The 68,818-nt window shown below is 46.2% G+C and overlaps 7 protein-coding genes across 10 annotated transcripts; 4 read left to right on the top strand and 3 right to left on the bottom strand.

Moving 5' to 3' along the window:
• Nucleotides 1-10,698: 10,698 nt before the first annotated feature.
• Nucleotides 10,699-12,524, top strand: hsd17b1 (hydroxysteroid (17-beta) dehydrogenase 1). Its single transcript, XM_076144346.1, has 6 exons — nt 10,699-10,826; nt 10,906-11,067; nt 11,145-11,324; nt 11,410-11,503; nt 11,608-11,791; nt 12,360-12,524. Exons 1-6 carry the CDS (start codon nt 10,730-10,732, stop codon nt 12,522-12,524), a joined length of 882 nt encoding a protein of 293 aa, XP_076000461.1. The 5' UTR covers nt 10,699-10,729.
• Nucleotides 12,525-14,517: 1,993 nt separating this feature from the next.
• Nucleotides 14,518-16,982, top strand: LOC142993452 (coenzyme Q-binding protein COQ10 homolog, mitochondrial). Its single transcript, XM_076144192.1, has 5 exons — nt 14,518-14,714; nt 15,641-15,802; nt 15,900-16,092; nt 16,234-16,335; nt 16,434-16,982. Exons 1-5 carry the CDS (start codon nt 14,605-14,607, stop codon nt 16,584-16,586), a joined length of 720 nt encoding a protein of 239 aa, XP_076000307.1. The 5' UTR covers nt 14,518-14,604; the 3' UTR covers nt 16,587-16,982.
• A 1,143-nt stretch (nt 16,983-18,125) lies between these two features.
• LOC142993368 (complement C1q-like protein 2) lies at nt 18,126-19,423 on the top strand. The gene is made up of 4 exons (XM_076144035.1): nt 18,126-18,399; nt 18,478-18,612; nt 18,699-18,998; nt 19,192-19,423. Exons 1-3 carry the CDS (start codon nt 18,156-18,158, stop codon nt 18,983-18,985), a joined length of 666 nt encoding a protein of 221 aa, XP_076000150.1. The 5' UTR covers nt 18,126-18,155; the 3' UTR covers nt 18,986-18,998; nt 19,192-19,423.
• A 208-nt stretch (nt 19,424-19,631) lies between these two features.
• Nucleotides 19,632-28,926, bottom strand: mylk5 (myosin, light chain kinase 5). Of its 4 annotated transcripts, none has more exons than XM_076144033.1 (18): nt 28,825-28,926; nt 27,808-27,967; nt 25,856-26,005; nt 25,550-25,702; nt 25,083-25,298; nt 24,625-24,660; nt 23,467-23,594; nt 23,222-23,375; nt 22,806-23,117; nt 22,603-22,714; nt 21,728-21,931; nt 21,431-21,648; nt 21,222-21,345; nt 20,958-21,110; nt 20,742-20,871; nt 20,560-20,647; nt 20,318-20,458; nt 19,632-20,220 (listed from the first exon to the last, which is right to left on the bottom strand). In XM_076144033.1, the coding sequence occupies exons 2-18, from the start codon at nt 27,938-27,940 to the stop codon at nt 20,015-20,017; spliced, it is 2,658 nt and encodes an 885-aa protein (XP_076000148.1). In that variant the 5' UTR covers nt 27,941-27,967; nt 28,825-28,926; the 3' UTR covers nt 19,632-20,014. The 4 variants fall into 4 exon arrangements, with proteins under 4 accessions (XP_076000148.1, XP_076000147.1, XP_076000146.1 ...); XM_076144032.1 differs by lacking the exon at nt 28,825-28,926 and having other exon boundaries at nt 25,083-25,146; nt 25,177-25,298; nt 27,808-28,300; XM_076144031.1 differs by lacking the exon at nt 28,825-28,926 and having other exon boundaries at nt 27,808-28,300.
• Nucleotides 28,927-37,019: 8,093 nt separating this feature from the next.
• On the bottom strand, nt 37,020-39,060 carry fzd2 (frizzled class receptor 2). The gene has a single exon (XM_076144387.1). The coding sequence runs from the start codon at nt 38,892-38,894 to the stop codon at nt 37,197-37,199; it is 1,698 nt and encodes a 565-aa protein (XP_076000502.1). The 5' UTR covers nt 38,895-39,060; the 3' UTR covers nt 37,020-37,196.
• Nucleotides 39,061-40,692: 1,632 nt separating this feature from the next.
• moto (minamoto) lies at nt 40,693-45,314 on the top strand. The gene is made up of 7 exons (XM_076144345.1): nt 40,693-40,755; nt 41,193-41,284; nt 41,623-41,724; nt 42,238-43,846; nt 43,936-44,070; nt 44,308-44,458; nt 44,543-45,314. The coding sequence occupies exons 1-7, from the start codon at nt 40,693-40,695 to the stop codon at nt 44,746-44,748; spliced, it is 2,358 nt and encodes a 785-aa protein (XP_076000460.1). The 3' UTR covers nt 44,749-45,314.
• Nucleotides 45,315-45,528: 214 nt separating this feature from the next.
• ccdc43 (coiled-coil domain containing 43) lies at nt 45,529-47,738 on the bottom strand. Its single transcript, XM_076143928.1, has 5 exons — nt 47,546-47,738; nt 46,693-46,786; nt 46,460-46,595; nt 46,245-46,300; nt 45,529-46,118 (listed from the first exon to the last, which is right to left on the bottom strand). The coding sequence occupies exons 1-5, from the start codon at nt 47,717-47,719 to the stop codon at nt 45,931-45,933; spliced, it is 648 nt and encodes a 215-aa protein (XP_076000043.1). The 5' UTR covers nt 47,720-47,738; the 3' UTR covers nt 45,529-45,930.
• Nucleotides 47,739-68,818: the final 21,080 nt, after the last annotated feature.

Raw genomic sequence — 68,818 nt, 5'->3', positions numbered from 1 at the left:
GACCTCCTCCAACCTTAATGAGAATCTGGCTTCTCAATCGCTCCCATAATTTTATATTCTGCTACCCGCTTTCATTGGTACTTCAACCCGACTAGACCTCCCAGGGAGACCCCTAGACTGGAGTGTGTGTTTATGTGTGTGCATGCATGTTTCCACCAGTTGAACACTCAAAGACCCCACAGCGATGACTTATAGCGCTTGTCGTCAGCCAGTAACTCAGGCGTCCCTACAGATCCCTGTGATAAACGTGGCTTCTTTATGACCCGCTTAAGCTTTTCAGCTGGTCGCATCACAAATCAAACCACTGACTCGCGGCCGCTGATGAATCAAAAATATCTCAACGTACTTTGATGACTTCATGAACCTGCTTTGGCTTCCATTCGACATGGATATGAGCTGAGAATCCTACTACTTGTGGATGAATTGATGACAAACGTGGACGTGGAGCTAACTGGCAAATGCAACAGTGGGTGAAATAATGTGTCTGCGGTTTTGGAGATGATCCAGGTTTTAATGGCCTGCATCCTTCCTCGGCTGAATGGCACCATTAAACACTCTGGCAGGGATTCAGACTGAGCTCGCTACCCTCCAGCCTGTGGCCACACTGGGGGGGGGGGAGTGGCCCCTCTTTTCGGGACCTGCCCCTGATGGGCTCTCCTCTAATTTGGGACCCTGACCCCACCGCCTACATACATGCTAAATTAAACCCACTACACCATCTGTTAGGTTAAAATCTTCCCAATCAATACCAGTGATTAGTCAGTGACACATCTGAGGGTCTACATACAAGCCCATGTAATTTCTTCCACATGTTTGTCTCCCCTTGTTTGGACCAAAGTTGGACCATAAAGCCCCCTCACGTGTCTCTATCTCCATTCATAGCCTTTTATTTATTATAGACAGGGCCTCTTGTGTTAACAGATACTGAATTGCGCCTTTGTGCGTCTATTGAGTGGAGTGTCTGTTGGAGAGGGGGGTGGTCGTCTCTGTGGGACGGGGATGTTTGGTCCTATGCTACTGTTCGCCTCTCAGACCATAACTCTGACCTCTGGGAGCATGTTTCTCACACCCCTCTGTCCAGCTGAGGGACAGGAAGCATCTCTGTCTGTGTCAGCAGCTGTCGGCCGTTGTGTCTCGTGAGTGTGGCGGCGGCAGTTTCTTGGGTACGGCAAGAATGCAGCACCCAGATGATGGATTTTGAGGAATCCCCCCGTGCTGACGCAAAGCCAGGCCCCAGGAATCTGCTGCCACTGCCCTGTGAAACCAGAAGACTGAGATCAGGACTCAGAGCTGGAAACTAACTGAGGTGTAAGCAGATGGGCTTATGTGGTAGCATGGCAAAAACCGACGCAATGGACCAAAGGCTCATACTCAGTTCCCCATCAAATTGAATGTTACGTTTTTGGACCCAAAGTCTTTTCTTTTCTTTTCTTTTTCTTCAAGCCTGTGACCAAAGGGTGAGACAATTAACAGAGACAAGGACAAGACAAGAAATGATGAGCCCCACACACGCTCACACCTCCACTCACCTGAGCTTTTCTCTTCTTTCTCAAATCTCAGTATCTTCTCACTATCCTGAATTAAGATTACGTTTCTATTTTGATCTGATGTACAGTTTTGCAGGGATTCGTGAAGATGATAAAAGATCACTGAAAATTAAACCCATGCACATGAAACCAAACATCCTGCTTTAGAAACAAAATAAAAAGTGGGAGGCATTGAAAATTGAACTTTCCCAGCAGCTTTGATGTCCCGTTACCACTGTGTATAATATGATGAGGAGGACGGCACATGTCTGCTGCAATGTTTGAGTCACAGCATTGATCAAAGACCTCCAGAGACAGAGCAGTCATATGATCTGGATCAGCCAGCTGTAAGAAGCAGACAGCCAAGACAGCAGTACATTCAGAGCTTCACAGTGAGGAAGAGTGTCTCACCAAGGCTTTAATCCCTCTCAGCATAATCTTCAGAAAGTTTGCCACGTTCTCAATTGAAACTGTTTTTTCTGCTGATATGGAATACGATCTGGTAAAAACAAATCAGCAAATCATGTGATCACATATAGGAAAATATAAGGGGAACATATTACCATAGAAGACCACATTCTTATTATTATTACTATTATTATTATTATTGTCATTATTAGGAACTCAGCTTGAGAACCGGAGGCTCACAGGTTCGAGTCCTGTATGGACAAGTGGACTAACAACTGGAGAATTGCCAGTTTGCGTCCAGGGCACTGCCGAGGTGCCCTTGAGCAAGGCACCGAACCCCCCCAAAACTGCTCTAGGGGCGCTGTATCATGGCTGCCCTGCGCTGACCGCTCTGTAAAGCATGTGTGTGTGTGTAAGAGGGGTACACAAGACAAATTTCAGATTGATGTGTTTGCATGTGATTTGACAAAATAAAGCTTCTATTATTATTATTATTATTATTATTATTATTATTATTATTATTGTTATTGTTATTGTTATTGTTATTGTCGTTATTTACTTTTCTAAAGGCCCAAACCTGACATGAAATATGTGTTACTATATTTGGGCTACAGCTGGACTATACTGTATGTCCTGTATATGAACATATATGCACCAACCCCAGTATGTTTATATCTTTGTGGTGTAAGATTATACAATGTGTTTATATGTCAGATTGTTGTATGGTAGGTAGTCATAGGGTGCAGGATGTGAGCACCACCCATGATTTCAGACTGACTAATCCCATCAGCATCCTGAAGTGAGCGGTAAACAACTAAGAATGTGAGAGTAAGTTCCTCACACGTGATTAGCAGAAACTCATCAGGGCTGGAATGTCATAAGAGTCGAACTGACCCATCAGTTCAGGGTAATGCCTGTATTAGGGAGTGACGGTGGCATTCCTGACATGACTATCATTTGGAATATCCAAACGTATCACTCAAAGGCCATAAATTGATTTGCAAGTTTTGTTAAGTCACAGAATTATCCTCACCGATGTGGCGTTGCCTTTACCGCCTTATATAATCGCGAGTTAATAATTATGCAGTTAGCAGAATCATTTGGCAGCCTTCTCTTCTTTTCCTACTGAATTATCTGCTACCTCCACAGAAAACTCAAATTATAGGCCTAAGATTTCTTATGTAATAATTGCTAAGTATGATAAATTGTCAGTAAAAATGTTTATCGGAGATACGCAGATACAGCTGAGTATCTGTTAGTGCTGGAGGAGTTTCAGGGCTCTCAGAGGAACGTGCAGCACAGTACGTTTCCCAGAGTCGCTGACTGACCTTTGTTCTTTCTCCTCATAACTACAAAGATAGATTTAATTGCCCGGGATCACAGAGGGCGATGACAAGGATGCGAGAGAAATTTCTCAACACATGTCACTGTGACCTCTTCTATCTCAGCCCCATCTCAACCCATCTGCCTCTTAATGATCGAAAGCCGCGGAAATACCATTACAAGAGGAGGAAGACAGGAGAAATCCAAAACATCGAGCCACTGATGTGACAAAACAGGGAGTGATGACACATACACACGTAGCACCGTTTACAATAAACACAATTACACTTATGGGACTTGGCTGAAGTGTTTAAGTATGAAGGAAGTGATGTTGAGAGGAGATAACACCCAGCTGGTCCTCCAATTGTCCCAAAGGGTGATAAAGTGCCTGCTGAAGTGTCATTGAGCAAGACACTGAACCCACGGCTGCTGTACTTACAGTGTTTACATATTAACCTGTGCCGCAATTAAGGGCGAAGACATGGAGTTTGTCATAAACATAGATGGAATCAATGTGTTTATCTTATCTTATCATCGTGTATGTGTATATATCGGATCAAAAGGTTTAATCTGCATGTAAGCACGCTACATGTTGCTGCTCAGCAGGTGAGTCTGACCTCTGACCTTGCTTTGTCCTTTGGTGTTTATATCTTTCATATTCACTTCAATGATGTAGCAAAAACCAAAACTGGAAAAGGAACAAAACAATAAACAACTCAAGTATCAAAAATGTCCTCTAGTCAGTTTTCTCACAGAGATTTCCTGCCACTCAACCTGATGGGAGCGCCCTATTTTTGCAGGAAACGGTGACTGACTCGAGCAGGTATGTTGGAAATGAAGACCTTCTGCATGTCGTTCTATTTTGGTGCGTGACTAATTAGCTGTGTAAGTTGTTACAAAGATTAACTCTCAACGGTAGCGGGTGTGGGAGTCACGGGGACCTTTGTAGAATGCCGACAACAAAGTGCTTTATTGGAAATGTGATCACATGTCACGCTAGACGGGCAGGAAGAAATAACAGGTACATAGACATTAGGCAGGTTTGCATACCTCAGGTGTGAAGCTGTGTGGCATTGTGTTGCTGGCTGCTGGGAACTCAGAGTCCAGGGAATGATTACACAACTGTGGAATGAGCTGACAGTCTTTGTTTGTGTACTACGGTAACAGTCATGGCACACTGTCTGCTTGGGTTTCACTGTAAGATTCCTTCAACAGCAAAAGCTTACACAACTTAATAAAACAGGCGGGGTATCCTCCACCAGCAGACGACAAAGGAAAACGCCAACAATGAGGCCGTATCAAGACGAGGTGTCATTATTCAAGCCGAGCATTGCATATCTGGCTGCACAGCACGCAGATCTCCTTTTGTGTTTGCTGTATTGTGTGTATTTGAGAGCCAGAGGAAGTGGGTTTGGCGAACACTTGCGCATAAGAACACAGGAAAGAGCTTAAGAAAAAGGCGAGACGAGGCCACGTGTGACTGCAAAACGTGCCAATGTAAAGTTTCTCATTGAGTGTACTGTCTGTGTGTGTGTGTGTGTCTGTGAATGTGTGGTGTTCAGGGGTGTTTAGATACATTCTGAGCTCCTGTTTGTTCTGCTGTCTGTTGCTCCTCTGCTCCATTTCAGACACAAACATCCTTCTACATGATCTGACGTCTGTATCTGATGAGATGTTGATGTTGTGAAATCCCATATCTCAGTTTCGTTTCATATCTCAAGATTTGCTCAGCCTAGAGGAGAAAACAATCTTTCAACTCATCTTACACCGTGAAATTCCCCCAAATTTGAGATCAGAAGTTTTATGATCACGGGTGTTTGTCTCAAAATGTTTTTTTTATCGGATAAGGACCAAACTTAAATGTTTGGTGGGGATTTGAGCCAGGACCTGCTTTTGATCTGCTCACGGGGCATGGCCACGGTGTCAGCATGTTGCACGTGGAGTGAAGCTTAAGAGGCAGTGGCTCAGTGGGTAGTGCTTCCGCTTGGGAACCGGAAGGTCGCCGGTTCGAGTCCCTGCCGAGGTGCCCCTGAGCAAGGCACCAAACCCTCAATTGCTCCCCCCTCTGCGAAGGGTGGTAATGTCATGTAAGTCGCTTCGGATAAAAGCGTCTGCCAAATGATCGTAATGTATGTAATGCTTAATGTTGTTTTAATTTTCATTATAGTAAACATTTATGCTTGAATTTATGATTTGAGGATTTATGATTGAATTTAAGAAGCTCCAAATTTGTCTTTCTTGTAAAATGAATTGAATTTTGCAAGAGAGAATTATTATTGTTGTTCTTGTTCTCATTGTTCACCATCTCAAAAAGAAAGATGTCATATTCATAAGGTTGTTGTAATTTCTTGTGGTTTTCTTTCTTTCTTCCATTTTCTTTGGTCTTGTTTGCATTTTAGTTACTGCCTGTTTAGTTCCCTTTTGGTAATGACACTCAAATGCAGTAAGAGTGAGTGACTGTCTGCTGAGTCTCGCCCACTAACAACATGCTTTGTCTCCACATGCACATAGTAACAACAGTAAACAGATGGTATCCAGGCAACCAGATGGTCTGTGGCGAGTGTTAATGAAACATGTGGAAAATCACACATTTAAAAGGAGAGGCATTGTTCATGAAATAATCAGATGGAGAGAGAGAGAGAGAGAGAGAGAGAGAGAGAGAGAGAGAGAGAGCCCTGAGGTGCTTTGAGAGATAGGAGAAGGGAGAGGAAGAGGAGTGATCGGTGAGTGAAATTGTTTAGAGTGAAAGGTCTGAGGTATGTCTGCTTTTACTGCCCAGAAGTGGCGGAGTAAATACCAGCATGGCTGAGTCACTGGCTGAGCCGCGACACACCACCATCACTTCACCACATCACAGGTGAGCTAGTGAGGCATTAAGCACCTGGCCTGCTCCTCCTGCTGCACCTGGAGCCAGGACAGACACGATAAGACACTGGAATCTGTCCTGCTCTACACTACTCTACTCTACTTTACACTACACTAGTCTACTCTGCTCTGCTCTACTCTACACCACTTTTTAGTCATTAAAAGTGACAAAACTACTTCATAACACAGGATTCCTACAGTTCCTGCTGCTCTAACACCATTTCCAGATCTGCTCATGTATTTTCCACTGCTGATGAAATCTACGCTCGGCTGACTTATCTAACGATATGGATCTTGCAATGGAACAACCCCGCGATACATATTTCAGATAAGTTTGAGCCTGTCAACCCTACAGTCCCCACAATCGTGCAGCTGCAGGAGGTATGCACACACACACACACACACACACACCAAAACGTCTGCCTAAACCATGACTGAGACACAGTACCAGCACTCTCAGAGCTGAATGCAGGTCAGGTCTAGTCCCAGGGCAGAGTTAAGTGCCTCAAGGCCTCCCGAAAAGAGCAGGAACAGGAAGTCCCCGATATAACGGAGAGAGAAAGAATGCCTGGAGCGCCGGACTTGAGATGGAGGGGACATTTCCCATGACACGTTGCAGGCTGTTTCCTGGAGCTCTAAGGCTGTGTGCACATACTGCCCCTCTCACCCCCCCCCACAGGGTCACAGCTGACGTAAAGCCTCGTGGTCCAGCAGGCGTCTGCATCATCCCATAGTTCAGCTTGTACCCAAGTGTAAAATACGAGGCCCTGATCCGACTGGGTGACCTTTGACCTCACCCTGCCATGAATGTTTGGCTGAAAACCTCCCATCGGTCCAGAGCAAAGACTGTTGTGTTTTCACGCTGGGAATATTCAGTTTCCACGTTCATAGACTTGCATGTATGTTGATCAGATGGAAGTATCGTATAAAATAGTTTCAACCACTTAAAATGGCAAATTTGTAATTCAAAATGTGCTGATTCTGCCCTTATGTGTGTATGTGTGTGTGTGTGTGTGTGTGTGTGTGTGTGTGTGTGTATGTGTGTGTGTGTGTTTGTGTTCATGCGTTCACGCCTGTGCACAGATTCGGAAATCATTCATACTTTCCACACGTCCTCTCCTGTTTCAACCATGATGATTTTACCAGAGAGGAGCAAACCCTGCTGCCTCTATATTACCTCGTGAAGAATGCACGCTGCATTTCTCAGCCTCTCTCTTTACCCTTTTATTGCTCTGAAATGGCCGTGCCCGTCATAGCAGTCGGCATCGGATGATTTCTCCGTGCCGCATCTTTCACCAGGCAGTGGTTTATACGAAAGCAGGCGCAGAAAGTTATAGCTCCTTGGATTAAACTCTCAGAGGAGGGAATTCTTTCACATTCTCACTGAGGTCCAATTCATCCTGCAGGCTGGATGGGTTTTGCAGTATATTTTCTACTCACCAGCAAAATAAGTCTGCACTGTAACACATTAGCATAAAAACTCTGCCTTACGTTGAGGGGTTTACTGTAGAAATCTATCATATCTGTGTCAGACTTGTCACAGAGCTACAATACATGCACACATGCAGCAGTGAAATTTTAGAAGCTGTACGAAATGCGAAGAGTCATCTGATGTAACCAGAATGTGTCTCCAGGCGAGGGACTTTGTAAGTAGCAGATTCAAGACGATGAACTGTAATGGATTGTTCCAGTCATAGGATTCATTTTAAGTAAGGAGAGATCACAGACACGGAGTAACTTTATCCCAACACATGAACATCGGGACTTACGCTCATAAACTCCATTAAATCTTCACTGAGGCAGCAGACAAGCAGAGAATCTGGAATTCATTTGATATCTGATGGGAGCGTTGCAGGGACATGAACTTACTGGCACAGCATCAACAGAAAAACAATAGCCAATACCCAATTACATGCCAGCGACAAGTCACGTTCCTGTCTGCTCTTATTATGATCCCACATGTTTACCGCTTCCATGTAGAGTCATTATTGACATCTGAATAAGAGCATAGAAGGTCAAACTGCACGTGAGGCCCGCCGACACAATGAAGTAGGATCACGTCCAACCTACATAACACACAAAGTCAGATGACCTAGATCCCAATGTAGACTTATACCACTTTCTAACTTGTACACAAAGCTAAAGCTGCTGTATTCTACTACCTCATGAGAGATTAGATGAAGTATTGTGACACATATCTGCATTGTCTCTTGAAATAGAAGACACAAAGGCACGCTGCGGCACTTCCACCACACAGCTAAATGGCTGTTGTTGTGCTGGAGCTGCGCGTCAAGTGATGTTGTGCGTCTACTTTTGCTTCAGTTCTGATCTGCCTATTGTATATCTTTGTGGTTGAATAACAAAGATAAAAGGAAACTCCTCGATCAAATGAAGAAAACAACCCTCTTGATCCCGTCAGCTGATGGCGAAAGAGTGACCCACATCTCTTCCTCTGCTCTACTCTTATTGTTGCAGGGCGAGTGTGTGTGTGTGATCCTTGCAGCTTGGTTTTCAGTGAGGTGTGTGTGTAGCTTTGGTGGTTGGTTTGCATCGTTCAAACGGACCCTTTTATGAGCGCTGCGTGAGATGTAAAACCTGCATATTTCAGTTCCAGTAATGCATTTGGTGAGCAAAAGAACATTTGACTTCATCTTCAGGTGAATCGCGTGCCATTTCAGTTGCACCACAGTCACCACAACCCGACTTCGGCTTTCTCACTTCTGCTCATCGCTCTCACACGGGACATCCTGCTGAGCTCATCCTGCAGCCATTCTGATCATGCAAACTCTGTATTATCTCCCAATAACACGCATTTCATACATATGTTTGCCCTGGAGTAGCGCGGCTCATCGTGACTCACTCTGGACTGACACGAGGTACGCTCACTGGTCACAGTCTACCATCCGTGACATCTCCATCTCCTGTGTCTCCCAGAGCAGGAGGCCGGCCTGCTGCCACAACAGCGTCCAACAACTACTACTGCCACAAAAACACACGGCCATACATGTGGATACACACTCGTTCTCTCTCTTTCTCTCTCCCTTCTCTCAACGGTCTGTTTGCTCCAGCCAGTTGTGTACAGGAGGTGTTTTAAATCTTTTCTCCAGGCCACCGTGCGCTTCCACTTGAGCATCTCTTTGGTAATTGCTGCACCACAGATACTGTAGGCCACGTGCAGGAGGAGCAGTGATGCTGTCCAACTGCCTCAGAAACGTGGAGCAAATGGACCGGATGCACAGATGGATGGATGAACTAAATGTAACAAATTCAAATCAATACAGTCTGAGGTCATTTCAAGTTATGTGGGTTCAACATTTTAATGATCCTTGGCCGCTGTAGGTTTGGAAGAGGTTCAAGTCTGCTGTTATCTGTGCCGCCCGACTCTGGGACAGCAGCCAAACTGATGCCATCTCCAGGGCAGGAACACAACAAAAATGGCAGGAAATTCCTACTTAGTTTGCTACATTTCTGCAGGAGAGAATGGCTTTTAAATCAAACATCGAACAAGGATGCAAGGTCACACGCTCAGCTGCTGGAGAACACACACGGGCGATGACAGAGAAACTGGCCGACATGCCGAAACGAGGCGAGAGCAGGAAGTAAACACAACATTTACAGGAAGTAAACACAAATTTACAGGAAGTAAACACAAATTTACAGGAAGTAAACAAAACATAACTTCCATTGCAGGAAGGATCTGAACTTAAAAAGCTAAATATGAAATGTACAGAGCATCTAATTATATAAAACAGCACAGTATCATTCAGTTATTGCTATAATATATAACTAATAATAGCAAAAGCTGTGCACAAAACAACATCTACGAGTGAGAGATCTATAACACAAAGAACCAAGCTTTTGTTAGAGCAGCGCAACCAAGCCCTGACACAGGAAGGGGTTACTATGTGAGGTTTCATCGCCACCTACTGAAAACTAACTGATACTGAAATTTTAAATGTCCACTGCATTCCATTTATGATGGATTATAAACAGAGGCATTATAACAGGCTCGCGCGGGGCTGCGAGTCGGAATCTCATACTTACAAAATGAATCCAGTTTCTCTTTTAATTGTATCGATTTCATACTTGGAGCCAAAATTCTTGCACTGGCAGATGGTCAGGCTAAATCATGTGGAGAAGTCAGTGTTGCAGCTTTATTCCGAGGTCTGATGAGGTGATCGTTGCTGCCACCTGCTGGTCATATCAGTGCAAATGGACAAACACAAGTGCTCATTATGTTTGTTATCAAAAGCTGAGTTTAATTGCAGTAAATAAGATGTTACCAACTCACAACAACAAGTCCAAGCATGTCATATCTACCCCACAGGACAAAAACAACACTGGCTGCCATGGATATCCCAAGGATGGGAACTCTGGAAGGTTCAAGGCAGTGCCATGGCTATGATATTTGTTATAGCACAGGAGGACGGAGCAGTGTCTGGGAACAGTGGCGTGTTTAGATTCCGGTGGCCTTGTGATAGTGAAAAAGGTAAAAAACACAAGACAGGGAAGAGGCGGGATGGTTTGGCCCGTCTATCGCCTATCGGTGGACTCACTGTGCTGCAGCTTTTCTCTGTGCAGAGCGGTAGAGGAAACCTGAAGGCTCCATGGATCAGAAGGTGGTGCTGATCACGGGCTGCTCCTCTGGGATTGGCCTCAGCCTGGCCGTCCGCCTGGCCTCCGACCCCAACAAGGCATACAAAGGTAAGGTGAGGTGGTGCTTCTCCGTCAGAGCAACTGGTCTGACCTCCTTCCCTGACACGTTCATCCATGTGCCGTTTAGTCTACGCCTCCATGAGGAACCTGGCTAAGAAGGAGCGTCTTCTGGAGTGTGTGAAAGGCCTGCACAGGGACACTTTGGACATCCTCCAAATGGACGTGACTGACCGGCAGTCCATCTTTGAGGCTCGAGGCAGGATCGTGGAGGAACGGGTGGACATCCTGGGTATGTTCTTCATCACATGTTGAGGTCTGTGTTGTTACGTTCTGGTTAGGATTGAGAATTGGACGTTTGTGACTCAGTGTGTAACGCTGGCGTGGGGTTGATGGGACCTCTGGAGGTGCAGGCTTTGGACACCATGAGGCAGATTCTGGACGTCAACCTCCTGGGCACCATCCAGACCATCCAGGCCTTCCTGCCAGAGATGAAGGCTCGGGGCCAGGGACACATCCTGGTCACTGGCAGCAACGGAGGACTTCATGGTGGGAAAGAAAAGAAGGAGTAGTGTTTGTATTCTATTAATGTTCTAGGAGTCGAACTAACCCAAGAACCTGTGTTGGTCTGCAGGTTTGCCTTTCAATGAGGTTTACTGCGGCAGTAAGTTTGCAATCGAGGGCGTGTGTGAGAGTTTGGCCATTCTGCTGCACCACTTCAACATCCAGTGAGTTTTCAGTGTCCTGCTCCCTGATCTATTCCATATTCCAAGTCTTTCAATAAGATCTCAGAAAAAAAGAAACGCCATTGATTGCATGTTGCTTGGCACAGCGTGAGTCTCATCGAGTGCGGCCCCGTCAACACCGACTTCCTGGCCAACATCCAGAAAGTGGAGGTCGGGGACGCTTCTCTGGATCAGGTGGACGCCCGCACGCTCCGCCTATATGACAAATACCTGCAGCACTGCGATGCAGTGTTCCAGAATGCAGCACAGGACACGGAGGACATAGTGAAGGTGAGTTACACACATTGTTAATGTTACTCAGATGCCAGATAGCGTTTCATGTACTTGATATTGTAGTTTTCCCTGTAGCTTTATTTACTATATTGGACTCCCTTGGTTTCAAGTTACTTTAGAGGTTCAGATTTCGCAGTGGCTCAGTCCATAGGGGACTCGCTTGGGAACCAGAGGGAAGCCGGTTTGAGTCCCCTGTCGACGAAAAAGCGTGGGTGCCCAGATGCAGAGTTGACAATTTGCCTCCAGGGCACGGCTGAGGTGCCCTTGAGCAAGGCACCGAACCCCAACCTGCCCCACACCCCTGCCCCTTCTTCTTCTTCTCTTTTGTCTTGTCCCTTCTTTGCTTTTGCCTTCCTTCATTGCTTCCTTTCTTGCTTCCCCCATCCCTCCTCTTTCCTCTCCTTCAGCATGCGGGGTCAGTTTTCCTTCAACTCTATACTTTGCTTACTCCACCTCCTCCTCCTCCTCTTCCTTTGATCCGTAAGTAGCGTTTACTGACCAAAGTAATATTTGTGTGTGTGGGTGTGTGTGTGTGTGTGTGTGTGTGTGTGTGTGTGTCTTCTAGGTGTTTCTAGAGGCCATTGAGTCCTCCCGGCCTGCGTTCAGATATTTCACCAGGGGCGCTGTGCCTCCTCTCACAGCGCTGAAGACCGCGGCACCAGACGGCTTGCAGTACATCAGCGCCATGAGCAAACACATCTTCTCAGCTGACACAGGCGCTGACGATTAAAACCGTTAACTTTAAATCAAAAACCGTGACTCGCCCTCCATATCTCTCCCTGCTAGGTCGATTCATGCTTTTCCCTTTCATTTTAAATGCTGTGGTAGATATTTTTCTTTTTTAGTTTAAGTTCCTTGGAATGAAGGTGACGTGCTGTGACTTCCTATTTTTGCTTAGCTGGGGTCAGTGCTTGGTTACTGTGACAAAGATCACGGGAAGGAGTATCTGCTTCTATTCTGGGCTGTTCAATGATCACAAGGTAAAGTCCTTATCTCAGATTGAACTATTTTGGTTCAGTGGAGTGATACTTGCAGCAGGATAGATGTTGAATGACGCAATGGCCTCTGCACTCCAAATGTGTGATTGTGTTCTTTCTACAATGGTTGTCATGGTTTCACTGGAAGACTCTCTTTGCTATGTAAATTGTCAGTAAACAAGGAGGTCTTCCTCTCTCAGCATGCCACTCTGGAATCTAAGAGAGGGAAACCAGCTTCTGTCTCTCATGTCAGGCAGCCTGCAAGTCGAATGTTCAAAGTACTTCAGGTTTTTCGTGTGTTTAAAGTATTTCAGGGTGTCTCCTGAGATTGGATCATGTGACTTTGAGCTTATGTTTGTGTATGTGTTTGTGTCCACCCACGCTACAGTACAATGCTCTCTGTTTGTAACTATGGGTAACAATGCTTAATATACAGTTAAATTGTCACCAGAATATCTACATTTTACGATATATATATATATGAATCTATGTTACATTTGACACACACACACTGTGCTGCAGTGTACTGTGATGGTCTTTAACGGTGTCATTTGATTATTTCGTCTGTTGTGAAATGTATCTGACTGTTTTTGGATAATTCGTAAATGATTCATAGAAGCCAGTGAACCAGCAACCTACCCTCAGTGACGTCATTACAAACCAGCGTCTTGGTGTCGGTGCAGAGGTGAGATATGTCCCGGGACAGTAAATAAGAGTGAAATGAGTGATTTACCTAAATAAGCACATTTAGTGTGCTGCATATGCATTTAACCTCGTGAAATCTGTTCATGTTAAATAAATTCCTTTAAAATCTTCATGGGATGGTGTGGGACAAACGCAGAGGAGGATGCGAAACTGCCTTTCAGTGAGTGAACAATGAAGTCAATAGATTAAGTGGAAGAACAGGGGCCATCTTGATCTCCAGCTGTTCCCGCTGCACCTCTTGGATCAGCCCTAATCCCTTAAATGTGCTCTGTTATAACCTTACACATGTTTGCCTGACTGCGGCTACAAATGAAGTTTTCCCGGCTCTGGCTTCCGTTGGAATGATTGCTTAATTTCAACCCTTCTTTGATCAGATCAAGTCCCCCTATTTCAATCTGAGGGCTCGACAACATTTCACCAGATGACCTTTATTCCTCTGTGGCACTGCCAAAGTCCAGCTGTTTGACGTGTTGGTCATATCGTTCACTTTACAAAATTCAGTAACTCACATGTGGCCTTGATTTGACTTGAGTCATTGTGATGACAGGATACCTGGACTTATTTGGGATTTATTGCTTAAAAGTGGGTGTGTTTGTGTTAAGTAATGTCACATAAAAAAAAGATTGCTTAACTTTTTAATTCCACAGAACTCTAAATATCAAATATAAAGGTCCTCTGTAATAAAAGGAAAGGAAAATAACCTTTAAGCCAAGATTCCTTGTATTTTCATCATTTCAGAAAATCATTGTACAATCAATACTTGGGTTTTAAAAATTCCTTTGGAACTGAATAGCTGTATAATCTTAAAGTCTCATTAGTCAGTGAACAACAAAGCTTTGAAATAATTATGTTATCATTTGGGTAACATGATCATCTGATTTCATATAATTTGAATTGCTCCATTGATTTAGGAATCATCAATCAATGGTTTTTACACTCCCTCATTTATCATCAGTGATTGGTCAGATACAGTGACCCGGCCCACTATTGATGACGTCACTGCGTTCCTTATCAACAAGGCAGAGCGTATCCTCGTCAGCGCCAAACGCCGGTTGCAGCTGTGAAGACACGTCTCCGCCGACTCCCTTTTAAACTGCTCTATACTGCTTTACTCCAACCTTCTTCACCATGAGCAGCAAGACTCCGCTTCTCCTCTTCCTCAGGACCGTGACGCACATGTCTGCAGCTCGATCCTCTAACGCGCTGCAGCAGGGAAGCCTAAGATGCGCCGGTATCAGGTGAGATGCGATCGACTAACGACGCGATAAATACAGTCGGTACAAGTCGGACTAAAGAAAGAGACTCGACACGAACGAGCCAGTGCGTTCAGACTATATGTGCCGCTGCTTTAACTCGCATGTTTGTATATTTGCTTTAATGCGCATAAAGTTACGTTTCTGTCGAAGTGCGAGTGAAGCTCTTTGGCCAAACGGGGGGTCGCGTTTGCTTCCCCATTGTCCCCTGCTGTTTTTGTTTCACGCCTTTCGAGTAACCAAGCTGCCTGGTTACGTCACGGAGGAACACACACAGTGCGGGATTACAATACATGATTGTTTACTACAAACGTTTTGTTGAAAAGTTCCCAGCCTGGTTGTTGTGGTTGTTTTGGCTCTTTACTCATTGATTGTATCGTTTTGCAGCCCACATTCCTAATTTCAACAGGTTTTAAACGCAAAATCGGACAACATAGCACCGGTATCCGGTTTTGTTTGCTACAATGGGCCTAAAACCGCTCATTGTTGGTTTTGCAGTTTGGTTTTGCCAATTCAGCTAAATTCGGAAATTCAGTGAATGTGAAACTAATGCAAACAGCGGAGTGGATTATGTCTGGTGAGTGTTGAGCTCTAATCCTGCAGGCTCCAGGGTTTAGATAAGCAACCATCCGTGGACAAAGATAAATCAAGTAAATCTGATGCCATTGCTCTCCTTGTTTCAAATATTGATCAATGATGTAATGTTAATTGTAGGACACACTTGAAAATGTATGTAATACAAATCATTAAATCTTCATGGGATCAGCATTTTAGAACATTGTGTCGACCTCTTCATCTTTGTTCTTCAGTAGTAAACGCACAGGAAACTAATCAATAATTCATAGATGACATGGTGCATGAATCGAGTTGATCCTCGTGCTCCCTTTGACTGGTTTCCTCTCCCCTGTTAGACCCATGAGATGCTGTGGAGCTCTGGCGTTGCGGCACGCCTGCCTGTCCCTCTGCCCCCACGCCCCCCTCAGGAGCGGCACCTCCTCCAGTCGCGGCTTCATCAACTTGATTGCCTCCGCCAACTCCCGCAGGATTGAGTACACAGAGCGCAGGACGTTAAAGTGAGTCAGACACTCATCTGCCCCCGGAATGCTGGGAATTTAGAAGGTGTTATATGGGGAATTTGGCTTAACTGTCTGTTTGTGTGTGTGTCTTCAGGTTTACGCCGGAGCAGGTCTACAGTGTGGTGGCCAGCGTGGACCAGTACCAGCATTTTGTTCCCTGGTGCAAGAGATCGCGGATGATGAAGGGGAAAGATGGTGTGGTCCTGGCAGAGCTCCAAATAGGTTTCGCCCCACTTGTGGAGCGCTACGTCTCTAAGGTCACCGTCATCCCAAACCACCAAGTCAGGGTGAGTCCTCGCCTCGCTTCTCGTTAGCCATTATTGTGAATTCACGCTTGTCATTTGAGTGGAAATGCTTGGAACTAAATACTTAAGGTAATGGGACCCTGCACAGGCGTGTGACCTTCTCGCCCCTTTGTTTGCAATCAGGCCGTATGCACTGACGGATCCCTCTTCAGCCATCTTGAAACCATATGGAGGTTTGCCCCTGGAGCCAAAGACCAACCCGACTCCTGCGATGTGGATTTCCACGTAAGTGTACAAGTAAATAAGAGCGTATCTAGATTCATTTATTCCATTGTTGGTTGCGTCAAGGAAACAACCTAACACCTTTGCTCTGTCATCTATAGGTGTCCTTTGAGTTCAAGTCTCTTCTGCACTCGCAGCTGGCCAACTCGTTCTTTGACCAGGTTGTTAAGCAGATGGTCAGCGCCTTTGAGTTGCGGACTGCGATGCTTTATCGATGCCGCCAGGTGGCACCGGTGAGACGGCAGTCTGTGTGAGGGAGTCCATTGCCAGCCTGCCGCTCACACCCGTTGTCTTATTATTTTGCACACGATTACCAAATATTTTTTATTTATACACCACAAAAGAATGTATGTACCTGTACTGATTTTAGGGATTTAATAAATAAAAATCTGTTCCTGTAGCAGAGGTGTCTTTGTGACACTGTAGCATGCAGACGAGCGTCTGGTCTGCAGTGCTGGAAACGTCTGAAAAAGCAAAGGACTTTGTTTTTGGTCAGTTAACTTACAAGTGTTGGGTTTTTTGGTCAACTGACATCGGGCGCCGTTGATTGATTGATTTTATTTGTTATATTCCTTTGCTACCACAGGTCAAAACATAAATGTTCACCAGTGAGCAAGACTAAGACACAAGCTTAGCTTGTTCAGTGTGTGTGTGTGTGTGTGTGTGTGTGTGTGTGTGTGTGTGTGTGTGTGTGTGTGTGTGTGTGTGTGTGTGTGTGTGTGTGTGTGTGTGTGTGTGTGTGTGTGTGTGTGTGTGTGTGTGTGTGTGTGTGTGTGTGTGTGTGTGTGTGTGTGTGTGTGTGTGTGTGTGTGTGTGTGTGTGTGTGTGTGTGTGTGTGTGTGTGTGTGTGTGTGTGTGTGTGTGTGTGTGTGTGTGTGTGTGTGTGTGTGTGTGTGTGTGTGTGTGTGTGTGTGTGTGTGTGTGTGTGTGTGTGTGTGTGAGATATGAGATATATGACAAAAATGTCCTTATGTACTAATTTGTGTATTTACAACTGAAACCTCAGTAAATGCAAAGGCAGATTCCAGGTTACATGCAGGGGTGAAAGTAGTCTGGTTTGTGATATAAAGCAGAATGCAAAGACACCGTCTCCCCTGGTTACCTGTGTGTCCTGAAACTGATCAATCTTTGCACACAAATTCAGGTTTTCAGGAAAGAAACGGGTTGTTCAGTCATTGTTATACCTCTCAAGTTGAGTCACAGTACCCATATGCTACCATCAAAGGCAACATATGAGTGCTGGGTCATGCCTTGGCAACAGTGTATACTAAAGATATATAGTGTATACACTATTGCAAGGTCAATCATTGTTTTAAGATTATTTGCTGTTACTTTTATTTCTACATTTAAGGTTTTATTGATCTATGTACTGTATTATGGTGACACGTTCCAGCTGAGGGACACAGCTCCCACAGTGCAGACTGCTTTGTCTTCTTTATTAAACACAACTCTAACTTTGCACATGTGTACTTGTTTTAATGACTTGGGTCTACATGATAACAGGAAAAAAAACATTTCAAAAGTTAATAATACAAGCATTAGTATAGTAGTAGTAGTAAAATAGTATATTTGAGTTTGCAGAAGTTTCCCATGGTAAACCTCAGTAAATACTTTGAGAGTGACTAATGGTTTTATTTACAAATTCTAATCTCTGAAATGTGATGCTGCAGGCGCTCCATGAGTGCAAACGTTTCCCAAGGGAAACCTCAGTAAATACAAACATTGATGACAAGGTCAGCTGAGCCTGGTTAATGTTTACCTCAGGTTAGCCTCCATATAAAAGACTGGGAAGGGAAAGACTGCGGAGATTTCAACCCGTCAGGATGAAGACAGTTGCAGTGCTGCTGGTTGTGCTTTGCTGCGCTCCATGCAAAGCACAAGTCAGTGAAAACCAGACCTGTCCATGTTCACACTGCTCCTCTGATACCGGCTCCCTCGCCACTCTGGCACTCTCTCTGGGAGCCGTGGGAGAGAAAGTGACAAACATGGCTGAAAAAATGGCATACCTGGAGACGAAGATGGTAAATGCTGAAAAGGAAGTGCTGGAGCTGCGGAGCCTGATTGGAGGTAAAACACTGCATCATCTTTTGAGAATGACTAATGGTTCTCTTTATAAATCCTAATCTCTGAAATGTGATTCTGCAGGTGCTCCACAAGTGGCCTTTTCTGCTACTCTAAGAGATACTGAGAGTGGAGACACTGGACCTTTCCAAGTTGATACCCCACTGCAGTATAAGAATGTCTTCGCCAACACTGGCCAGAGCTACAATCCTTCAACAGGTATTTGAAGTTTGTCTGCATTTTCCGTAGAAAGAGCCACAAACAAATGGTGACCTTTATGCTGACTGCAGTTTTTATTTTGGCAGGCTTTTTCACAGCAATGGTCAAAGGAATGTTCTTCTTCCGATTCTCAATGTTCAACAACCTCAAAAGCACACCAAACTCTGCTGTGAGCCTCAAGAAGAACGGAGTGAGGCTGGTTTCCGTGTGGGATCTCTCAGGGGCCGATGGTAACGACATGGGCAGCAACGCCGTGGTCATCCCCCTGGAGGTTGGGGACACGGTCTCTGTGGATCTCCTGGCAAACAGGGTTATCTATGATGATGGCATGCATTACAACACCTTCAGTGGGTTTCTGCTCTTCACCATGTGAGTTCAAACGTGTGGCAGTAGGGATTAGCTCAGTGGGTAGAGCTTGCGTTTGGGAACCGGAGGGTTGCCGGTTCGAGTCCCTGCCGAGGTGCCCCTGAGCAAGGCACCGAACCCTCAATTGCTCCCCCCTCTGCGAAGGGTGGTAATGTAAGTCGCTTTGGATAAAAGCGTCTGCCAAATGATCGCAATGTAATGTAATGTAATGTGTGTCTGTTACTATATTTACAATGTAATTCTGTTGATTGCAGTGTCGGGATTTACTTCTGGTGATTTTGTTTTGTCCATGAATTGCATGGTATTTCTAGGAGGAAAATTTTGCTAAATATTTATAAGATGATGCAGCAAAAGCTTGTAAACCCTTTGGGTTTTGCCACAGTTTGTTGTGTTTTGTTTTGCACCAAAGTTAAGTCTCATGTCAATAAAATGATAATCTCACGCATTAATATTTGGACGTCTATGATTTAAAAACTGTTGAAAACTTGGTGAAATTCTTAGGGTAAGTGAGTCATGGATAAATGGACAAGGTCATGGGTTCAGATGAAGGAAACGTGAACATATACATACACTCGGGGCGGTGCAGGTTCTGATGCCAGCTGTGGTCGAACAGCAAACAGGGTCTGTGTGACCTCAGCAATAACTGTGACACCTTCACCTTCTTATGTCACTTTATTCAGACTGTATCACACTGAAATGCCCCACACGCAAGTTCAACTCAAAATGTGCTGTATGGATTCATCTGAAGAAATGGCTCAGTAAAATACATGAACATACAGTTTGTTGAAGACACTATGAATTAATAAAGTACCTTAAGGATGATCTAACTTCAGCACTTCACCTTCACCTCTAATTCTTTAACAACATTCACTAATGTACACATTTTGTACAATGTTTTATGCAGAAATATTTCCAGCCACAGCTTGCTGCCATTTGCATCAAAGGTAAAAAGCAATAATGTAATAATGTATAGATTAATAATTGTTTCCGTTTTTTTTGCCATGATATGCTGTATGCAGAGACGGATGTGATGAATCTACTCTTCCACAGCGAGCTTGGCTGAGCAAAATGTCTCCCCACGGTCATTGGTGGCTCTACAGGTGTAAACGTTGGCATCCTCCTGGCTGACTTTGGCTAAGACCAGCGTACAGCGTCCATCTTCCTCGTACTCGATCTGCACTGTGGATGACTCGTCCACAGGTTCCTCTCCACACAGCCACACCACCTCTGGATCAGGATATCCTGCCAAAATCAAGGGGAAGGTTGACAACTCAAAGCCTGATAGCATGAAGGTTTAGATCCCCAAACAACCAAATGTTGGATGTGATTCCATATGTACCTGTGACGTGACACAAGAGCCGCACACACGATCCCGGTGTCACCGTCTGGTCCTCGAGAACCTGGGAGAACTGTGGAGGCCCCTGCATCTTCATCTCCAGAGACTGGAGGGCGTACTCTGCTTCCGGGGTCAAGGGGGAATCTGGGACAGAGTGATAGCCAAGAAGGAAGAGTAGATGAAAGGGGAGAATTGCAAGAATGCTGTGCAAAATGAGAGCAGGAAATAGAATGGGAGTATCTCACCCTCTCCTGGGCTGGTGGGAGATCCAGAGCCGTCTCCTTTAGAAAGCAGAGCCATTCTGTTCAGCGCCAGCATGGCTTTGCCTGCTTTCTAGGAGACAAAAATGTGAAAAGTCTGTAAGTGAAAATAAAAGCAACATCGCAAACAACCCAGCAAAATGGTGACAATTCCAGAGCTGTGTTACCTTCCACTTCTGCTTGGCAAGAAATCTCTTCATCTTCTCCTTGGACAGAGTCTTGGTGGTTGCAGGGTCCCCAGAGGCCACTGCTGCTATCCATGGGTGGGCGAGGGCCTCTGCAACAGACATCCTCCTCCTAGGAAGGACACAGAGCTTCAGTTAGAGCTGGTTTATGAGCTAATCTGGGGCTGTGGCGCTTCAGCAAGAATGCATCAGTATCACCTGGCATCCTTGTTGAGCAGGGAGCTGATAAAACCTTTCGCCTGCTCCGTGATCTCCTCAAAGCTCTCATCATCAAACTCCCACTGGGCAGCCGTGACCAAGGCCAAGGTCTCTGCTTCGCTGTTACCCTGGAAAGGTGATTCACCACTCAGCCTGAGCACCAAAAGGAGATTGAGAAGGGGATCATGACTTTGACAATGTTGTCCCAAATCCACCAGGGGGCAGTAAACATTCAATATGGACTCAATCTTAGTCAGTGCTCACAATATGTAGCAGATGACCCCGACGCTCCACATGTCAGTGGCCAGGCAAACAGGCTCATAGCTGATCACTTCAGGAGCCACAAACTCTGGAGTCCCATGCAGCACCTTCAAAGGGACTTTTGGGTCTGGAACATAAAATGTAGAATTTGGTTTGAAATGTATTTAATCATTGTAAAGGCTAAAGCAGTTGGATACATCTGAGATTCTCACCAAGCTTGCAGGCTAATCCAAAATCAATGATCTTAATGGATGTGCCGCTGCGGTCGACACACACAATGTTTTCCGGTTTGATATCCAGATGGACAATTTCCTGCTGATGCATGTAGGCGACCCCGTCCAGGATCTCTTGCATGTAGCGCACGCTGGCAGACTCTGTGTGCTCAAAGTTATCATCCACGATGCGTTCAAACAGTTCCCCGCCGGCAATGCTGCAAACAAAAGCAACCGTTCAGATTCATCTGTACGCCGCTGGAACATACACAAGAGTCTGATGATGCAACCACTCACAACTCCATAACCATGACCATCTCAGGCTTCTGGTCGTAGGCCGCTAGACACTGGACCAGTCTAGGGTGGTGGAGGTGGTTCATCAGCTCGATCTCTCTGCGAGCGGCGTCCCTCTCCTTGGAGCGTCGGCCTTTGTAGAACTTCCCAGCGCACACGCGTCCCGTCTTTTTGTGAGTTAATTTGAACACCAAGCCAAACTTTCCCCTGATGATGTAACCAAAGAGGCAAAGGGCTGCGTTTCTTCATATGTTACATATAGCAAGGTTACAAAATAACATGGAGAAAGTAATCAAGTACATTCACACAAGTATTACTGCTGCTTTTTGTGAGCGTTTATCCATTTTCACAAACTTTATACTTTTACTCCTGAATGCTTTTTTTATATTGCAGTTCTTAATTCATCCACCACACGTAACATTAAACAAAGATAAATAGGAGTTAAAAATGACTACTTTTATCTACGTGTAGATTTCGCTGCCCTCCTCCACCCTGGTTATTGTTGTTCAGAGATCATGAGACATGTGATGGTGTAGCCAAGTGAATGCGGCACTCTGGCTGCTCTTTCACTCGCAGAAAGAGAAGGATGATCAAACCCAGAACATCTCTTTCATCTGACAGCTGTTAATCAAACTTAAAAGTACCGCAAACAGCTGAGGTGACGTACAATACATCTGTTGTTGACTTGGGAGAGGAGTGTATCGTTCCATGCAGGACACATGGACGCTGTAATCCTCCCTACTGACTGTATGACTTGGCCTCTGGCAGATTCATGTCTCCAGACTAATATCACCGTCAAACTTCCTTATTGATTCCACTCGTTTCTCAGGAAAGCGTATACTTGGAAAAACTCTCTCTTCCTCCTGACAGATACTCACATTCCCAGTTTTTCCTGCAAAATGTAGTCATCTGTGACTTTGCAGTCTGTGACGACAGAGACACATGCATATGGTTGAGGTGCTTCCTCTTCCCCCTTTGCCTTGTTTGAATCTATGCAAAAAACACACCTTAGCTGTAATATAAACTGCATTTTATTTGCCAGTAATCTCACATGTGGTGTTAATATCTTGTATCATCTCACCGTCCTGCTCCATCCTAACCGGCTGTGACACCGGGCCTGGTTGGCTCACCCCCACCGCGTTGTAGGCCCTCACTCTGAAGCAGTACTCCTCCTGAGGCTGCAGCCCAGACGACACCCTAAAGGAGGTGCTCGTACACTGGGTGCTGAGCTTGGTCCACTCGCCGGCCTCCCCGCTTCTATTGCTCCTCACCTCGACCACGTAACCTAGGATGACACTGCCGCCGTCGTAGCACGGGCCCGACCACGACAGCACGAGTCTACAGGGGGCGATGACGGAGACGACGGGGCAGGAGGCCGGAGGCTGTGGCTTCTCTGGTGCCGGGACGACAAATAAACTAGTCAGAAAGTGTGTCACACGGTCACAGGACAGGGACAACAACAGGGCCAGTAACACAACAGAGAGAGCGTTGTCTCACCTATGACAGAGAGGGTGAGTGTGTGTTGGGCCGAGCTCTTGCGATCCCTCACTATGATGGTGTAGTGGCCTGTGTTTTCAGGTTTGGCTTCTGCTATAACCAAAGTGCTGCTCCGGTCAGTGTTCTCCGCCCACACCTCTGCCCCGTCCACAATCTGCAGATGGAAAGTGTTTGGTTATAGGAAGCCTGTGTGTGTGTGTGTGTGTGTGTGTGTGTGTGTGATGTTCCCTTCGTTGCTGCTGCACCTGCTCTTTGTTTCTGATCCAACAAGACACTACAGGAGGGCTGCCAGTGAAAGAACATGTCACACGGGTAGTTTCTCCTGATTTCACTTCCAGATGTCGTGGTGGGCTTTCAAATTGTAACACAGGACCTGAAAAAAGAAGAGGAAACAGAAGTAGCTGTTATGACTCTTGATACTTAAACTGAAAGGCTGTGTCTTGGTTGCACGATTATTGTTTTTGAATCTCTTGAAATCTCTTGAAGAGGAACTATTATATTGTTGTAAATGTGCCAGAACAAAGAATATGATGGCTTTGTGTGTGTGTGTGTGTGTGTGTGTGTGTGCTTTATACTGTATTATAAGACTGGGAGTGTATTAGTTCCTCTTGAAAACCCCTTATTATTATGGTTTACTCTGTCTAAAATTGAAACAAATTCAAATTTGTATAACCAAACACATGACAAATGATGTCAAACCTGACACCGGTCCAACCAGTCCTTGTGTAAGCCAAAATGTTAAACTAGTTCAGGTTTCACTTCAAAAAAAACAAAAACAGAGCCTGTTCTATGATACGCTCCACACACACCCAGATCAAACAAACTGCTGCTGACTGCTTGAGATGATGTCATATGAAGTGATATAACATCAGAGGAGATAGTAAAGGAGACTTGATAGGAGCTTTTACCTGAATTCACCATCAATCCCTCACAGTCAGTATTCAAATGTTGAGGCGTCAATGTGGTGAATTTGACTGACGACTAATCTGATTAAGTCACATTATGCGTTATGACTTTTTATTTTGATATGAAGCGGCCCTACAATTATTGATTCAAGCCCTCACTTTACATTTAATTCAAACCAGCTTTAATGGTGAGAGGAAAACATTCAAACAAACTTGTCCTCTTCTTTATGTGCGTATAACACACCTGTAGAGCTATTTATGTCTGCGTTTATCATTTGTCCCGGGTAATATAGCCATTCCGCCCGGGGTAAAGTCCCTCGCAGTAACTCAATAGCTTGGAGGGAGAACTAAGGTGCGGAAGGAGCTACAGCACCATGAGAAAACATTAGAAAGGAGTTAGATTCATGCAGGAAACAGAGAAAGCAGGAATGACAGAGAGATGGTGAGACAGTTAGGAAAACTTAGTCCCCTGTCAGTGTTTAAGTCCTGGTTTCTTACCTGTGCCCCCGTTGGCTCTCCTCTTTGGGATGACTTCTGCAAAGAGAGATGAGATGCAGGTAGGGTTGGGTTGGCTGACAGGTGGATTGAGGCGTGGGTGTGGATGTGGGCGTGGCACTCTGTCACTATCAGCTCTCACAGCGGCCAGTTTTAACTGCTGCACTGTTCATCTCCCTATATGGACCCTGTATGGAAGCTATGTGGTTGATGAAAAGTTTGTCTATATAATTCTAGACTGGCTTGTATGTTGTCTGACCTCCAACCACACCAGGGCTGGAAATGATGTGTTTCCCTTTCAGTAAAGAATAGATATCCGCTTGAACAATGGTAAAGGCGCATCATGGCCAAAGAAGGAAGTAGAAGGAAGACATACTGGAGTGTTTTTACAAACATTAAATTCAAATTCAAACAACAAAACACTTTCTAATATTGATAACGAATACCAATCACATGATTACCTCTTGGTGGTCCCACTGGCTTATTTGAGACCGTAGGGGACGTGGACGTGGACGTGGACGTGGACGTGGACGTGGACATGGACGTGGACGTGGATCCTCTGAGGTCTCGTGCCTCTTTGTGAGTTTGAAGTGACTCTCCATTTTCCGTGATCCTGTTGGATGTTGAAGTGGGGACCTTTGGAATGTTGTTTTGCACTTTGCAGATCGTCTCAAAGTCTAGAATGGTTCCACCAGGTGTCAATAATGACAAAAGAGAAATGTGGAAGAGACAACAGACCACAGGACAAGAGTCAACAGAAATGAAATTCGGACAAGCTGCTACATATTCACTGTACTGTAGATCACATGGTTTAACCAGTAAATGAGGAACTTTGTATTATTTGTAACAACTTGTAGTATCACAGGTGGATTGGTTGCATTTAAGAAAACAATGTGTCTCCCGTTGCACGTAAATGTTATGGCCTTACCTCTGACAAACACAGCAGCACAGCAGGATGTTTTGCCTGCACTGTTCTCTGCCAAGCAGGTATAAGCTCCGGCATCCTCCGGCAGGCACTCCTTCACCATCAAACTCACTTCTGTCCCGCTGAAGGATGGATTTCCAAAGTGGGCCCCTTCACCTGCCCATAGGTGCAAAGAATAACACTGGAAATAGTTGCACCAAATACTTTAAAGCAACTATGGCTATTTGCCGCGTTATGTTGTACTATACATTTCAGTATAGACACGTTTGACCTAAAGCAAGAGAAGCAGTGAAAATGGTTCTTGCTCACCATTGTGTACCCATGATACTGTGATTGGCTGACTCCCAGTCAGAACCCCACGCAGTGTGATGTTACTTCCTTCATCCACACAGCAGTCCTCTATGGGCTTGATGAAAACTGGAGGCTCCAGATGTTTGGGAGGGGAGCTGCTCACAGATCCTGGACATGGGGAGGGCGGGTGAGGAAGAGAGGAGTCAGAGAGCAAAAATGAAAAGGATTACGAAAAGGTAACGAGTGACCTTTCACTTTCTCACGCTCTCAGATGTTCTCTGTTATGACCAAAACGTCTCACTCACTCACTGACTTGGTTCTAATGGTTTTGTGTTCTTTCTTGCTGCCATCTCTCACTCACTCACTCACTCACTCAGGGCCGGCTCTCTCGCTGCCATGACTTAAACGCGTCTCGGCACGTCACCTCTATTTCTGCCCTTCCTTTTTCTTATGTGCTGTGCATCCTGTGTATCTGTCACATCACTGCCCAAACAACCAAGCACGCGCTCCACTCTGTACCCATGTTGATACATGAAACACTCATCTGCCAGTAGTTCAGGTGTAAACACTGTTCCTGTCCAAAATAGGCGGAGGTGAAGGAACACTTCTTTACAGTTCCCCACAATGCAGTCAAGATCAGACATGCTTCAGAAATTACATGGAGTCTTGATTAATCTGACAGGAAAACGTCTGTTAACACTGAGCTTCCAGTGAAGTGGACACACCTAATGCTGTAACGTCACCCACAGATCTGCTACACATCTGCATCTCAGACTTCTGAAGCTTTTAATCTTTAGTTGTTGTCAACATTGTCTAGATTTGTATATATTCTTTACTAATAGGTGCTTTTAAGGCACATATGCACAACAACACCACTATATACTGCCTTAAAAAGCGGCATATTATTGGAGAAGAACTATGTTGACAAAAAATAGCATTATAAGCGTCACAGTAGCATTTTTATTGCTGTACTGCTGCATTAACCTACATTAGATTAGAGTGTACAGGTATGTAATCAAACGGAATCTGAGACTAGAGGCATGATTCCTACCTGAAGGCAGCATGGAGCCCAGACAGACAGCGGTGTGTGTTCCCAGGAGTTTCTCTGCACAATGCTAATGAGTTTTCACGAATCCAAAGCACCTTATCAACGCCTCGTGCTGACATTGGGTGGCAGCCAACTAGACTATTTACCTTAGCATTGCAGTGCTTGGCAGGTTTAGTACAGTCTCATCACTAAAGGTCATGGACATGTGCATACATAAGGTAGTCATAGGTCAACAACGTCTTTGACAGTTTACCTTTAGAACTTGAAGCATTCAATGTCTCACTGTGGCACCTCAAGGTTATCAGCTTGTGTAACGTAAGTTGATGGAGTAAAGGGTTAAATTCTGTGCTCTGTTCTGAGAATGACGATGTTTCAAAGCTAAAACCTCAGACAGGCAATGTGGTCAGGCTGTTTAGATCACTTCCTAAAAAGATGACACTTTGAAGATGATGATGTGTTGTGTTTCTTATATTTTTCTTAACATTTGTTTATTAGATCTATAATTTAGTATCCAGGAAATGTATTTTACCTATTAAAAAGTTAAACTCTATGATAGCTTTGATGAAAGGTGAACTTGGGCTGAAGTTTCAACTATGTAGCAAAGAATAACAAGCAGAATCAAACCTGTGGACTTTAAAACAAACACTAGCACCAGATAAGAGCTTGTACATTGAGGGAGTGTGTGTGTGTGTGTGTGTGTGTGTGTGTGTGTGTGTGTGTGTGTGTGTGCGTGCGTGCATGTATGTGATTGCTATTTTGAGAAGTGAAAATGATGTCGCTTGAAGTTTGTCTTCTTTCATTGTTGACACAAACAGCCTGATCAGTTAAACAAGTTGAGCTCATGCCTGAGGACAATCTCATCTAGCTCCTCCTCCTTTCTACTCTTTTACACTTAAGTAAACAACACCAACAAAGCTCTTACCTGACTCTGTGTGTTCCTTGGAGATCCTGATGATTCTTGCCCCGTTCCTCTGTGCAGATGAGGCGCGTGCAGGTGGCTTGATGTGCATCCGGAAGGTGGACACATAGAGCTGCTTGCTGTCATCACAGTTCATGACTGTTTGGGAAACACCAGTCCGTCTCTGCATGGAGAAAGATTATTTACAAAGTCATTTCCCCCACTGATTACCAGGCTTCATCTTCGCTTCCTCCCTCTCTGTCACTGTCGCCTCTCTCTCTCTCTCTCTCTCTCTCTCTCGCTCAGCCAGCACAGACTCTGACCTCACCCCTCTCACTTCCCTGCACATTTCTGAGCCCTTGTATCTGACTCCACCTCTCCCCTACAAATCCTGGCAGACATCTCCCTATCTTCCCAAGTATCTAACGTCACATCTCCACCCCCTGCTAAGCTTCTTCCCGCACTATCATGGCTAATATCTACACACATGAGGACACAGACAGAGAAAGACAGAGAAAAAGAGTGAGAGTGGGCGGACAGAGGGGGCGGAGGCCTTATCTACCCACCCAGCCAAAGGTCGTATTGTGTGCTGTTTGTTAAATCTGCCACCATTCATCGATCTCCATGTTTGCCTGCGCACTTATCAATGCAGCTGCTGGAGGTTTTTTGTGAGGCGAGGTGACGTCGGAGCGAGTGAGCGTCACATCATGCCCCTGCGCTCTAAGAGCTGCCTTGAGGTCACCGGGCCTCATAAATCCCACGTGGCTTTATGTCTAAGAAGCCGATATAGTTTAACCCAGGTCCATTGTGGAATGTTTCCAAGGTAACGGCGTCGCTCCAGCATCCACCTGCTGCTATGGTGACCTGGAAATGCCTCGAGAGGGGCCTCGCACGCAGGCACACGCATTTGTTATTGAGATTCAATTTGACGTGGATGGTTAGAAAAACATAAAGACACATAAAAACAGGAAGAAAAGCAATGACATCACTAATGCAATCAGCAGTGATGTATAATGTGTGATAAATGCCAGCCTGACTTACATATGGAGCTCTTCATTCAGCGTACGGCTGCTTTGGAATAGCCAACTGTCCTTCAGCACCATAGAAGCCCACTGAGGTGATCAAAACATCCCTCCCCACCCCGACTCTCACCCTGGCGTCCCAAATTCCACATCAGTGATCACACTGAAAAGCTTTGTCAAGGTCTGAGAGGAACTTGTTTTAGTTTCTGTGAGGGCAGGATTCCAAAATCAAACATTTACAAAAAGCCTACGCAGACACAGACACTATTGTGTGGTGAGGACCTTCTTTCACTCGTACACGGGTGATGCTGCACGATGTTTTCTCACACCAGTTAGATTTCCTGTGGTTTGTAAAATGGCAGAAGTTGGGAAGCACATTTAACGTAACGCTGCCGTAGGAGCAACCCACACAAAAGGCATCCAGAGAGTCATAACCTGCGTGTAATGCACTAAGATTTCGCAATGAAAATTCCATCGCTGTTACATCACAATTCACCCTGCAGCTTATTCACATGCGCTCATCTGCGTTGATATCCACAAGAGAAACAACAACAACAGGCATGAAATGATATCTCAATATACCAACATGAGCTGTGAAAACGTGCAAGAAAACACATAGGAGACACTGACTATATTCATGCATGTGTGTGTGTGTGTGTGTGTGTGCGCGTGTGAGTGTGTGAGCGTGTGTGTATAAGCACGTGGCAAAGCATCTAATCAACAAATCTCACATGATCTAAAATGTTAACACGCCCCCCAGGTGAAGTAACTGATTCCAGAGAAAGTTCACAAAATGTTAAGTTGTGATGTACAAACCACAGGAACGGCTGCACTCGTATTGGCAACAAGATAACATACTGTCAACCAACAACAATACACGACTTGAAATATGTGACAATACCTCAGGCAAGTGAAAGCAATGAAAGAGAGAGTTGGCAAAGCCTCTGAAGCTGCAACGCTGCTCAGCGTAATAAAGCTGAATTCACCCCACAGGAGGAGCGTAATTGTTGTAATTTTGGGGTCAGGACAGCTTAGAACATGCAGACACGCAGACTGAGTCACTGCTTTCAGATTGTTATGTCTACCTCTCGCCCTCACCAGCATGTCTTTCTTAATGGTGTGCGCACACAGGTAGTTTGCTCTGCTGTCTGCGGTGATAAAACCGCCTCTTCAGTCCAAACACAAGGGGATAGATGAAGATGAGAGGTACTCAAAAGAGAACGAAGAAGAAGGAATTCACACTGATAAAATGTTAGTAAACCTGAAATCTTAAAAGGTTGATTGCCGGACAGAATGAGTGAAAATGGAGAGATTTGAATATGTTAAAAATGTGACATGGGGAGATAAATATACGAGCGCTTCTGTGCTATTTTGTCTGTTTGGTGAAACCACGTCAGCGAACTTCCTGTCATCCTCCTGAGGAAGTTGCTGCACATGCAAAGCTGTTGCTATTTAGCATCATAATTAAGGATTCCAAATGCAACACTGTGTGAAATTGTGGAATGTAGGAGAAAATAACACGGCTTCGCTGGAGAAGATCTGTAATTTTCATATTTATGTTTTCTGCAGTATCATCATTTTCTCCTTATAGTAAAAATTAATTTCAATAAATCCACGAGGCAACACCAGTATTACATTAACAACTTTGCAGCACTTGCAACACAAAGCACAAACAACTTCGGGCGTTACATACAGATCCTTCAACAACTGAATTACCGCGCCCCCTGCTGTCTCTTTCTTTAAATACATCTCCTTACAAATTGGGACAGGATCAGCTAGGAAGCGTTTCTCAACAGAAGGAAAGGAAGTCAAAAGGAGATTTTATATCCACAAATAATGACCTTTAATTGTATTGAAAAACTATATTTTCAGCTAATTATACCTCCTCCTCCAGATCCGTGAAGACTGAGGCGCTGTCACCATCTAGAGGCCAAGTGTGTGTGTGTGCATGTGGGGCCTGTAGAGACTCGGCACGTGATAAACTTGACTTAACTTGTCTCAGGTTTGATTGAACTTCCCCAGAAACACTCCCCCCAGGTGGCAAGAAGCTCCATTCTATCCATTGTATCCCAGCATGCCGTGCGTGGCAGAGCGCTGCAGAGATGCGACTCTGGTCCCTCCTGACGAGATGTGGTCAAGATGTTACATAACCAGAAGCAGAATGAGAAAAACTTTTATTATGCCCAGGGGAAAATGGCTTCATGTGCAAAATAGATACAAAAATAAATAAATACACACTTTATGTAATCCTATACAGATTTTTATTTTATTTTTATTTTTTTTGCAATTTGTTTTTATTGAAGCAATCATTGTACATGACATTGTGCATACAGTTGTAGGATATTTTGGAGATAATTTTTTATATAGAAAGAGGGGAAAGAGGAGAGAGAGAGATAGAGAGAAGGAAGGAAGGTTGTATTATCACTACTATTGTTGTTAAACATTATACATAGACCCTGAGGTAGAGTAGAGTAGATTGGAATTGCAATGATGTCATAGGGTACATAAAGTTCTTACAGGATGATCTATCGAAGAATTTTAATAGTTTGCATACAGTTATATAAGCAGTTAATATAAATGTGGGCTACTCAGTTCTTTATTTTCAGTTGTTCCTGGAATGTTAAACTTCAGCACAACCTTCATGCTTTTAAGAATCTCTCTCTACCAAACATATTTTCCTCTCACCGCCTTTTCAATCAACAGAATTCCAAAAATGTAGCCCTTCCTTGTGTTTACCGTATAACTGCGACAAAATATCCGCAGGACATTATGAACCCTCCATGGCACGGTTAAAAATGTCACACGTAAGCTGACCAGTGACCCCTGACCTCTCCCCAAGAAACTCCCATGGCTGGCAGACAAAAGCAGACGTGCATGGCCCCTCCTGGCTCAGAGCTGTAATGTGGCCTGCTGGTCCATGCCACCAACTCAATATCCGCCCAAAGAGCTGGACGCGTTCCCAGTGAGGCCCTTTTTATGAAATAATGAGCTGTCAAACCAAAGCCTCACCAACATCCAGGACACACACACACACACACACACTACACACTCAATAAAGCTGTGCACAGTCTCAGATGAAAGAATACCAGATTACTCATAGTGTAATACTTTATATTAGAGGGGGCATTTAATCTATATGTATGTGCAGCATGAGTACAGGGAGTGTGTGATTCTACAGATGTGTTCCAAATTACTGTGCACATAGTGAAAAAGCGGTGGGTTATGAAACAGTAGGTCGTTTCTGCTCTGTTTAATCAATCGCATATTTGAATGACATATTAAGAATGCTCAATTAAATCGGTTTTGGACTGATTTTAATTGAAATCACTGCTCATCTTTGTGTATTCTAGTCGATACTTCCTCCTGGCTACACCTGAGGGTAAAACAAAAAATAAGCACTCTGGAAACGTCTATTAGGTGATGCGGTTGTCAAGTAAAAGGTCTGAAACTGTGATTTGTGCTCACAATTGGAGTCTTCTAGGGTCGTGAGCATCAGTCAGCCTGCATGTGTCTCTGTATTCAAGTCCCACCTTTGTGCTGAGGCCCCTCCGCTGCTCTGTCGTTGGCGAGGGCCCACATGGAAGCGATTACGCTGCAGCAGAGAGGGAAATTACAGAGAGAGAACCTACTGGAGGACTGGAGCCCTCCTATAACCGCTTGCTCATTCACTTAAGATCTACACACACATGGACACGAGCTCATGAGCATACACAGCCAGTCAAACACACACATACACAGATAGAGAAAGACAGATGGGCAGACACACACACACACACACACACTCTGCTGCCACCATGCCTGAAGCTGTACATTTCCATTGCTGGCTGTGTCGGGACAAGGCTGCAGTGTGCTTCCCTCGCTCAACTTCTCTTCCCTTCTCTCTCTCTCTCTCTCTCTCTCTCTCTCTATCTCTATCTCTCTCTCTATCTCTCTCTCTCTTGGGCTGGAGTGGTACAGGGCCAGGGCTGTAAATTCCTCAGAAAGAGCAGTTAAGAGGGCCTCCATTAAAAACGGGGCGGGAAGGGGGATGGGGGGATGGCGGGGCAGCGCTCGCCAGAGAGGAGCCAGCTCAATAAGTCATCATTGAAGCCTGAGGTCTGCCCGCAGCAGGCTGGATTACAGAGTCACGACCCCGTTCCTGCAGGTACAGGTGACCAGCTGGAGCGTTACGTGATGAGTTTCACTTCGCCGGCCTCCCTGTGGATACATCACGAGGGTCAGGCGATGTCAAAAGCTGATGGGGAGCTGTGTGGCTCTCACCTGTTCTCCATTAGGGACAAAATAATCCCCACAATCCACTGTGGTTTCAAGATATTTTCCCCTCCTCGATGCAGCGGTTAAATGTCTTCTGTATACCGTTGTGTCAGAGGAGATAAGTTCATACGTTCAGTGTCCAGTGATCACTACACGTTACTTCATGTGAATTATATTGATGTCATCTGGTTTGTAAAAGACTTTATGAGACACACTGGATATGATCAAAGCTGACATATGAATCAAAGCTTTGGGCCATGTTTGTGTTAGTGAGATAAGGTGTCATGTCCCTACATAGACTGATGGTGTAATGAGATTGAAACCCAACAAATGTAATGACATGATCTCTTACATTCCCGTTCTGACTGACTGATGTAACACAGTAGCTCGTCTGTCTTTGTGTTGTCATCAGCTTCTGGCAGCATCCGTCACCCCCGGGAGTTTACGAGTGGCACGAGTTTGTGTACACACTGCAACGACTAGATTCACGCACACACACGCACACAAACGCGCACAAACGTACACACACTCACTCACACTCCTCCCCAATCAAGGCCATTATTATCCCAGGCGTGCTGCAGGCTCCCAAAATATCTGTCACGCAGCTGTCGGCACCTCTCTCTGCTCAGCAGCTGGAGAGGCTCTGAGGCACTCCCTCAGCTTTCCACCCCGATACCATACACACACACACACACACACACACACACACACACACACACACACACACACACGCTCACACAGCAGGAAGGAAAGGGGGCAAAAATACAAACCAGCATCTTCAGATCTGCTGCTGGTGCTCTGTGTATTTGTGTGTGTGTGTGTGTGTGTGTTAAGTTTCTTGTCAAAGCCACCCCAGAGTGGCCTGTGTACTTATGAGCAATAAAGCCCCTGACGAATGGTGTGCACAAGGCATGACAGCGAGTCACCGAGGAGGAGGAGGAGAAGCTGGACCCCCTTTTTTGACAATCTCTACTCTATAATTTCCTCCGCTGCAGGGATTTGAACCCTCACGCTCTTTGTGAAACGGCATGAAAGCGGCTTAACGGGTTTTGGGGAGGGGTTGATTGTTTTAACTGATAATACAGTTACTGTTTGTGTTCTTGATCAGCGTATAATTTATGACATTATACATTCAGACAGGAGCATTTATCAGATGAGAAGGCACAACCTGATTATTAACATCATTCCCTGCAGCCTTTCAGCAACCGAGAGTCTTTGTTGAAGTGACATACATTATAACATACGTGTGCAATTACACAAGCAGGGGTAAAGCAGCACCTGTCCTGGTCCGGACTCGTCCCGACGCCCCCAAGTCTGAAACAAGAAATGTACATTTTAAAGCTTCAGTTGCCCACCGATTCCTTTGCGTTCCATCCCATACGATGAGAGAAGGACAGGGAGACATATTGCACTTCCTGTCCAGATATCAGAGGGGAGCGAGACAGATAGGTATAGTGTCTCTCTCTCTCTCTCTGCTCTGGAGAGCCTCTGCTGCTCTCCTATAGTTAGGATAATGTACGGCTATGACTAATCCAGTGTTATTCTTCAGAGCATGACTCCATCTTGAGCCGCCGCCAAGATTTTATTGGTAACAGACTTTACTACTCCTCGTCTGGATCCTTTTTTTCCCCCTCCTTTCCCACTTTTTTCCTCCCTTTTTCTTCCACGCTGATTTCCTTTGTCTATGCTCTCGTACCTCATCGTGAAGCTGATATTATTTCGACTCATATAAACTTTTGTGAAGCATCTGTAATGAACAATGGCTCCACAGTGAGAGTGAGTGAGTGAGAGAGTGAGAACACTGCCGGTGCCTGTGACTAACAACATGATCCGCCTCTGACACGCCAAGACCTTCCTCTTCCAATCTGAGCGACATCATCATCAACACAACCGGAGAGGCATTCTTCCCGTTTTACCCGCGCTCCTTCTCGGCTTGTCCCCTCTTGCCCCCGAGCGAGCAGGAAACGGCTGCATGTGGGATTTGTGATCCTGGGCCGACAACAAGGGAGATGGCAAATCCGCCGACATGAAAGAGAAGAGACGGCGTTGGAACTGCCTATTCTACAAAGCCGCCGCTGACATGTAGTGTGATCGCTTTGTCTGCACCAGGATTACATTTTATCTCCCAACAGTCCTCTGCACGCTCAGGTCCCTGCATCATCAGGTAGAGCCTGTGTAGAACTTCCCTAAGAACCCATGATGCAAACTTCTTCTTCTGCCACAAGTAACATTTCAAGCATCTGACTCCATTTAGTTTTAGAGGTCTGAGCTCCAAATTTCACTCTGTAACTATTCACGAAATCAGAGTCATGTCTTCCCTCATTTGGATTCTCCTTTTCATCCTCTTTGTTGCTTTTTTCCCCCCTTGGATGAAGACAAAAGCGACCAAATAACGCTGAATTTTCCATCAGCTTCTCCAAGAACCCCTCCTCCCTGAAAACCTCGAAACAATCTCGCTGGCTTTACCACCAGTACCCCACCCACACGCCGCTTCTCCTCATTCTCTCGCTCCTCGTTCGCCTCTACGCTTCAGTGCAAAGCCAAACAAGCCAGCCATTAAGTTGAGTTAAGCGCAGGAAGTGGGCCTTCGGGCCAGGCGGCACTGTTTACAAGGAGCTAGTCAGGTTTCAGCTGCGCTTTGAAGTGAGCAGCACACAGGAGACTGTCTGTCACTAGGCAAAGGCCCAGCACCGCTCCACTGACTCACTCACATTCCCCCCATTCATCTGAGCAGAGAGACGGAAGGGGGGTGGAGGCAGAGGGGGCGTGAAGTGGGCAGAATAGGAGAGGAGCCGGTACATGTACGCTCAGAGTGTCTGCTCCTACCTTTAATCACTCTTACCTGTCAGCCATCTTGATCTCAGACGGGCCACAAGTTTGTCCAGCAGGTCAACTTGGCTGCTGGACAATCAAGTGTTTTTGCTCCTATCAGCAAATACACTGCCAACAAACAAACAGCAGTACGATCGGACTCGCTCCTCTTAATGTACAGTGCGCACGCACACACACACACACACACACACACACACACACACACACACACACACACACACACACACACACACACACTGCATGTCTGTGCATTCCTTGTGCGGCCTTCCCGCGGCCCTGGAGTTCTCTGGAGGATCGACTTTCTCCCGACACACCGTTTACTTCATGACATCACCGCAGATAAGGTTGAGTTTCAGCCACGCACAGCTCGGGGGATTCCAACAGAACAGCACAATACCAAAGCAAAGCAACAGCGTGTTCACTCATATTCAGCAGCTCCCGCCTTCTATTATTTAGTTTTGCATGTGTTGGTACTGTGACTTACACCCTACAGCTGGATGTATGATCGTGTTTGTGCCAGGGTTTATGTCACCTAGTCTAACAGGAGGTTAAACAATATCAGTTTCTCTGACTCGGATGTGAAAACATTCAGCGTGTGCTAACAGAGACACCCGCTTGTGACGGATGATGATGGATGTCGTAAAATTTGACAGTTTCACGATGACCGAATTCCTGGCCTCTCGTAGAAAGTGGCCGTGTGTGTGTGTGTGTGTGTGTGTGTACGAGGATGTTTTACAGAGAGGATTCCAGTGCTGCTGCCTGTTAGTCTGAGGCAACAGATGTTCAGGTGTGACTCAATCCACAGCAGCCAGAGTGAAAGCAACACAGCTGCTCCTTTTAAAAGAAAGTCAGTCATTATCATTGTCACTGTTTAATGAATAAAATACTGTACATATTGAAACACAACAAAAAAACAAGTACTGGATTTTTGCATTTGATTTGTGATTATTTTGTATATCTGCGCATTTTGCTGAATTCTGGCACATTGTGTTTAACAGCAAACGAAGACATTATTGACCAGGAAATCCTCAAAACCCTGTGGTATGCAGCATTCATATAATACAAAAGGTGAAAGTATTTACTTTCTTTAAATACAAATATAGAACTTCCAAGTTTTTACAAATAGTATTTACAATTTTGTTTAATTACATATGAAAGAGAAATGTGTGTAAGTCACCCTGGATGAGTTTGTGGCGGCTTTAAGCAAAGACAGGAGAGGGGCCGGGGGGGTGCACACATGGCAGCACATGGCATCCTCAGCCATGTGTGTTGTGTGTTCAGACACTTGAGTTCAAAGGGGGGGGGCTAGACAGTAGTTTCTCCATGTTTTCCATTGGTGAGCCTTGTGTAGAACTTGTGCCAGGACTGCAGAGTCTTACCAGACCAGATCCAGAACCCAGAGGTGATGCCCACAATGAGCGTCATCAGGTACTTGATCATGTAGACGGTGAAGTCTGGGGTCATGCGTGGCCCGGCCTTCATGGGGCAGGGGATGGCTAGGCTCTTGCAGTTGTGGCTGACCCAGCTGTGCTCCCAGTGGGGGCGGAAGGCCTGCTCATAGAAGAAGCAGGCGATAACAATGGTGGCAGGGACGGTGTAGAGCACACTGAATACCCCGATCCGCACCATCAGGCGCTCCAGCTTCTCCGTCTTGGTGCCGTCGTGTTTCATGATGGTGCGGATTCTGAACAGCGACACAAAGCCGGCCAACAGGAAAGAGGTCCCGATGAACAGGTATATGAAGAGAGGGGCCAGCACGAAGCCTCGTAGGGGATCCAGGTTGCTGAGGCTGACGAAGCAGACGGCGCTGAGCTCGTCCCCCTCAATCTGCCCCATGGCCAGGATGCTGATGGTCTTCACAGCTGGCACTGCCCAGGCTGCGAGATGGAAGTACTGAGAGTTGGCCTCGATGGCCTCGTGACCCCATTTCATGCCCGCCGCGAGGAACCAGGTGAGAGAGAGGATGACCCACCAGATGGAACTGGCCATACTGAAGAAGTACAGCATCATGAAGAGGATGGTGCAGCCTTCCTTCTTGGTGCCTTGGACAATGGTCTTGTAGCCCTCAGGACTGAAGCTGTCGTTGCACACAACCTTGTCCCCCAGGAAGAAGCCTGCGATGTAGGCGATGGACACCATGGTGTAGCAGCCGGACAGGAAGATGATGGGCCGCTCAGGGTATCTGAAGCGCTGCATGTCCACTAAATATGTAGTGACGGTGAATAAGGTGGACACACAGCAGAGCACAGACCAGACCAGAATCCACATGCGGGAGAACTGAATCTCTTTGTCAGTGAAAAACATGTTCCCCCCGCTCCTTAAGGGCTCACAGGGAGCCGCGCAGTCTGCCTCCCCGAGGAACTTATAATTAAGATATGGCGGCACTGTGAGGACAGGAGGGCAGCGAAAAGACCTGTCAGAGGAGTAGAGGACATCAGGGGTCCCATGCCTGTCAGCTGAGGAGTAGAGGACATCAGGGGTCCCAGGGGTGGGCAGGTGGACCGGCGGGGCAGTGGCGGCGGCTGCAGAGGAGGAGGAGGAAGAGGAGGAATCGTTCTGCCCCACGCAGATGTGTCCGTGTCCCAGGACGGGGAAGTTCTCGCACCGCAGACGCTCCGGCCACTGGAAGCCGAACTTATTCATGAGCGCCTCGCAGCCCAGCTTGGCTCTCTCGCAGATGGACCTGCATGGGGGGATCGCCTTCTCCAGGACTGTGCACACCGGCGCGTACATGGAGCACAGGAAGAACTTCAGCTCCGGGGAGCACTGGACCTTCACCAGGGGGAAAAACTGGTGCACCTCCAGCCCCGCGTCCTCCTGGTTGTAGTGGCCCACTAAGTTGGGCATGATGGTCTGGTTATACGCTATGTCCTTGCACAGGGGGATCGTAATAGGCTGACAGAATCCATGCTCCGGTACGATGATCCCGTGGTCCCCCTGATACTGGGCTGAAGTCAGTATAGGCAGCAGGAGCGCAAAAGACCACGTATTGTACAAAATCATTCTTCCAAAGTTTTTACACTAAAACTTCAGTCTGATGTGCAATAAAAATTATTTATCAAATCCGTAAGCCACTATTGAATAAGCGTAAATAATCAAAGAGAACGTGTACGTGACTGAGGACATGAAGTCGTCCTCTCCTCCGCTCAGGACTGCAGCTGGAAACTTCTTTCTTATCCACAACTCCGATCACTTCACCAGGATCAAGATAGCTCTTAAGCCCGAGTACAACTTCCGCTTGTACCTTTCAAAATAAATCCGTAACTAGCAAACGCACATTAGTCAAAAGAATTTCGGATTTTAAAAAGACTTCGCAGCGTTGGCCAACTATTTTAATGTTGCAGGGATGTAGGCAGTTTGTAGGATCTTAAGAGCTGTTGAAATTGAAACAGTGGCTTTCAAAGTCATATTACCGCTTATTTTTGATAAGGATATAAACTACATTTATCCCCACTACCCCCTATTTATTCTATATGATTGTAAGTCAAATATGTAATGTTACGCATAGCCTATAATGTTAACGGATAGTTTTACTTTGAAAGTGACATCGCTAGTTTGCTGGTGTTACATTCACTTCTTACAAAGATAAATAAATCAAACTTGACATAGACGCTGCATCACGTAGCCCCGGTCTTACTGTTTAAAGCCCCCCTCAATTCAACAATCAATCGATCAATAGGTCATTTCTGTCTTGCATCCTCCTCAGCTTAGATGTGTCACCACTCGTCTCGATAATAACGTTAAAGTGTTTATAGAGTTTCATTTGCTAACACAAAAAAGAGGCCAAAAAGGTCAGACAAGGTGAAATCATCAAAAAGTGATATAATTGAACTAACGTAGTGGCGCCATCCAATAGACAACAGTGATGTCATTTAAAGTAAAAAAAACAAACAAAAAACAGAGTAAGAAGAGTGATGTCATAAGTTTGACATTTATAACCCAACTCCTCTTCGGCTCTTCCACTCTCTATCAAGCCAGCCATGAGGTTAAAGAGTACCAACACCACTACTAGATAACAATACAATAATTAATATCCAGTTAAGCCAACCGCTGAGAACAAATGCGATCCGATTGTGGGGAACAAAATCATTTATTATTATTACATTTCTTATCAGGTAGGTGAACAGCATCCAGCAACACTGCTTCGGAATTCAAAATTCTTCCAGGCTGAATTAAGCTGTTACAGGTACGGTGAACTAATATGTGTCTTACGGACATAACGCACCGCCATCGTTCGTCAGCTGATGCTCCCTCGTTCCCTCGCTCCCTTGCAGGACGCAGGCAGGTGCTGCCTCCGCTGGTCACCTTGTTGCTATGCCCTTCGGAACTTCTGCTTCACGTTAATTGGACCAGAACAGAAACCGTCAGCCAATGTTCGTCCTGGACGCTCGCGGGGCGATTTGGGGCGAATCTAAGCCGCATCCACTAACTTCCCATTTTAACTAATTAACTGAGGTAAGTGCGTGTAAAGTTTTAGAGTGTATTTATTCTTATATATTATAACCCTATAACCTTCTTCTTAAGACGAAACTTGTTCCAAACGGGTTACTAGGTGCGCGATATACCCGCAAATAAAGTTACATCCTGATGAATTTAGCCAAGACACCATCGTGACTCTGCTAGCTTAAGGCTATACATCTGAACTGCAGTTAAACAGACGTAATTCCTTTGCGATCTGTGACACGAGCATTGATAATACGTTTGTCATACGTTTATCTCCTGTAATGTCTCTTTTAACACCCTTTCTGTTTGGATTGTTTTTTTTTTTTTTATATGAAGTAGGGAGGAAAGGGCCTCCATAATGTCCTTTGACAAGCAACTGGGTAACGCTGCAAACTCACTCCATCTGACATACCAGCTTCAGGTAAGCGCTCATATTAAGACATAATGATTCATGTTTAGATTTGTGTGAGTGTGGGATACAATGTCCAAGCATAAGTGCCCTTTAATTAGAGATAACACTGGACGTTTATCCAGAAATCTAGGTTAGGGTTAGAAACTCTGGGAGTGGATCACCTCAAATGACTCATCAATGAGGGCTACTATGGGGATTATTCCATTAATAATGTTTTGTGGGTCAGGATTTGTATCCATATACTCTAATTTGCACATAAGTAAAGATAATTTGGGATTTTACATGCCTAAAATAAGACAGCGTTGACAGCAATGACCTTAAAAAGCTGGAGGGGTAATGTGGTACCCGGACGTGCATCCATTGGGAGAAAGCTAAAAGTAATTCTGATAATCGTCAAATGCTGTATATTAATTGATTGAAAGTTGATTTTTGTTTGTGTGCTGCAGGCCTCTGAACACAATGGAGGTTTGGCACTGCCGTTGAGGTCCATCCCCAGTGGCCTTGCACTTCCTGAACAGGGCCTAACAAGCCGCAACTGGTACCACACTTACCATTAAACACAAACACGCTGTTTTAACTCTTCATTCAACTTAAGCCATTCAATTTTATTATGTCTTTCATCAATATTCATATCAAAATAAGTTTTAGTGCTTTACCATAGCATTTGAAGCTACTTAGATGTACTTAGTGCAGATCTTAAATAACTGATAATGTTCAGTCGAACAGTTGGGCGCCTAAGCTGGTGGCGAGGAGACTCGCCTAGCTGCTAACTGCCCTCCTCCTCCGAACGTCAACCCTGCTTCCCCCAGATATTGATCATGTGTTCAAGGAGCATACTTTGCTGCATGGTAATGCTTTTTAATCTAAACTGTGAAGGGGTTCTGTTGATGACACGGACTGTGAGGGTGAGAGTGATCTCCATCACCTGGTGTCAGACATTTTGGATGAGAGAGATTCACAGGACGGATACGCAGAGAGGTATCATGCTGTTTTTAACGTTTCAAACCAAGTTGAAAGTAATTTAAAATATACTTTTCTTTAAGAATGAACTAAGAAAGTATTAAACACAGTGTTGTATTTTATTATGCTGTACGTATGTATGGGATATGATACGTTGCTCCATAGAGTTTTGACTCTTCTACCTGGTTGAGAACTGAATGAGTTCCTCTCATTTGAACAGATTCCAAATATTGACAGATTTGCCGCTGTCCCTCTGTTGGAATTAGTGCATTTCCAAATATGTATATTGGTGAAACCACTGCATACATGGAGGGGGATTATGTTCTGCAGGAGTGGTGTCAGATGTTTGTATGGATTTTTGAATACATATATTTTCTGACATGAAAACTAGTTATCATTGCTAAGGAGGAAAACTATGAAAGTCCCTTTTCAATTAAACAGGAGGTGTGAGTGTATGAGCATTAATCTGTTTTTATCTGTAAAAAAAAGAAAGAATGTAAAGAATCATTAAAGGAAGAATTTGTCTTTTAGGAATCAACTTAAAATGGAGCAGATCTGGAATCCAAAGGCAGTGACAAATGAAAGCCAGCAGTACTTTGAATCAGAAGCGAAAACACAAACTAGTGCTACTTTTCCTCCAAACCGCACATACTACAATTCTTTAAATAAATTACAAGAACAGCCAGTGGACAAAGATGTTGAGGAGGTCTCTCAGAAGATCAACGGCCTCTCTATCACCCAACCGTTGCTTTTTAATTGGTTAAATGGAAACATGGAGAGCTACACTCCCACTCCGAAGAAGCTCCCACCAGGTCTGCCAATACATAACATGGGGAACCCCAATCTTTCCCAGACAGAACACAGTAAACCTGACTACATATCAGCCAATAATGACAGAGGGAATGGTCAGCCTATGAACCATTTCCTGGACCTTGGCCCGTGCTTTGAGCAGTATTACACAGACAGGTCCATCCAGAGCAACACGAAGCCCATGAGTGACGAGCTGCAGGTGCCACACGATGTCGCTCAGCTTGCCGGCACGTTTCAAGCTCAGAGTTTCTTAAATCATAGAGAATCTCCAAACGTGCACAGGCAGACCCGTACGATGCACCAGGAAAGCATCATGGCCCAACAATGGAAATTCATCCGGCCTCAAATGTCAACACCAAGCAGACCAACGATGCCTATCCAGACACAGTCGGCCAGAGAGTTTGGTCCAGTGCACGGGGAAGGAAACGGAGTGGTGAGGAAGCCAATTTATAACGGCGACGGCTTCCATGATCTTCCTGGATTCAGCCCTCAAATCACAGAGGACTTCCAGCAGCCAAATCAACCCTCTGCATCTTTGTACTCCTCAAAACAAAAACAGAAGAAGTTGGCCAAGCACAGAGGAAACACTTCACTCCCCACAACCCTGAGCATGAGCCAGTACTCTCAACATCACCGCCAGCTAAACCAGATGCAGCACAACCTCAAGCCTGTTCAGGAAACCTGCCTACTGCCCAACATGTCCAACTTTTTATCTCTGCCTGCGTCAGACTTTGGGCCACAGCAAGCTCATCAGATTCAAAGAGGAGCACCGCGTGTTCAACACTATGGGAGCGCTCTCATCCAGCGCCAGCCACAGCAGGACCGGGAGGACATGGGTCTAGACGGCAACAAGAGCAGAGATGGAGACTCAGACCTGCAGGTGGGAAAGAACAGAATGTACACGGATGACTTCCAGGGAGAAGGAATATCTGCAAGACCCTTCACCAACAGTCACATGAGCGAGGCAGATAAGAAACTGACCCTCTACCAAAACCCGTACCGTGAGGGCCTGGGGAGCCTGCACACGTCCAGCCCAGAGGGGTTCATGCTACTTGTTAATCCTCTGAACGACCCGAGGAATCACTCCAACAATGGCCACAGCCTGTCTCACTTTAGCTCTCGAGCCAGTCTGTCCTGTGGCAAAGATGTGGGCGACGCATCTGCCAACACGCCCTGCGCTGGCAGAGGAGAAAGCATTTATCATGACATAGCCTCCTCAGCCAAGATGATTCCAGGGACAAAAAATCAAAAGGTATCCGAGTTCCAGCTCCTCCTCTCCCTGGATGAATGCTTTGAGCAATGCAGGCATTTGGAGGAGGATAGAATCAAGGTAGGCTTCAAGACTCATGTGTCCTCAGTCACTCAGTAGGTGTGAGCAGTGAAGCTAAAGTCTGTTGTTGCTCCTGTTATCCATTTCAGACAGATAAGATCCTTACAAAGTATTTTCCGAGAAAGTGGGCCCCATCACCGACCTTCCCGAACTTTCCCAAAATGCCACCAAAGCCCACGAAATTCGAACAGCTCGTCGTCAACCAGATCCGAGAACAAAGGAAGGTAAAGATGATTTGCACCGTTGCTCTACCTGTGAATAGAGTGGCGACATGTCGAGGGTAGAGTGTTTCTGTCAGTTTTATCTGCTGCTCGGGTGATTAGACCGTGTAACTTGACCAGAGCTCCGTCTGCTGCCCCAGTGTACACAGATTATTTTACCACAGTTATTGATCAATGTGAAATGGATTAGTTGAAAGGTGTTCAATAGGAATTTGAGGATTGCTTGCATGTGTGTTCCAGGTGGCAAATCTCCTGGATGAGATGAAGCATCTCTGCAGTCTTCCCCTCCGTTCCTCCTTCTCAGCACTGATCATGCATGAGGAGGCCCTTTGTGTTTTGCAGGCCAGATACAACGACATGGTCAACGTGTCCAGCAACCAAAGGGACCGAGGTAAACCCAGAGCTCTTTAGGCAAATGCCCCCACCCCCCAACCCTGGCACATTTGTGGTCTTAACTTGCGTATGCGTTTGATAGAAACCTGGATGCTGGCCGTGGCCCTGAAGAACCTGGCTGTGGCCACGAGGTGGTTGGCCTCGGCCCTGTGGTGTGCGCTGGAGATCACTCTGCGGATCACTCTGCACACACCCAGCGTAGAGGAGGCGGTGGCGGCGGTGTGTGAGGAGAGCTGGTCCGACCCCTCTGATGACTACAACACTCGTTTAACCTTCCAGATGTGGTGAGGTTTAAAGCCACGGTGTTCACCCAGATGATACATTTCCATAGACAAGCAGATTTGAAAAAACTTTGCAAACTTTAACAATCAAATGACAGCTGTGGCCAAAAACCTGCAGTATTAAATTTAACATTTAACGATGCCAGACAACTTTAACATTTCTCAAGAGTTCTATATTGTGCTGTAAAACTTTTAAACACGGCTGGGACTCTCCCGTGTCTTAAACGTTAACTATACATCATTTTACCTGCAGCTCACCTGCTGTATCTTAATGGAATCGTCTAATTGGTGGCCTATCCAAATTTATGTGGCTCTTACTCCCATCACATTTCTATTTAAAGGAACTATTTATGTTACATTCACTTGTCTGTGGATTTCTTAAGTGTTTTACTAATTTATTCAGATGTGATAAAGCCCCAGTTCTGGGGATTCCCAAGTAATTGGGAAACTGGTGACGGTTTAAAATGAGTTAATTTGATCAAATTCACTAAATGATGGTTAAGCTTCTGCGAAAAAATGTTCAGTTGTTAAAAATGTCAATGAATTAAATCACCTTGTTCATCAGATTACTTAGACAGGAATGATGTTTATCAATGTTGGAAAAATGTTTATCAAAAAAAGTTCTCATTTTTCTAGAAGCAGTTACTTTGTAGACAGTTGATTCTACATTAACACTTTGATTATGAGCATGTTTGTTCCATTTCTTGAAACTTGAGTTCTTCACCTTCAGTATATGTTCTGTAATCTGAACAAAAAAAAATAAAGCAATCCAAATTCATGAAATGTTTTTTTATTAATTTAAAAAGACGATAAACCTCATTGTAAACATTGAGTAATAGTATGTGATGTATCTGAGGTATAATTGAGTGCATAGACGGTGAAATTGAATCTTACAGCATGGAAATGAAAGCGGCCAAAGGCTCATCTGACCTTGGCTCCACTGCACTTAAAGGTTGGACAAGAATGAAAGATGTTGACACACACAGTCGACCAACAGTATCTGCACATCAGAGTCAGGATGTTGGACTTGCACAGGATCCAGCACACTACTGCCCTGCAACAACTGATACACAAAAACACATCACGGGCAAATGAGGTTCAGCTCCAGAGAGGAAATCACTGTTGGTTATTTTTATTCGTCTCAAGACAAAAAACCATCCGGCCTGGAAAGTGTCCTTCGTCTTTACTTTTATCTTTTGCGTTCGCCTTTCTGAGTGCGCTTCTTCTCCTTCTCCTTCCTGTCTTGTTTGGCCGTCTTGTCCTTCTCCCGCTGTGTCTTGTCCATCTCCTTCTTCTTGTGAGAGTCTTCGCGTGCCTGGTCTCGCTTCTGCTTCTGTCTGTTCAGCACCTCCTCCACGTTGGTATTCTTGAACAGGGCTAAAACGCTCGGTGAAGGATGAAACCAAACCAACTCGGACCTTTGTTCATCACGCACACATTCCCATTACAGAGACGAGTTACTATGCAAATTATTTTTTGAAAACTTGACTTTACAAAGGATACATCTATCATTCCCAGAAAAGGTAGGTCCACATGATGGCTCCTCTTCTTCTTCTGCCGTGCTTTAGTCAAAGAAACAACTCGCATAAAGATCAGGACCCTTAATACCCATTAATGAGACCTTCATATTCCCTTAGTTGCCTCTTTGGCTGACAAATGTGATCTAATCTAAATGGGACTGCAGCCTCATCAGCATTACAGTTGCATTCAAAGGATATTCTTCATCATCTGTGATGTTGGCGTACTGTGCCAGGAGGGCTTCCTTCTTCTTCTTCGACTCCTCCGACACCTCCTTCTGTTTCACCACGATCTGGGCCTGTTTCTCGATCATACTGGCGATGGCCTTGACCTCGGCTGCGGAGGAAATGGAGAGAGGTTCTTATTACAGAGTGGACAGACAGAATCCATACTTAGGCTTGGATTGGGGTGTGGACGGAAGCGACGCGTTTACCATCGTCGCCGTCACGTTTGTTCTTGGCCCTGGCGCAGCACTCCGTCCACTGCTCGATGATCTGTCTGCAGACATTGTCGAGGGTGTCCTCTTCCTGTGCACCAAAGACAAGTAAAGACATGTCTTCAAAAGTAAACACCACAACAAACAAGTCTATGTCCACACAATCTGTCAACATAAGAGAAGAGACTTGGGTGTAAGACTCCAGCAATTCTAATGATATGGATTTTGATGTCATTGAAGAAGCTTACTGATATAACCAAACAAAATAAACTGTAGCCCTTCTTCCCCCTTCAAACAGCATCTTTCATTTAAATGCTGAAACTACCAGGAGGCCTCTGTGACTCATGTATAAAGTGTTGAGTCATAGCCGGTGCAAAGACAAACAGTGCAGTATTTCACCTAAACATGGTGGAACTTTAAAGGCACTTCGTCGTTTGTGTTAAATAAAGAACTAACATCGCGCGTCACCGTCTGAATCTTGGCGAAACAAATACCCAGCGCCCATATTTCTGCTCAACTTGCGATAGCTGGCAGCGGTGCTAGCTTAAGTGTACATGCAAACTAGTGACCGTGTTATTCGAGACCGTCAGCCTGAATGGTCGCTTGTAGTAGCGGCAAGTATTCACTTTCCCCTCCAACATACCTGTTACCGCTCCCTTATTGATAATAACATACTCTATTTAGCATAGAAGACGAAAAAGAAGAAATCCTGCAATAACTACGACCACACCCAGATGAAGGGTGTGCACCAGTTAATGCGGTCACTAGTTAATACACAACACCGGTCGCCGCCTGTTACACAAGATTGACAACAACAAATTACACCCGACACGCCGCGCAGGATATTCACCAAAAACGCAGATAAAATCCCTTGAAGCGCGTCTCCTTTCTCTTCGTCACTTTCCTCTTCTTGTAAGACGCCTAAAATATACGACCCGTACACCTCACGGTCCACTTCCAGAGAGTCAAGCCGATCATTTAGCCAGCTTTCAAACTCGCCGGCATCCACTGCGGGCGCAGCCATCTTGGCCCTTTGGGGTCCTCAGGCGGTACAAGGGTTTCCCTTGTAATTGCCTGTGCCGTCACTACACGCTACAGTAGATATGTTTGGATTTTGCTTCTGTTTTCTTTGCTTGAAAGAAGAACAAAACCCTAAAGGTAAGGACTCAGGGTGATCAGTTTGTTTTGGAGTGGAACAAAAACACCACTGGAAAACATACAGAGAGTTTGCAAAGCATTATTATGTGCACACATGGGGTCTGCAATATGATAATTAGCTAGCAGGGTTATCGTGGGGAATAATCACATTTTTCACAGCGTAATAATCTAAGTAATGTAGCAGTAAAACGAGTGTTCAACCCATGCATTCACATTAACGTTGTAATTAAATTTTACACAACTTCAACACACGAGCAACCGCCAATTGATTCTAACTTTTGGTCGAGTAGTACGTCTCTATAGCCACAAGGGGGAGACAAAACACCACCGTGGAGTATGGCTGTAGTTGTGGACACAGCGCCGCTACTCGAGTGGCTGCTGGCGTGTGTGTGTGTGTGTGTGTGTGTGTGTGTGTGTGTGTGTGTGTGTGTGTGTGTGTGTGTGTGTGTGTGTGTGTGTGTGTGTGTGTGTGTGTGTGTGTGTGTGTGTGTGTGTGTGTGTGTGTGTGTGTGTGTGTCTCTCTCTCTCTCTCTCTCTCTCTCTCTCTCTCAGCAGGACTATTAAATTGTTTTGTGCATTTAAATTCATATCAACACATAAATGCTGAGAACGCTTCACTCGCTTTATCCTGTGAACTATTCAGACACTGATACTTGTGTCTCCAGCACCAGCTGAGCCGGATTGGTGGAAGAATAGAAGTGAGACAGTTCTGCTGCACCAACACTGCTGGGCTGTGGCCTCTGCTTCTTCAGGAATGAGGTATGTTTATTTCCTCCTACATGATGTCATACCAGTGCTCAAACATAAGGGGAATATTTAGTTTTGGCTTCTCATCTTAGTTGTTAAACTCCTCCCACTTTCTGTATCAAATCGATGTCCAGGATGAGATGAAGAAATCAGAGAAATGTTGTAAAAATGCAAATTCACCTGCACTCTCTCTTAGGATCAGTCAATATACAACAGTTCTTTTGTTGCGGCTCGTCTATATCTGATTGAACACGACTGTAGGAACTTTCACTCTGCTAACCTGTCCTGTTAAATCAGTGAGAGCAGCCAGACTCTAAATCAGCTCTAAATGCAGCTGGCAGTGGAATACGAGCTCTGGGACTCAGACGCAAATCAGAAAGCTCTCACTTGCCAACTGACGTTTCGTTTGTCGTGTCGCTTACGGAAGTGCCTCTGCGCCCACTCGTGTGCTGTGAGCAGGGTGCATGCCAGCGCCGCACTGATGCATTTCAAAACAAAGTTCAACAAAGATCAGAAGATAATCACAGAAACAAGTGAGAGAAAACATCCGTTGTAATCAGTTTTGGAGTCTTGGAGTTTGTTGCAGTAATACATAGCTGGTGATCAGATTTACTTGTGTTGTTGCCAGTAAGTAGAGGTGCAGGTGTAACACACACACACACACACACACACCCACACACGTGCGCTTGTGGTAGGAAGGTGATGTTCTTCTCTCAGCCACTGGATGGAAGCAGAAGACACAGATATGCTAGATTTGTTAGATATGAGGTCCAAAACTTGGTCTCTGGTTTAGTTGGGTGACAGAAGTTTGAAGCCTATTTGTCAGCAGCTCAGTGCGTCCGACCCATGATGTCATCAATCTCACAATGTGCCACGACATTGGTATTCTTGGATTTGCACCGAACGTGTCTTGTAACGGTGTGTATTCCAAATACCACACTCCCTGCCCAACAAACGCACACACACACACACACACACACACACACACACACACCCACCCACACACCCACCCACACACACACACACACACACGCGCACACATGCGCTCACGCTCAAAACGCTCCCTTTTTCCCACTGCTCCTACAAAATGGCTTCACACGTTGCTGGCCTCGCGGTAATGAAGTGTGAAGCTTCTGTGACGCCACGGGGAAGCGACTGTGTGGAAACTGCACTCTCTCTATTTTAGTGCACCGCAGCCCACACTCAACCTAAACCTATTTGCCATTTCAAGTTTAACAATCGGGAAAAGCACACAAGTGACGCGGGCGCACCGGTCGAGTCGAGTTCCTCCTTTAGATACGAGGTTTTTAATCTAATTATGCTGTGCAGACAAAGTGAAGAAGAGCTGGGTACAAGTGTATAGACTCTTTATAAACGTATATATATATATATATAGGATGTAGTAGAGAATGAGAAGTGACGCCTCAGACTTAACCTTTAAACTCACGAAACAAGCTGTGTTTCAGAGTTTGTTTCACCTCGAGTTTGATCCGTGTCAGGTTGTGTGTTTGATCCGCATCAGGGTGTGTGTTTGATCCGTGTCAGATTGTGTGTTTGATCCTTGTCAGATTGTGTGTTTGATCCGTGTCAGGTTGTGTGTGTTTGATCCTTGTCAGGTTGTGTTTGATCCGTGTCAGGTTGTGTGTTTGATCCGTGTCAGAGTGTGTGTTTGAGCCACGTCAGATTGTGTGTTTGATCCGTGTCAGGTTGTGTGTGTTTGATCCTTGTCAGGTTGTGTTTGATCCGTGTCAGGTTGTGTGTTTGATCCGTGTCAGAGTGTGTGTTTGAGCCACGTCAGGTTGTGTGTTTGAGCCGCGTCAGGTTGTGTGTTTGATCCGTGTCAGGTTGTGTGTTTGATCCGTGTCAGACTGTGTGTTTGATCCTTGTCAGATTGTGTGTTTGATCCGTGTCAGGTTGTGTGTGTTTGATCCTTGTCAGGTTGTGTCTTCGATCCATGTTGTGTTGTGTGTTTGATCCCAGTCAGGTTGTGTGTTTGATCCGTGTCAGGTTGTGTTTGATCCGTGTCAGGTTGTGTGTTTGATCCGTGTCAGAGTGTGTGTTTGATCAGTGTCAGATTGTTTGTTTGATCAGCGTCAGGCTGTGTGCTTGATCCGTGTCAGGTTGTGTGTTTGATCCGTATCAGGTTGTGTGTTTGATCCTTGTCAGGTTGTGTGTTTGATCCTTGTCAGGTTGTGTGTTTGATCCTTGTCAGGTTGTGTGTTTGATCCTTGTCAGGTTGTGTGATGAATACCAAGGGAACACACAAACCAAACACATTCCATACACAAGTAACAGGGAGTTGCCGTAATGAATCTAAACTAATCTAACTTTGATTTACGTCCATCAAACTCCTGACTCGACACAAACTTGTGTTCGTGTTTTTTCCTTTTTGTTCAAAATGGCAAAATGCATTCCAGTACTTGGATCCTGCAGCTATGAGTAGAAACATGGATTGTGGTGTGTTGTTGATGGTGCAGGACCCAGTCAGTGTCAGAGGGATGTAGCTGTGCGTTGTGACAGAAAGGCGTGGTCATGTTTCAGGAGCAGGGGCCTCAGGGTGCTGCTCCTCTCTGAGCACCGCCTAGCTTCAGGACGCCTGACCTACTTATACTGAGGGGCCGCGGTTTGATGTGAAATGACGAGGGCCGAGGGCCGGGCTGCTGAGCGGGAGGGCCTCCACATGCTCAGCTCCACGGGCAACCCTGCACACACACACACACACACACACACACACACACACACACACACACACACACACACACACACACACACACACACACACACACACACACACACACACACACACACACACACACACACACACACACACACACACACACACAGGCTGCGTCGTGTCCACATGCCACCAGCCTTGGAAAAGCCCCACAGTCTCATCGTGCAGTCTCTCTCTCCCTCTCTCTGTCTCTCTGTCGCTCTGTCGCTCTCTGTCTCTCTCCCTCTCTCTGTCTCTCTGTCGCTCTGTCGCTCTCTGTCTCTCTCTCTCTCTCTGTCTCTCTGTGTCAGCATGTCCTCCGTCCCATCGTTAATGTGACAGAACAGAACCAGAGTCCAGCTCAGGCTCATCAGAGGACAGCTGACATGTGAAGCTGCCGCTGAACGCCTCTCTCTTTCTGTCTTTCTGTCTCTCGGTCTCTCTCTCTCTCTCTCTCTCTCTCTCTCTCTCTCTCTCTCTCTCTCTCTCTCTCTCTTAAACGCCCGGGAATTACATGAAGTATGTGTCTTACATCAGCTGTAGTCGCTTTGGCATTTCAGAGACACACACGCGCACACACACACACACACATCTAACAGCTCAATTAACTGTGGTGCAGTGTGTAAATGAAATCACAATGGTGTTTAGTCAATTGAATCATGTTTTATGAGTTCCCTCCTAGCACAGTAGCATTAAATGCCTCTGCTAATCCTCATAATTGCGGCGTATAAATGACTCAGTGATTAAGTCTGTGAGACGGGACGGGTGGGTGGACACGTTTAGATCTGAGGAGCCGCGCTCATTAGATCAAAGCTGTTTTGTTTGACTTGTTTAATGACGCGTGCGGGGTCGCGCTCCGGTTTCCTCGGCGACGTCGAGAGGAATTTTACCGGAGCCCGTAGCCGAGGGAGTAATCGGGTAACGTCTAACGAGGGCTCTTATTAGTGGTTACGCATCTATCAGGTTGAGAAGTGGTGGTGGTGGTGGTGGTGGTGGTCGTCGCCGGTGGTCTTCCTCTTCCTCTTCCTCTCAGGAGACGCCTCGCCTGAATCGTAGGCAATTAATACCACGCCGTCTGAGTGCGGCCGACGCTAATGAATATGGAACGCCAACCCTCGGAAATCTGCAGAGACGTGGGGTTGAGATCTGATCTGAGGGCTCCTTTTCTGCAAATCACCAACCAGAGCGACTGACAGCGTCGCTCTGCACTCCCTGCTCTGCACTCCCCGCTCTGCACTCCCCGCTTTGCTCTGTCTGTCCCTCATTTGTGTGTGCGCCCCCCTCCCAAACGGCGGCGCAGAGGTTCTGAATATGCGAGGCCAGTTCTTTCCAGGGACGGTGAACTTCCCTGACCTCTGGCATCCTTGGAGAAACTTTATTTTGGCGCCCTGTCTCGGCTGACCGGTTTCCCCGGACAGAGGAGGAGGAGGAGGAGGAGGAAGAGGGGGAGGAGGAGACACAGGAGGGATGGACGCTGCGGTCCAGACACCCCGGCGGAGGAGGGCAAATATTTAGCCGTGCCACTCGGGGAGGCGACCCGTGTCTCCTCTCACGCCTCTTAGCCTCAGACTCACCCCCCCTCCCCTCGCCACCCTCTCGCCCCCCTTCACCCCCCCCTCGCTTTGTATTCAGGGTCACGGATCTCATTTCTTGGATAATATTTCAAGCTGGCCACAGATGGGGAATTAAATTGAAGACCTGGTCTGGTCCGGAGCATAAATGATGGATTTACTTTGGGGGGGGGGGCGGTTGGGGCGGTGGCGGTGGGCGGGGGGTGGCGTCCTCGCACAAAAGACGATACAAAGAGGAAACGGGTGCTGGAGGCTCGGTCGCATTTATTGTCGCTTTAAGGCCAAAATGTTTGAACGGATGTTTGAAACGCTGACTGAGACTCGTTCAGACTAGAAGCAGGAAGTGCCGCCGTGGTCGTCGCTCGTTATCCAATGTGACACCAGTCAGCTCTTTTTAAAATGAATTGCTGTTTTGCTGTTGATGGCTGCCCCCCCCCGCCCCCTCTCGCTGTCTTACAAGACGCTGTCAGCTTGATCTCTGTCGGTGGGGAAGATGTTCACGCGCAAGCTTCAGTATTTCTCCAAACAGAGTCAAGTTTCACGGGTTTCCTCTCCCCGCTTACGCTTCATCTCAACTCCGTGATCGGAACTTGCCGCTCAAGTGAGGGCGGGGGGGGGGGAGTTCACGACTTTGACTCCACACGTCCTCTGGCAGAGCGCTGACACAGAGGGTAAAGGGCAGCGAAAGGTCACGGGCGTCCGGCAAGGCCGAGTCTCGGACGTACGCGGCGGACGGCGGTTGTGGGGTTTAGAGCGGCAGACTGGCGCTGGCGTCGCGTCTGCCGATGGGCCGAGTCGACCCCGCTCAGCTGGCAGCCGTCACTCAGCCTCACACACACACACACAGGTGGCGTGAGGCGGCGCCGGGCTGCTTCGGCAGGTGTGTGTGTGTGTGTGTGTGTGTGTGTGTGTGTGTGTGTGTGTGTAGGATGAGTTTCACTTAATGCCAAGTTGCTCCATCATTAGTCAGTAATGGAGCACAGATGAAACTATTAAATGGCAAATTTGGTAATTGATTAATATATGAAGTCATTTGACAGAGTAGGAAAGCAAAAACACACATTAGAGCTGCTTAAAAGTGAAGATTTGAGATTGTTTTCATCATTTGAAGGACGTTTCAGTGGCTTTGATGTGTTTCTCGAGCGTCTCTCCTCTTCTTTTAGTTGAATACGTTTTATACACCAAAGAATGAATAATTACAAAATGAAAGAGTTCAGAGTTCAATGGAATTTCAGTCGTAAGACAAATTTGGAATCTCCTAATGAACATCCCGAGCGTAAACAATCGACTAAAACTAAGCCAAAGTGAAACTCGCCTTGTCCAGTCATGCACGTGTGCGATTGTAACGCGAGGCCTCGCCGCGCTCGCCCATCTGTCCGCAGTTTGGCTGTTGCAGCGTGTGTCATCAGTCTGCACCAGCAAAATTACGGCTTATTAGTGCCGATACCAGCAGTGACAACATTTATCAAGGAGAAACATCTCGCACTCTCAACTAATTGTCCCCCTCAGGGCTCGCTGTTATGTTGGACCCGCACACTCATTAAGGACATCACACTCCAGCTGACGAGCCCAGAATTCAGGGGGACGCGTCCGCCTCCCATTGGTCGATCCGACCGTGAGTCGAGTGACACCGAGTCCGGAGCCGGTGCAGCATTTAGAGAGGAGACTCAGCCGTCAGTTTCAGCGCCCTTCAGTGGTCAGTTTGGGTACTGACGAGGAAAGAGTAAGAGAGCAGCTGCTCTCTCTCTCTCTCTCTCTCTCTCTCTCTCTCTCTCTCTCTCTCTCTCTGTGTGTGTTCCCCCTATCTCTCTCTCTCTCTCCCTCTTTACCCCTCTGTCTCTCCGTCCTCTCTCTCCGTCCTCCCTCTTTCCGTCTCTATATCTCTCACTTTCTGTCTCTCTCATTCTCTCTCCTTGTCCCTTTCTCTCTCACCCACTCTCCCTCTTTCCCTCTCTCTCTCTCTCTCTCTCTCTCTCTCTCTCTCTCTCTCTCTGTGTTCCCCCATTCTCTCTCTCTCTCTCTCCCCCACTCCCTCTTTTACCCCTCTGTCTCTCCGTCCTCTCTCTCCGTCCTCCCTCTTTCCGTCTCTATATCTCTCACTTTCTGTCTCTCTCATTCTCTCACCTTGTCCCTTTCTCTCTCGCCCACTCTCCCTCTTTCCCTCTGTCTCTCTCTCTCTCCCTCTTTCCCTCTCTCTCTCTCCCCCTCCCTCTCTCTCCCCCCTCTCTCTTTCTCATGGGTCAGCCAGTGTCGTCCTCAGCTTTGTCTCTCCTCAACAATGGCCGTCAACTCCAGTACAGATATGCTGTCCTTCACTTTCGCCCGTTGACACCTGTCACTTCTACAGCGTGTGTGTGTGTGTGTGGGTTTCTGTTGTCAGATCGTGATCTCCAGTCAGGTAGAATTGTTCCTCCCCCGCCTTCTTCCACTTCAACCCGCCAGAGTCCCTCAGGGGGGGCGACAGATAGAGATCAGAGCGTCTGGGCCCGACTCGGTGTCGGTCTGCTCCCGATACGCTGTGATCTTTTCTTCTTAAAGGGCTTCGCTTCTAAACGCACAGACCCTCCGCACTCACCCTTTCACCTCACGTCCTGCCGCCGCCGCCGCCACATCTCCAAACCGGAGTGTCCTCAGCCTCGTCTCCTCAGCCTCGTCTCCTCAGCCTCGTCTCCTCAGCCTCGTCTCTTCTCCTCTACATTCTTACCTCGCTTCATTTTTCACTTGCTGTTATTGAAGAACGCGCACATAAATCAACGTTTCTCCAATTGTTCCGCTGATCCAGACCCAGCGTTTCCCTCCTGCCAATTAACTAAAGGCTTTGATGTATATCTGTGAAATGGGAGCGGCTGGGAAAGCTTCTTCTTCTGCTGCCTCTCTGGACGCTCGGCGTTGGCAGGAGATAATCAGCAGTTCTCACACACACACACACACACACATGCACAAGATAAAAAAGAAAAACTGCGATGGAAGGATTTATTCCCCTCCTGCGTGTCAGGCAGCAGTGAAGACGAGGGAATTATTCTGGCAGCGGCGCTAATGTGGCGACGGTTGTTGTTTCCGAAACTGATTTCCTTAATCCTGCACTTGTTCCGCGTTTTGTAAACACGGAGGCTTGATTTGGTAATCTGGGAGGTCCCATTGATGCACACGCACACTCACACACTCACACACTCACTCACACACCCGCACACTCGCACTCATACACACACACACACACACAGGCCACTTGTCCCTCTAACAGCCTCCTCGTCAGCCGCTGCCCTAATTAGTCAGAATTAAGACGAATGCCTGGGCCTCCCGCGATCAATTGCTATCGAGCAGACCTTCGCCCGGCCCTGCCTGAGGGCTCCTCTCGCCCGGGCAGATCATTTATATCAATCGCTTTTGTTTTTCTTTCCCTCTGCCTTTTTTTTTTTTCATTCTCCCGTCCGCCCCGGCGCAGGAAACTTGCCGACCGCCTCGAATGGAAGCGAGACAAATGGCAATAACCCGCCGTGTTAACCGCTGTGATTGGGACGTACGTGCGCGGCGCTGTCACGTGGTCGCTACGGGCCGGGACGCGGGTTCGGTCGTGCAAACAATGTCACCCTTTCTAGGCGGTCGCACGTTTCTCTCTTCTTCGCCCTTTGCTCCTCTCTGAAATATGTCTCCCTCCTCTTCGTCCTCTTCATTATTTGTTGCTCTGGCTGAAGCAGTATGTGCTCCATTCTTTTATTGATTTTGCTCATATCGGGGACAAAGAGACGCACATTCATCTAACCCCTCCTCTTCCTCTGTCGCCCTCTTTTTGTTGTTTCCCCCCCTCAGCCTCTCACCCACGCTCTTCTCTCGCCTCTTTGGTTAGCAACGCTTTATGAGAACAAAAGGAAGATGACCAAAGGAAGGCAGGAAGGCAGGAGGGATACCTGAGATATTAGCCGCGCCTGAGGAAGAGGAAGCTTTCATCTTCCTGCGCTGCCACTCAAAGCCGCCTCACTATTAAACTTCTTAAAACCGGCTCTCCAAACCTCTATTTATGGGCTTTGCTTTGTGTTTGGCTGTAACCTGTTTTTGTTATTTCTTGGACCCAGAATCTATTGCTGCGAATGCGGCACATAATGCATGTACGCCGTTCCTGCGTGTTCCGCCGCCTCGTCACTTACTGCGCCTGAGGGACGCTCATTTATAGGACAAATTAAATAGAGGAAGGCGAGAGAGGTACAAAAGCTCTGTTTTAATAGCTCCTTTCTCCAAGGTTAATGGTACAATAGTGAACTGCCACTTGCAAACGACAGAGACCCGCTTTGTCCTCTGTGTGTGTCTCCACGGGTCACTAAGTGTGTACTTTGATGTACTATATACAAGTGAGTGAGAGCGCTGGATCCTGGCTCCCCGCTGCTCCCCGGAGGCTCTGGTCAGCTTTCACTTTGCCGAGGCGCTTGTGTACCGGCGTGTTTGTGGCGTGTGAGCGAGGTGCAGAGCAGCTGTGACGGGAGGACGTGCGTGCCGTGCCAAGCTCGGACGGCACTTCTGTGAGTTGGCGAGCGGAATCCGGGGGCTCTAGCTGATTGTGTTGCGTGCACCAGATTGCGGCGGCACACCTTCGGTGCGGAGCCACTCGGAGTAACATGACCCCCAGAACTGCAGTTTAAGCTCAGCGTGGCAGTGCCAGATGAGCTCACGCTATCTGCATGTGAGTGTGTGTGTGAGTGTGTGCTAGTTGAGGGGATGTGTTTAGTATGAAGGCTGTGCTCCTCCGTCTCACCTGTATCATATCTGTCTGCGCACACTGACCCTCGCTCGGATCTATTACTCTTTACTCTGAACTTTTCATTACCTTTTGATATTTACTCCTTCAGCGAGTCGCCGAATGTGCAAACACAAACGCCGCTATTCCTGCTTTCACCCCGAGGCACAGGGGACATAACAGAGAGACAGAGAGGGATGGGGGGGGGGAGACTTGCTTGGTATCATTATGGATTAATAGTGGGAACAATGGAACTATTAATCCTCCTTTCACAGTAGAGTATACAGCATGATGGAGCCAAAGTGGCTTGTAAATATAAAGCAATGCCTCCTTTTAGAATTTTGCCCATTCACCTGTATTTTCTGCTTATTATTGGTTCTGTAATGAGTCACAGAGGAGATATAGTTTTTATTGCTGTCTGCGTGCTTGATTGGGTGAGATGGCAGGCAGCCGCTTCTGCATCGCTGCCTAATTTGCCTTTGTGAATACTATTGAGTTAAGTGGCCTAAGTTTGTTTTGCTCCCCAGCTCCCTGCTGTGGAGAGTAGCAGAGCGAGAGAGAGAGAGGAGAGAGAGAGAGAGAGAGAGAGAGAGAGAGAGAGGCTGAGGGAGAGAGAGAGTTCAGCGGCTTCACAGAGACTTGCAGACTCGTTTTTAAGTGAGTGGAAGCACCAATGATGCTGATGAAGAGGGATGTGATGAAGGGAGACTAATGCCTGCACCCCGAGGTGTCGTACCAGGCCGAGCTACAGTCCCCGCGAGGCTCCCCGCGGTCCGGACTCGAGCGTGGCTGGTGTGAACTCCAGCCAAGCTCACTGGCTGTTGGAGGTGTTGCAGATGGCGCAGCGTGTCGCGCTGCTCACCAGGAGAGCCGTCGTGTACTAGAAAAGGGAAACACACACACGCACACACAAACACACACACACATACACACGCATAACGACTAATAATGGGGGTTACAAAGTTTGTAAAGCAACACAATCATCTGTGTGTGTGTGTGTGTGTGTGTGTGTGTGTGTGTGTGTGTGTGTGTGTGTGTGTGTGTGTGTGTGATAATACAGGCTGCTTCCCTTGTAAAGTGACTGTACTGTGTGTGTGTGTGTGTGTGTGTGCGAGGAGATGGTGTGAAGCTAAATTCTGGCTGTATCAAAACACTTAATGTACTACATAGATAATTACATTTGTTTTGTACAAACTGATATAAACCCACAGGCTGCTTAATGAAAGTATTAAATCATTTTATTATGCAAATTGAGTCTTTTGAGCTCCTGAATCCTCCACTATCAGTCATAAAGAAGTGGGCAAAATTACTGGCCCAGAACATCCAAATTAAATATTAACTGGGGACCAAAGGGTCAATCTGTCCTTTGTGTCCCCGCAGTCCAATCAGACAGAGAGAGACGCCGCTTTTCTTTCATATTCCGCCGGCAGATCTGCTTGCGTGATCGCGTGGCTGGATGCAGTGGTGGATGCTGGTGTGGCAGATCCTCCCACCTGAAGCCACTCAGCAACTGCAAGAACGCAACTGCAACAACGCAACTTCCCCCCCAGGAGCATCAGAGACGGAGCAGAAGCCGTCCCCTCGTCTCTGCCGGCTCATCATCTACGAAACATGCCGATGTTGTTTTGAGATCCGCGAGGCACATCCCTGTTAGGCCCAGATCCGGAATAATCAAGTTGTTGTCGACGGCGGGGGGGGCTCCCAGTGGCAGAGAACCCCCCAGCTGGAGGTGGGGTTGGCAGGAGCCGGTTGAGCGTCGCGTGTGTCTGTCAGGAGATTTGTGTGGACGCTCGGGGCGCAGAGTTGAGACAGTGTGTCAGGGCGATACCCTTGACAGTGATGTGATTGAGCAGACAGCTGCGACCCGCTCCCTTCTTCACCCCCCCCCCCTCCTCGCCCCCCCGGCCCACCCCCACTGAAAGTGAGCGCTCACTTAAAAACACCACCGGTTATTATATGTAAGCACATCCTGGTAATTTATGCATGATTGCCTCGCAATCTGGGGCAATTCATCATCCTCTTTCCTATCGTTCTTCTTTTAATCTGCCGGCGTCTTGTTCCTCTGGACTTTAATCTATGGGGCTATTAAGAATGCCTGTGTAATAATGGCTCAGCGCAGGTGACAGTGTGACATTGGCGCCGTCATTGCAGCAGGTTTTGGAGTCGTGGGGACCGGGGGGGGGGGCTAGAAAAGAGGGACGATTTGGCTTTTATTGCTCAGAAGCTGTTAGACCATCGGTTGTTTTGTGAGTGCGAGACCTCTTCTCCTGTCAGGCAGATGGGGAGGGCTTTGTCTGCGCCAAGTGAAAACATGATGTCGTGTCACGAGGCTTCTTTGCGACGCTTGATGCAATAAATCCACGTGTCTATATGCAAACTGTCATTCCCCCGGGAGAATGAGTGTGTGTCACTGACTGCACTCGAGAGTCTGTCTGTAAAAGTTTAATGTGTGTGTGTGTGTGTGTGTGTGTGTGTGTGTGTGTGTGTGTGTGTGTGTGCTTGCGTGCATGCGTGTGTGTGTGGATTGCTCTGTTGCATTCTGCACTAATTAATTACTGCACTGTTAAGCTTTAATGTGAATACTGAAACATTTATTTTATGAATTGTGCTCTCACAAAATTAAACGGAGGGAGTCATTAATTTGGGCTGTTTATGTTTGTTCCTCTGCTCATTTATTACTTTCAATAAGTCACAACCAAATTCTGAATTGCGCTTCTCTTCATTATGTCACAACATTAAAAGCTTTGACTCGCCCAGCGGGAGATTCCTGATCTATTGCCAATCAGGAGATTCATGGCCATAGTTTTCACACAGGAGCGAGTGATCTAGTGGGAGGAGGAGCCGGGTGTGTTAGTGTATGTGTGTGTGTGTGTGTGTGTGTGTGTGTGTGTGTATGTGTACGCTGTGAAACATCCAGACGCGGTAACAACAGGCGTATATATCCTGACCGTCCTGGCCATGACTGGAGGACGTGCCTAATGGATGTCGATCGTACTCCATGTTCTCCATCGCTTTCACTCAGCATCTATCAACCCCGGGATGCATCTTGATCTGCCCTCAGGTCCCTGTTAGACTTCCTGTGGCAGCGGAGCAGCACAGTGCACCTTGGGCCATAGCAGGCTGTTGTAATCCGCTCGGGCTGTATGGCGGCTGAATTAAGAACAGAACAGCATGAGCGACAATGAGCCAGCAGAAGGCACCGAATGTTAGCGTGCCAGCTCATCATAGAGGCAAATGGGCTGAGGATAGCAACCCTGGCTTATCCTAATTGGACTGCTTCCATTCTAAATAGAAGCTATTTATCCACAGTGGAGGCGGTGGTGCTTTGCAGGTACTGAGTGACATTATCTGTATTTTAGTTATCTATTTAGATGATCTATTCTATGACTCTACCCCTTAATCAGTAATATTTTACTTTCCTCTCCAAAGAATCCTTTTAATACCTTCAAAACTTGTGAAAATCACAACTAACGGCATAATCAATGTTCCTTTTATGAACGTAAATGATAATCTTGATAAGTGTTGCTATTTTCATTTAGATATTTTGAACTTTAATATGTAACAAACGCATTGATCGCTTTTTCTTCTCCATTGCTGCTGCACCGCTGTGCACACTGAGCATTGCCCTGAAGGCCCCCCTCCCTTCTACATAGTCATTTTGTACCGGATCAGTGAATGAGTGGTGGAGCGGTAGAGGCCAGTCCTGCTGTATGACACTATTAGAACCAGGGAAAGCTATACAAAGATAAAATTCCCCCTTAAGGAAAATGTATCGGTAGCTGATGAATGAATATATGAGATTTTACTCAAAATCTCAAAGATAACGTGTTGAAAAAATTCATTTTCAGCAGGAAAGGGATTTATCATCGGGCGTCTGTGTTGAAGTACATCACAGTGAACAGATGTATCTAATACGCCTGCTATCTTAAGTGTATTTACTCAATTTTACTCTAGCCATATTTGTCTGTAAGAGTCCATATTTCTTGTTGAAACTTTGCTGTGGGGTGTGGAACTGGTGTGCTGACACAGATGGTTGGGGTTATGTTAAAAACACCCAGATGGTCCACAGGAATATGAGTCATATTTCAGGCGACGTGTTATCGTATAGAGCCGCTTCCTCCATTTACCCCGGCGTGACAGTGAGCAACACCTCGCAAAGTCGAGGTAAACACGCAGCACTCCCCCCTAAAACTTGTTTTTCTTTCCATGCTTATTTTTACCCGTGAACCGAAACGGATTTGTCTTGTGTTTTCTGTGAATATGGAAAGGAGGCTGACCTGCAGAAACAATCAGCAGCTATGAGGTAATCTGCCCAAAGACACCCTGTCGAGTCCTTCCTTGTTTAATTGTCCTTGTGTGTGTGAGTGTGTATCTGTCCACACTTGCTGCATCACTGTGGGAGTGTGAAGCCACGTGGGTGTGTTTTTTCGGATTGCATCTGCTAACATTTCATTGACACTCACAGCAGCAGTCAGTGCATTGATTTCCCATCGGTCGGTGTCGGTTGAGTTTACAGAAGGTGGCGCTGGGCTGCAATGTCCGTGGCAGTCGCACCTTTCCATTTATTTCAAAGTAGATTAACTGAGCAAACACCGACTAAGGTGACTCACGTCTACGTAGAATTATACTCTAAATTAGAAGGCGCCCAGAGAGTTCATACCTCCGGCAAGGGCGAGTCGTCCTCCAAATATTACTTCGTCTCTGAACAGGTCTTTGAAGAGACCACGATGACCACGTGAGACCTGATTCTACCATGTCTGGTTCTAAAATTAGTAACAAAAAGTCACTGTGGTTGTTATAGAAGAGTCGGGATTGAATAATGAGCCACGCCTGCTCACCTTTGGCAGCCATTTGTAGCGAAACGGTAAGAAATGTCAAAAAGAAAGGATAAGACTTTTGTCCAGCCAGACGTTCTACATTCCAGCCCAAGTTCCATTGAAATCCATCAATAATTTCTGGTGACATCCTGAAAGTTCTTATCTAGAAGAAGGTATTTTCAGATCCACGTGGTTCCAAGACAGCCATTAGTGTTTAGATACTAATCTGGAGTCTACTAGTCTCCAGTTGTCATTCTGGCACTTGAACAGCCCAAAGGCCGGTGAAGACCAGAGGGTCGTGGTGTTGCTCTTGCTTTGCTTTGCGGTTGGGTTGTGTTGCCCTCAGAGCTCGGCTGCTCCTCAGAGGCCACCTTCTTCTTGCGCTCCCTCGTCTTCTCCCATGGATCACCAAGCCTGCCGGACATGCACGCTTGTTAGATGGTCCCATGGCAACTCAGCGTGACAGTTTATTTCATCTTGTGGCTTACTGTCTCTTCTCTTCCACAGTCTTTCGTCAAACTTTCTCTCCGTCTCTGTCAGTCTCTCTTTCTCTCTCTCACTCTCTTTCCCCCTACAGCTCTCTGTCATCGCTGGCCTCCAACTTGATTTAGACAGGTAGAGAGCGAGGATAGTGGTTGAGGTTAATGGGGTGCTGAGAAGGAGACTGAATTTTTTATTTACCATATTTCCCCCAACCACAGTAGGCTATAGGTTAGTTCAACGCTGAGCTGTTGGTGTTGGAATAGGTGTCCGTGTTAGTTGTCTTGGTTTTAAGTGTTTGTGACAAACTGGCACATTCAGGAAATCCCTTGGCGCATGTGTGATCCCTCATACCCTTTCTCCTTAGCAATCATTCCATGCCAGAGGCCCCCTCAGGCAGAGGAGGCTTAGCAGACATCTGTGTTCAGGGTTTAGATGGAAGACAGATAGTGCAGAGGTGGGGAAGGAGATGTGTTGTAATCACAGAGATGGAAGCCTGATGTCAATCATGGCATCTAGCGGCCTGGCGGAGGAATGAAACCTGAATACGGCCAGAATTGAAGGATCTCTAGTGTCAGAACAGGAGCCACCCCGTTTCCTCTTCGTCTACCAGAAGAATCAATCTCTCTCGGCTATAAATGCACTCGCTCCACTCATGGCATTCGTCATACAACTCTATCCTCCCACCCGCCCACTTTGACCTCTTCTTCTCTTAATCACTGCTGGAGCTCAGACTACCAAGTGGCAGACAAGAAAGAAAGAATCACATCTTCCTCCTCTAACTGTTGCCTTCTTCCGCTTATTTGTACTTTGGGGTGGTAATTTGAGTCAGAATTCATAGAGAGCAATAATCATTACCATAAGAGTGTGTGTGTGTGTGTGTGTGTGTGTGTGTGTGGTCTTCTTTCTTCTCAGTTAAAATTAGGCTGCAGTGGTTCAACTCCCGAACACACTACAGTTTGTTTGGAATGCACAGACCTCATCAATACAGGAAGTCAGTCGCTGACATTACCAGAAAACGGCACTGTTTGTGAGAAGAGCATCAGCTCCAGCAGCTCAAAGTGGAGCAGCAGGAAAGGAAAATGCATCGCAATGCTGGAAACCGTGTTATATTGACGTGATCTCTGAGAGGAGTACGCCCAAACCCCACTGCAGAGAGAAAACCAGGACCTTGCAGATTAGAAGTTTGTCTTCGGATATGCTAAAGACGGAGTTTGTAACAGTCGTTGTCGTTGCTCGTTTGTCTCAGGAAGACAAAATAAAGAGAATTAGATTTTCGATAGCTGCTGTACCTGCAGACGCCACCGGGGGCTCTCCTGACAGTTCTGCTCGTCCCCGGCAACTCACGACGGAAGTGGTCACAGATTTCGAAATCCATATCACCTTGGATTCATTTTTCTAACTGATCACTTTAGTTTTACTTTTGGGTTTTGACCTTCGTAATTGTCTCTCGTCTCAATTTTTTCCTTTGTTAATTTTCCTGATTGCAGTTTGATGTATGGCTTTGATTGATAGGCGTTTGGTGCCAGACGGCCTTGTATTCACTTCCTCGACTGACTGTGTGTAGCCATAACTCACCAACATGCTACTCATGAGATTATTAATAAGTGAATAATAGACAGTTAATTGCTACATGGGCGACAGGGTATTATGCTGATTCCGTCTGGATTTCATGGAGTCATTTCTCTGGCTCGATGATATTGACCGTTTGAATCATATTTCATCTGTATTTCTGTTCTTTCCTCACTTAAAATGACACCTGCTGCCCCAGTATCTCTGACCCCGATATAGATCTTGATTTTTCTTTGGAGGCACATACATCACTGCTTTGACCTGCTCTTTGCTCTCAGCACACAGATTTCATCTCAGGCAACAGTTTAATTTCCAAACCGCCCCATTCTTCTCATTTTTTATTTTTCTCTCTCCCTCATCTCTCTCTCTCTCCCTCTCTTTCCCTCCTCTCGCTGTCTCCCCCCTCTTCCTCTCTTTCTGTCGCTCTCTTGCCCTCCTCTCTCTCTCTCTCTCTCTCTCTCTCTCTCTTTCCCTCCTCTCTCTCTCTCTCTCTCCCTCTACTCTCTGTCTCTCTCTTTCCCTCCTCTCTCTCTCTCCCTCTTCTCTCTCTCTCTCTCTCTCTCTCCCTCTTTTTCCATCCTCTCTCTCTTTCTCTCCCTTCACTCCCTCTTACTCTCTTTCTGTCTCTCTCTCTCCCTCTTTTTCTCTTTCCCTCCCTCCTCTCTCTCTCCCTCTTTCTCTCCCTTCACTCCCTCTTACTCTCTTTCTGTCTCTCTGTCTCTCTCTTTCCCTCCCTTCTCTCTCTCTGTCTCTCTCTTTCCCTCCCTCCTCTCTCTCTCTCTCTCTCTCTCTCTCTCTCTCTTCTTTTTCCACACATCAGAGGAGCTTGATGGTTTGACAGGGCCGGCCCTAGAAACTTGCCGTGTCCCCGCAGACCCTCCAAAGTCTCTCCTTCCTCATTGAACTCTTATCTGCCCCATTTCTGGGCTTTTCCATGGCAACAGCGATCTGGCAAGCATGTGAGTGAGAAGAACGAGGTCTCCAGTGGAAACTGCATCTCAACTAAGACAGCTGTCTGCTAAAAAAGACAAAGGAAAGAATGGCAGGAAGGGAAAGTTTGAGAAAGTTGTTTACTACCTTTAGCATGAAAACAACTGCAGCTGCTTCATTTCACTGCCAATGAATATATAGCTGGTTTCCGTGGCGCCCTTCGTCCAGTCTCAATCCCTGCGTCTCTGTCCTGTTTGTATAACACATATCACCCATAACACCGCAAAACTCAGCTGTTTACACGTCCTACTGTGTTGACGAGAACATAACGACGGGGTTGTTTCCTCGATGGAACCTGTTTCTCATCACGCCAGCTGAAACCGCTGAGTGACGGGCCCCAGAGTCGCATTCATGGGACCCCTCAGTGGATCTAACCCATATTTCAATCTATTTTAAGCTTAATGTCAGTTTTAAGGGTTTACTAACACATCTTGGTCCCTCCAGTCAGCGTGTATCAAAAAGAGCTCGGCCTCCCGGAAAGCCAACATGTATACTTGCATCTTCTTACACGGAGCCTCTCTCCACAGTCCTTAGACTCTCCTCCTCATCCAGGTTCTTCGCTCGAATGTGGGGAGTGACTTTAAAGTTTGGATGTGTGTGTGTGCGAATTACACCAGAATCCCAGTGGTTTTCAACAGTCACACTCTGCCTCTCAAAACGAGACATTTTGATTTTTGAGCGTTTATTAAAGGGGCCTGGGACTCTGTGGTGACAAGTGAAGCGTTTTGTAGAAACAGAATGAGGGATGAAGAAGAACAGAACTCGGGCAACTAGGGGTTCCCTTTTTTAAAAGTTTCAGGCTCAAGACTTTCATCGCCTCTGTCGCTATATTTAGATATCGAGTCACAAACATGTCCTGCTGCCACCGCGACCCCAAGGACGGAAAAGGAACAAGCAGTCAAGAGGCAAAGAGTGAGCGGGGATGGCCGCGACTTAAACAGGCTGCTCTCTTATTTGCGAAGTAAAGTGGCCTCCTCCTCCTCTTTAGTGCTGAACGGGTCAATGTGAGGACTTCATAACCAGGGAGGGTGAGAGATGAGCAGAGGCAAGAGGCCGGTCACACGATTAGGGGAAGAGAACCATCAGTTTGAGCATCTAGGTCCCTTCAGTCTGTGTGTAATGTCATTTGCAAAGCAGGCATAGATACAAGAGGACGGCAACAATGAGCCTCTCAATGTTTCACAGGTTTTAATTTTACCAAGCTTATCTTGCGGGATTCATTTGTGTATAGGACGCACATCCAAAATGCTTCAGTAACAAAGCATCCTTCCTCGCAGTGATGAAGTGATGTGTTTTGCTTAGTGTGTTTTGACCAATTTGGTGTGTGTGTGCCAATTATCCCCAAGCCAACAAGCCAAAACAATAGCATTTCTTTCCTCTCTCTCTCTCTCTCTCTCTCTCTCTCTCTCTCTCTCTCTCTCTCTCTCTCTCTCTCTCTCTCTCTCTCTCTCTCTCTCTCTCTCTCTCTCTCTCTCTCTCTCTCTCTCTCTCTCTCTCTCTCTCTCTCTCTCTCTCTCTCTCTCTCTCTCTCTCTCTCTCTCTCTCTCTCTCTCTCACTCTGGGAATGATAGCATTATTTATCATCCTCTCTTCCAAATCTAAAGAATACACATTAAAATCTTCCCCTCTCCACGGTTTTCTCAGTGTAATCCAAGTTGTCCAGGTTGTGAAAATTGAGAAGCAGGGCCCCCTCTGTCAGCTTTACTGTGTTTATCTCCTCCTTCTGTCACTCTCAGGCTCATCAGTGAAAGAGTCGGTGAGGGTGCGGATCCGCTTCATGGCAATCCATCATATGTGACAACTACGCGCAGTTGTTTCGTTCAGACAGCAGGGTATGATGTATGGTGATGCCTGGCAGATGAGGCTCTACAGTATACGTACATACACACAGGCGCGCCGATTGATAATCAATGTCTTCATTTAAACACTGCAGGGGAAATACATTTTTTTTGTTTGCTGGAAATATAACAGCTTTAAATTTGACACATTTCATTGTTTTGAATGCTTGTTTCATGCAAAGACTTATTAAAACATAATGTTGGAATTGCCAGGTGTTTATAAAGGATGGTTCTATCTCATTAGACAGGCCTCCACTGGAATTAGTCATGAAGGCAAACACTCCCAAAGTCTCAGTCTATATTGATCTGTCTGGAGCGGAGAGGAGCTTTGGATGTACAAACATTTCTGTGAGGCAAAGCTGCTGCTGCGGCAATATTATTATAATTGGTTGAGTTAGACTTTAGTGTTCAGGGGGAGAAATCTAAATAGGTTTAAAGATTGAGCTGAATTCACCAGATCAACCTGCCTGTATGTCTGAGTCATTTGGGTTCTGTGTTAGCTGCAACTTCACATTAGTATAGTTGCACTTACACAAAGCCACAGTTATGTCCTCAAACAAACAAACACTCAACTTAGACTGAATGCACAAGGGGCCAAAATATGATGGATGGATTTCTAGACAAAGAGTTTTCATTGATCAACTACCTGAAGGAACCTTTCAGATTCATTTCTTGTTCTGTAAAGCACATTTCCTCCCCGATGCGTCCACACACTCCCGGTCTGCAGTTGGGTACATTAACACAGAGCACAATCGTCATCGGTGAGAGCGAATCTGCTTCTGTTTCTTTACTTTTACACATTTGTACCTTAAACTATCACTTCATGGTGGATCAAAAGTTACCGCTGGGTTCTCATGAGGCCCATTTTACGGTACATCTGTGGAAAGTCTACTTTCCCGTGCTGAAACGTGTTCCTCCTTTGCCAATTTTGAGTCTGCATTTCCCTCCTCTCCTCCCTGTGTTCTCAGCGGCGGTGAATCTTTTGAATTCCGGGCCATTCTTTGGAGATATCTGCCAGCTTTCTTTTGCTCCCAGCCCCCTTTGCTCCTTTTTCAATCTGCCTGTCGGTTTGAAGGGGCTGCCAGGTGCTTCAGGCTCAGCCGCGTGTCCTCTGACACGTTGTCGGGGCAGAGGATGGGGCGAAGGACGAGGCTATCTGAAGTTGTCTTCCTGAAACTCAGTTGGCTGAGATGTGACATAAACACAACTCGCCAAAGCTCGAGTCTGTCCTTAATTCTTTTTTTCCCCCTAGCCCCGAGCGAGGTTCGGATATTGGGATGGCATTGATTCCCTCAGCGGGTTCCCAAGGGGTTGGAAAAACAGATCCTATTTCAGCGAGCCAGTTGGCTTGGTGTGGCGCAGTGACCGCATCGCCATCTTCAGCTCAGATTCTGTCAATCAGTCACAGTCTGCTGGTCCGCAGCTCCAGTGGTCACACAGGAGTTCATATTCTTTTGTGGTGTCTTTGTCTGAATGTTCTTCCAACTGCCAGACCCTTCACTCTCAACTCT

The sequence above is a fragment of the Genypterus blacodes genome, unplaced genomic scaffold, assembly GCF_046128005.1.
Source record: "Genypterus blacodes isolate CSIRO-AG114 ecotype Tasmania unplaced genomic scaffold, CSIRO-AGI_Gbla_v1 ptg000028l_1, whole genome shotgun sequence".
NCBI lineage: Eukaryota > Metazoa > Chordata > Actinopteri > Ophidiiformes > Ophidiidae > Genypterus > Genypterus blacodes.
This window is presented reverse-complemented; position numbering and strand designations above follow the sequence as displayed.

Bases quoted from the DNA above. Each gene is read 5' to 3' on its own strand.
- hsd17b1 (XM_076144346.1), top strand. From the start codon at position 10,730: ATGGATCAGAAGGTGGTGCTGATCACGGGCTGCTCCTCTGGGATTGGC. The intron at 11,325-11,409 runs GTGGGAAAGAAA...GTTGGTCTGCAG, and splicing joins CAGCAACGGAGGACTTCATG to GTTTGCCTTTCAATGAGGTT. The intron at 11,504-11,607 runs GTGAGTTTTCAG...TGCTTGGCACAG, and splicing joins CTGCACCACTTCAACATCCA to CGTGAGTCTCATCGAGTGCG.
- moto (XM_076144345.1), top strand. From the start codon at position 40,693: ATGTCCTTTGACAAGCAACTGGGTAACGCTGCAAACTCACTCCATCTG. The intron at 43,847-43,935 runs GTAGGCTTCAAG...TATCCATTTCAG, and splicing joins TGGAGGAGGATAGAATCAAG to ACAGATAAGATCCTTACAAA. The intron at 44,071-44,307 runs GTAAAGATGATT...TGTGTGTTCCAG, and splicing joins AGATCCGAGAACAAAGGAAG to GTGGCAAATCTCCTGGATGA.
- LOC142993452 (XM_076144192.1), top strand. From the start codon at position 14,605: ATGAGCAGCAAGACTCCGCTTCTCCTCTTCCTCAGGACCGTGACGCAC. The intron at 16,093-16,233 runs GTGAGTCCTCGC...GTTTGCAATCAG, and splicing joins TCCCAAACCACCAAGTCAGG to GCCGTATGCACTGACGGATC. The intron at 16,336-16,433 runs GTAAGTGTACAA...TGTCATCTATAG, and splicing joins CCTGCGATGTGGATTTCCAC to GTGTCCTTTGAGTTCAAGTC.
- mylk5 (XM_076144031.1), bottom strand. From the start codon at position 27,973: ATGCAGAGACGGACTGGTGTTTCCCAAACAGTCATGAACTGTGATGAC. The intron at 22,715-22,805 runs GTGAGATGATAC...TTTTTTGCATAG, and splicing joins GGTTAGGATGGAGCAGGACG to ATTCAAACAAGGCAAAGGGG. The intron at 20,648-20,741 runs GTAACACAGCTC...TTTGTCTCCTAG, and splicing joins TTGCCAAGCAGAAGTGGAAG to AAAGCAGGCAAAGCCATGCT.
- fzd2 (XM_076144387.1), bottom strand. From the start codon at position 38,894: ATGATTTTGTACAATACGTGGTCTTTTGCGCTCCTGCTGCCTATACTG.
- LOC142993368 (XM_076144035.1), top strand. From the start codon at position 18,156: ATGAAGACAGTTGCAGTGCTGCTGGTTGTGCTTTGCTGCGCTCCATGC. The intron at 18,400-18,477 runs GTAAAACACTGC...GTGATTCTGCAG, and splicing joins GCTGCGGAGCCTGATTGGAG to GTGCTCCACAAGTGGCCTTT. The intron at 18,613-18,698 runs GTATTTGAAGTT...TTATTTTGGCAG, and splicing joins GAGCTACAATCCTTCAACAG to GCTTTTTCACAGCAATGGTC.
- ccdc43 (XM_076143928.1), bottom strand. From the start codon at position 47,719: ATGGCTGCGCCCGCAGTGGATGCCGGCGAGTTTGAAAGCTGGCTAAAT. The intron at 46,787-47,545 runs GTGAATATCCTG...TTTGGTGCACAG, and splicing joins GGATTTTATCTGCGTTTTTG to GAAGAGGACACCCTCGACAA. The intron at 46,119-46,244 runs GTATCCTTTGTA...CGAGCGTTTTAG, and splicing joins CTTTTCTGGGAATGATAGAT to CCCTGTTCAAGAATACCAAC.